The sequence below is a fragment of the Gracilinanus agilis genome, chromosome 2 (genome assembly GCF_016433145.1).
Source record: "Gracilinanus agilis isolate LMUSP501 chromosome 2, AgileGrace, whole genome shotgun sequence".
In the NCBI taxonomy this organism is placed as follows: domain Eukaryota; kingdom Metazoa; phylum Chordata; class Mammalia; order Didelphimorphia; family Didelphidae; genus Gracilinanus; species Gracilinanus agilis.
Window position 1 is genome coordinate 632,803,710 of NC_058131.1, and position 65,175 is coordinate 632,868,884.

At 38.1% G+C, this 65,175-nt stretch overlaps 1 protein-coding gene across 2 annotated transcripts; it reads left to right on the top strand.

The window, feature by feature from the left end:
* Nucleotides 1-25,539: 25,539 nt before the first annotated feature.
* On the top strand, nucleotides 25,540-57,976 carry BAG3 (BAG cochaperone 3). 2 transcript variants are annotated; one of them, XM_044665629.1, is made up of 5 exons: nucleotides 25,540-25,732; nucleotides 49,558-49,620; nucleotides 51,003-51,320; nucleotides 53,710-54,093; nucleotides 56,526-57,976. In XM_044665629.1, exons 1-5 carry the CDS (start codon nucleotides 25,541-25,543, stop codon nucleotides 57,369-57,371), a joined length of 1,803 nt encoding a protein of 600 aa, XP_044521564.1. In that variant the 5' UTR covers nucleotide 25,540; the 3' UTR covers nucleotides 57,372-57,976. The 2 variants fall into 2 exon arrangements, with proteins under 2 accessions (XP_044521564.1, XP_044521565.1); XM_044665630.1 differs by lacking the exon at nucleotides 49,558-49,620.
* Nucleotides 57,977-65,175: the final 7,199 nt, after the last annotated feature.

The window sequence follows — 65,175 nt, forward strand, 5'->3', positions numbered from 1 at the left end:
CATGAATTTGGAATGCTCAGACCAAGGAAGCAGCAATCAGACTTTGCCCTGGATCAGTCTCCTTGTGAATATGAAAGCTTACTTGTCCCCAGTTTGAGTTATCCCTGAGAATCTAGAATAGCACAACACTCAAAAAAATGGAGCAAGAAAGCAGTAGCAGAATGAGCCTAGTCTATCCCTGTAGAATTAGTGTGCAGAGCCTGGCCCTAACATGAAATAGAACTGGGAAATTAAAAAACCATTCCACCATTAAAAAGCTATTAAGGCGGGGCAGCTGGGTGCTCAGTGGATTGAGAGCCAGGCCTAGAGACGGGAGGTCCTGGGTTCAAATTTGGCCTCAGACACTTCCCAGCTGTGTGACCCTGGGCAAGTCACTTGACCCCCATTGCCTACCCTTACCACTCTTCTGCCTTGGAGCCAATATACAGTATTGACTCCCAAGACCGAAGGTAAGGGTTTAAAAAAAAAAAAAAAGCTCACTGATCAACAGGTTGTTGTTCAGTCATTTTAAAAAAAAAAAGCTATTAAGGTAGTAACAAAGGACCCTTAAGACACAAACACAAGAAAATAACATTAAAATATTTAATAGCAAAGCCTCAAAAAAAAACCCATCTTGAGCACAAATACAACTTGAATTTTTAGAAGAGATTAAGTAAGTCTTTTTAATTAGAAAATGAGATCACTAGAGAAAAAACTGGAAAAGAAATGAATTATCAAGAAAGAATTTTTAAAAATTAGGGAGGCAGTTAGGTGGCTCAGTGAATTGAGAGCCAGGCCTGGAGATGGGAGGTCCTAGGTTCAAATCTGGCTTCAGACACTTTCTAGCAGTGTGACCCTGGGCAAGTCACTTAACTTCTATTGCCTAGCCCTTATACTCTTCTGCCTTGGAACCAATACTGTGTAAATGGAATTAGCTCTAGCCCATTCATAGTCAAAACTCTACTTATTATTATTAACTCTACACAGTATTGATTCTAAGACAGAAGGTAAGGGCTTTTTTTTAAAAGTTAGAATGAGAATGAATAGCTTGGCATAAGTGGTACAAAACCTTAGCCAGACAAGCTCTCTGAAAATTAGAATGAACCAAATAAAAAACAATGACTCCATGAGAGCAGAGGAAATGTTAAGAAAAACAAATCCAAAAGTCTGAAGAAATAGAAAAAAATTTAAGATATTTCATAGCAAACCAGGAGAACATTGTACATGGAAACTGATACATTATGGTACAATCAAATGTAACAGACTTTTCTACTAGCAGCAATGCAATGACCCAGGACAATCCTGAGGAACTTATGAGAAAGAATGCTATTCATATCCAGAGAAAGAACTGTGGGAGCAGAAACGCAGAAGAAAAACATATAATTGATCATGTAAGTTCATGTAAGTTTAGTGGGTATTTGATTGGGGTTTTGGTGTTAAAAGATCACCCTATTACAAATATGAATAATATGGAAATAGGTTTTGAACAATGATACATATATAACCCAGTGGAATTACTTGTCAGCTCAGGGATGGGGTATAGAAGAAGGTTGGGAAAAATCATGAATCATGTAACCATGGAAAATTATTATAAATTAATTCATTTAAAAAAAGATATTTTGTAGCAAAAACAATTGACTGAAAAACCATATGGAAAAGAAAAAATTTTATACATCAATGGACTTCCTAAACAACATGAGAGCCTACATATCATATTTCTTAAGAGAAAATTGCAGAAGGCAGAAACAAGGTGGCAGAGCAGAGGCTGCAACCCAGTTAAACACTCTTAAGGCTCTTCCCCAAGAAGTTTTAAAATAACACATTAAACCAAATTTTAGAGCAGCAGAGCCAAAAGGTCAAGATGAGACATTTTTCTAGCCAAAAACAACTTAGGAAGTTGACAAGAAAGATCTCTGATACCAGGGTAGGGGCTGACCTGGAGCACACACAGCAGCAACACCTGGAGTGAGCTTTAGAGGCATCCTCAAGAACAGCAAAAGTTATTAGGAGCTCTCAGCCCAGAAATGGTAAGGGGTTTGGGCAACTGGTAAGAAAGAGATTACAGGGAATCCTTTATTGACACCAAGTACAGTTGTCATTAATTGGCCAACTCTATTGCCCACACATCGGGCATACCATGGATCACAATTCCAAAGTGGAAAGAGTACCCTCATGGGAGCATGGATTCTGGTTGCAGTTCCAAGGCAGGAGAGCAGGGGACCTGGTCACTTTCCAGGGCCAAGAAAGGTGCTAGCACTTATGTTACAAGGGAGAAGGGGGCTTCTCTTGGTAAAGACCACAATACAGATCAGGAGAGTAGTGACCAAATCTTTCAGCTCATAACACGTTGGAAGCACTGAAATCTTACAGACCCTCAAAACTATCTCTGAAAACATTAGCACAAAAAAGCTGAAGCTTGGGATAGTGCCTCCCCTCTCCCAGGTGAGCAGAGCTAAAATTTATAAAGTTCAAAGTCAAGAAATAGGCTGTGAAAAGTATCAAACAAAAACAGAATGACCATAAGAGGCTATTATGGTGGCAGGAAAGACCAAAACACAAACTTAGAAGGAGATAACATGAATATAGCTACAAGCAAAGCCTCAAAGTTAAAAAAAAAAAAGTTAGTTGAGCATAAGACCAACAAGAATTCCTGGAAGAGTTAAAGAGATAACAGTGATAGAAGAAAAACATAGGAGGAAAAATGAGAATGATGGAAAAAAATTATGAAAGGAAAATTAACCGCTTGGTAAAAAAAGAGTCATAAAAAAAAAGAAAGTAACATCTTAAAAACAGAATTGGCTTAACAGTAAAAGAAACACATTCACTGAAGAAAAGAACTAACTAAAAGCAGAATTCAGGGGCAGTTAGGAAGCTCAGTGGATTGGGAGCCAGGTCTAGAGACCTAGGTTCAAATCTGACCTCAGACACTTCCCAGCTGTGTGAGACCCTGGGCAAATCACTTAGTACCTCCCTCCCTCCTCCTCTTCCCCCGCCCCCCCCCCCCCAATGCCTAGCCCTTATCACTCTTCTGCCTTGGAGCCAATACATAGCATAGACTCCAAGATGCAAGATGGCTTAAAATGAAAGAAAGAAAGAAAGAAAGAGAGAGAGAAAGAGAGAAAAAAGAAAAAGAAAGAAAGAAAGAAATAGCTAAAGCAGAATTGGCCAAAAGGAAAAAGATGCAAAAACTCTAATGAACCATTAATGAAGTTATGAATTTGACCATTCTCGAGAATAATTTGGGACCAAGCCTAAAAGGTTATAAAACTGGGCATGCCCTGTTCCCCAGCAATACCCCTACAAAGTCTGTACCCCAAAGAGATCAAAGGAAAAGAGCTTTTGTACAAAGATCTTCATGTACAAAAATATAGCAGTTCTTTTTGTAGCATCAAAGAATTGGAAATTGAGGGGATGCTCATCTACTGAGGAATGGCTGAACAAGTTGTGGCATATGATTTTGATGAAGTACTATTGTACTATAAAAAATGATGAGGAAGATAGTTTTAGAAAAACCTGGGAAGATGACCTATATGAACTAATGCAAAGAGAAGTGAGCAAAACCAAGAGATCATTATATACAGCAATAGCAATGTTGTAAGGGTGATCATTTGTGAAAGACTTAGCTGTTATGGTCAATAATATGATCCAAGGTAGTTCCAAAAGATTCCTAATGAAAAAAGAAGTCCCCCTTCAGAGGGAGAACTGATAAATTCTGAGTGCAAATTGAAGTATAATTTTCTCTTTTTCTTTTTTGCGTGTGATATGGCTAATATAGAAACGTTTCACATGATTTCATATGTATAATTGATGTATTACTTACCTTTTCAAAGAATAAGGGAAAGATGGATAGGAGAGAATAAGAGAATTTGGACCTCTAAATTTTTTTTATGTTAAAAAAATAATAAATTTGAAAAAGAAAAAGAGAACTGCCCAGAACTCTTAGAACTAGAAAGCAAAATCGAATAGGAAGAATTCTTTTGATACCCTCCAGAAAGAATGATAACTCCTAGGAATAATATAACCAAAACCAGAGCTTTCAGGTCAAAGAAAAAATAGTGCAAGCTGCTAAAAAGAAAAAATTTCAAGTATCAAGGAGCCACAGAGAGAGAGAGACACATAATTTAGCAGAAATCCCTAAAGGAGCAGAAAGTTCAGACTATGATAATTCAGAAGTCAAAGGACATAGACTAAAAGATAAGAATTAACTTAATTATCAAAACTGAGTCTAGGGGGCAGCTGGGTATTTCAGTGGAGTGAGAGTCAGGCCTAGAGACAGGAGGTCCTAGGTTCAAACCGGGCCTCCCAGCTGTGTGACCCTGGGCAAGTCACTTGACCCCCATTGCCCACCCTTACCACTCTTCTACCTATAAGACAATACACCAAAAATTAAGGGTTAAAAAAAAAACTGAGTCTAATCCTACAGCAGATGGGGAAATGACATTCTTGATTAAAAGACCAGAGCTTTATAGAAACTTAAAAATTCAGACATAAGTCAGGAAACATGGAAAAAGACAACAGGAATAAAACAATAAAGAACTAAAAGAAGATAAATTGCTTACGTTCTAATATGGAATAATGATATATTTATAGACTTTGTATCCAATTATTATCAGAGGTCATAGAGGGAGTCTAATTAAAAGGTCTGGAAGTGGTTTTATTATATCTTGATCTTAAAAGGAGAATTAAAAGGGAAAGGAAGAGAAATATACTGTGGGGGAGGAGAGAGAAAGAAAAGTTAAGGGAAATTATTTCACATAATCAGGATATACAAATAGAAGTCTATTCAAACAAGGAGAAAAGGGTAAGAGAAGTGGCTGAACCTCACTCTTGGATTAGTCAAGGAAGGGAAGAATTTATAGACAGAATTAAGTAAAGAAAAAACATTTCACTCAGAAATAGGGAAAGGGAAGTTGCAAAAGGGGGGAATTAGAGGGAAGATAGATTAAGAAAGGAATCAGTCCTAAACAAAGCAAACTCTAAAGATGTACAAAGCCTTCCTAGCTCTTTTTGAGGTGAAAAAGAATGGAAATGAGTGAGAGGCACAAATTGAACAAGTTATGGTATATAGACTATGAAATTGAAGGGGATGGTATCACAGAAACCTGTAGACTTGTATAAATTCATGCTGAATGAAATGGGAGAAAAATTTATACTATAACAATGTAGTAAAGGTATATAACTTTTCAAGACTTAAGAATTCTGATCAACATAATGATCAACCACAATTTCAGAGGACTAATGATGAAATGTGCTACTTCCATATATGTACACACATGTATAGGTGTGTATATATACACACACATATATATATATACATTTTTTCCCCTAAAGAGATAGCCAATACAGAAATGAAGAAGTGATGCAGTGGACAAAGTGCTGGGCCTAGAGTCGGGAGGTTCCGAGTTCAAATACAGCTTCAGACACTAGCCTTGAGCATGTCAATTAACCCCATAATTTGTAAACCCTTATTTATAAAATGAGCTGGAGAAGGAAATGGCAAACCATTCCAGTGTCTTTGCCAAGAAAACCCTAAATGGGGTCACAGAGTCAGACATGATTGAAAAAACTGAATGATAGCAGCAAAATGCAGAAATTTGTTTTATTTGAATTTATAACATTTTCTTTTTCATTTATTAGGTGGGAAGAAAAGAGGTTAGATTTTTACTTATTGAAAAAATAAAATTTAATTTAAAAAAAAGTATTGTAAAGTTTTGTTCAATTCAACTGCCATCAGTTGATTAAAAATCTTAACAATAGATTGCAGCCTATAATATCAAAAGAACCACAGAATAATATTTTTAAAGCTAGACAGGATATTAGAGATCATTTAGTTTAGCCTGGTTGTTTTACAGTTAAAGAAACTGGTTTTCAGGGGCAGCTAGGTGGCTCCAGAGATGAGAGGTCCTGTGACTCTGGGCAGGTCACTTAACCCCTGTTAACTTAGAAAAAACACAGAACTATTAAAATAGTCATAAAACCCCTCTTTAATCAAGTGAAAGGGAGATTAGGGCTACTTGGCCTCTTTAGCAGAGCTGCGCCTTGTGCAGAGCCCAAGAATTGAACACTGCTTCGCTCTGCTCCCTGATCCCCCTGGGAGTGACTCAGCGCTAGATAATGACTCCCAGGAACAAAGGAAATTGGGGAGCTTATATACCATTTGGGAAGATCCAGGGGCTGGGAGAGATGATGGACTTTATACTGGTAAGGATGGGATTTACAATCAAGCTTGGGAAAGGAATCAGCTAGAGGCTAGGGTGTAAGGGAAGGGGCTGCTTACACAATGGATCCAAAAGGATGGTCCCTGCCCAGGTGTGTCTTCCTGGGAAGGGTCTTTGATACTTAGGGGAAGACTACCTAAGACAAAAGGGTATTTAGCATTTACCCAAGGGTCCATTATTCAGTCTGCAACTTCTAGCCTGAGATTCCCTTCAGGGTGGATTCTCACGGGAACAAGCACTAGCTTTGTGGGGTCTCCAACCTACAAGCTATTTCTAAAACTTTAAGCTACAAGTTTGGGGACTCTAGATTCCACATCGACACCCCCATTGCCTAGCCCTTACCACACTTCTGCCTTAGAACCAATACAATATTGATTCTAAGACAGAAGGTAAGGGTTTAAAAAAAAAAAAAAAGAAAAGAAAAGAAACTGATGTATAGAGATTAAGTGACTTGTCCTGTGCCATATAGATCTAGAGAGCTGGTTTTCTAACTCCAAATCCTGTGCCATATAGACCTAGAGAGCTGGTTTTCTAACTCCAAATCCAGGTTCCTTCCATGGTAGCATTTTGCCTCTGTGATGAATCAATATAATTTGAAATCGATTCCTCCACCAACCATATCCTAGAAGCTTTCTCATTATGAGAGATGCTTCCACACCTATGGTCTCTTCTTCCCATTTGTGAGCTCCTTCTTGGAACTTCCATTTAAGGAAGTGACCAAGCCAGCCACACCCTGTTTTACTTCTCTTCCCCCTCTGCTTCTAGCTTTCTAGAATTCTCACCTTTCAGTTCCTTTTTATGTGCTGTCTTCTTCCATTAGAATGTAAGCTCCTTCAGGGGAGCTACTGCCATCTTTTTTGCTTGTATACCATTTATAATATTTCTTTAGTGGAACTAATTGTTCCTTTATCATTACTTTGTCTAACACGGAGGTTCTTATCTTAGGATCTACAGACCCCCCCCCCCAAGGCATCCATGCATAGATTTCAAGAAGTCTATGTATTTTAATATATATTTTAATAACTACATTTTAGTATAATTCTTCTACTTTGTAATCTGATATATTTTATTCCTTTAAAGGCATTTTATCCCCAGAACAGTGGTTGGCACATAATAGGCACTTAATAAATGCTCTTAATTTGACTTGAGAAGAGGTCTTTAGGCTTCAACTGACTGTCAAAAGGGTCCATGACACAAAAATATTAAGAACCCAGTATCATTTATAAATGGTTTTAGGAAACCACTTAATGACATTAAGTGAATCATGTCAGTGTTGTGACAGTGCCTTATATACAGTAGGCACTTAAAGTATTTATTAACACACCCCACTGCATCATATTAATGTTCTAAACAATGTCATTATTACAAAATAAACTAGCGCAGACCCTCATTTGTTTAAAATAGATTTCATTTACTTGCAGTTCCTTTAACCTTTGGAATTTCTGAAACCTGTGTCCATCCAACCTTCTGTCAACTTTTGGTTAGTAATGAGATTATTAAACCAAACTCTGGCAGAAATTTCTTTTGATTGCCAAGAGTTAAGAAATATCCAAGGCAAAGATTCTGAAGGTACTGGGGTTTTTTTTATCAGTCAGGCTAGCAGAATTAACATTATTCAATTGTCAAGGGCCACCCACAGAGATTCATCTTTTCAAGTTGATATCTTAATGAGAAGGGGAAAATGATTTGCTTACAAAAATCACTTTAAGCTTTATTGATTTCTAAATACTAAAGTCCCAAATGCTGTTTTAATACGGAATATTCTGAAACTCTGGGGGCAGAGATCTGTGCATTGTCACCATTGCTACATCCATTGGGAATATATTAAGGATGCAAATCTTAGATTCTCAAACAGCAGCTTCTATATTAGCTGTCTTGTATAATAAGGTTGTATAATTCCATATATGCACATTTTCATGGACAGTGCAGTTATTTCCTCCCAAAATACAAAGGCTACATCTGCAGAGGAAACCCTAGAAATTAAAAGGGCAATGAAAAAATGACTGGTAGTGATGAGGCTTCATCAATTTACTAACACCTTATCTAAAGAAAGTGAATTGAAAGATATCAAGAATTTGACTGGAAAGGAAAGCAGGCACTTTTTACTTGGAGAATGAGAAACAGTAAATGAATAGCATAACACTGTCCTCTTGAAATCTTAAAAGAAGAAAAGATTAACTCACAGGCAGTGCCCCTCTTGAATCTCTGTCTCCTAGGCAAAAGGGGGGGTATTTCCTTGGCAGCATAATCCCAAGAGATCTTCCTTTTATGGCTAGAAGGAAGCTAGATTTTGGGATCATGGGGATTAGGAAATCTTTCCCCTTCTAAGCAAAAAATAGACGTTTTAGAATGATACCCCAAAGAAAAAGCCCAGCATACCTCTCAGAGAAGAGAATTACCCACTCCCCTACAGGAATAACAGCAAAGAACTGTAGCCTCGGCATAGAAGCAAGGGCTCAAAACCAGCCCCACTCCACAAAACACATTTTTGCAGTGAGTTATTTAAACAATGCAAATCCTTTGGGAAAGAATTGCTTGTCTAGCAGCCCAATGTATGTTTCTATTCTGAGGAGAGTTCAAACCACAGGATGGCAGTCTGGGAGGAAATAAAAAGAGGTTGCCCTAATGTTATTTGTTATTCAGTTGTTTCAGTAGTGTCTGACTCTTTATATCCCCTTTTGGGGGTTTTCTTGGCAAATATACTAGAGTGGTTTGCTATTTCCTTTTCCAGCCCATTTTATCAATGAGAAAACTGAGGTAAATAAAGGTAGGTTCTTTACCAGGGTCATATAGCTGGTGTCTGAAGCTAAATTTGAATTCAGGAAGATGAACAGGCCCAGCACTCTTTCCACTGAGCCATCCAGCCTCAATCCTCATTTCACTTATGTTTCCTTTCAAGGGGAGTCTAAACAATAGGGTGATGCCGAGTTGGAAAGATCTTAGGACTCTGATGGAAAAGTGGAACGCACTGGAAAGAATGAATGAATAAGCATTTATTAAGCACCCCCTGTGTACCAGACACTGCGCAAGTGCTTTACAAATACTAATTAATTGGATCCTCTGCCAGAGAAGAGTTTCAGTTGATTGTTCATGGGCAGTTTTGAATGTTTTTTTTAGTAATTGTACTAACATTGATGACCAATTATACAGGAGCTAAGGACCCTGTTATCCACATCTGTTGAAGTCTAAACACAAGCTATATTTATGGAGAATTCACTAGGTAATTCTAGGGAGGAGTAAACTTCATGAAGAGCTTAAATTTATCTGAACTACAGATTAGAGAGATATTATAGAAAATATGGACAACAGTAGTAGCTTGAAAAATGAGAAGGCTTACAGAATATCTAGTTGGTAGAGGGATACTTAACACTAATGGAATTATATAGATCCTTCAGAGTATTAGTGATTGTACAGAGCACATAATGCATAATTTAGTATTTTTCAATTAAAAAAAGAAACACTGACATACTACTACTTACACTTAACTGTAACTTATTTCACTTATAAGACTTCAAATTGTGAAGATTTTTTAGTACTTCAGAAGGCTCAGTTTTATCGGTGACACCTATGCAATTAAAACTCCTTCACCTATCCATCAATAGATGGTCTTATATGTTGCCCTGGTCAAAACAAATAATTATTAATATTTTGATAGTAACCTGTATTTATATATCACTTTAAGGGTTGTAGAACATTTTACAAATATTACCTCATTTTATTCTCATGACCCTGGGGAGAAGTGCTATTTTTATCTTTATTTTTCACATGAGGAGAATGACAGATGTTACATGAGTTGCATAAGGTCACATATAAATTACATGTCTGAAATCATATTTTAATTCAGTTCTTTCTGACTTCAGGAAGTGGACTGCCTAGCTGTCATCACCTGGGAGACAATGTTCTGATGACGAGATTTTTGGAACTTACCTTGTTGAGCCTCAGATGATAATTCATCGTATTGTCCCAGAAATTTTTCCAGTTCTGGAGGATAGGGTGCCCAGTTGTTGAGGCCTCAGGGTAAAATTTCAGGGGCATGAATAAAGCTTTTTGTTTAGCAACAAGGACATGCTGTAAATAAAAATATTGAAGGGTTAATTAAAAATTATCACTAAGGAATAAATATGTTCACAGGATAAAATTGCAATCAAAAATAATTATTTCTAGTTTCTAGAACAAGTTAAGGTAGAATCCTTGATCTCAGACAATTTAGGCCTTTCAAGAAAGAAAGACAATACCAGATCCTATTCATTGACTGCTCTTCTTTTCATTTGTATTTTTTGGACTGGACCTATAATTTCATTGGTACATGTAACCAAGGAGACAATCTACTTTACTAATATCAACTACATCTACTATGCAATTTCATTATTGCCTGTGTTACTGAAAGGTTAAATGTTTTTCCAGGGTCACATCAGTAGTGTATGTGAGAAGCAGGACTCAAGCTCAGATCTTCTTTATTCTGACTGACTTTCCACTATATCACAGTGCATTTTATTTGCATACATTTTTTATTTTCACCCTACTAGATTATAAATTCTTGGAGGTCAAGGAACATTGTCTTAATTGCAAGGTACTGTCGTAAACACTGGGGATGCAAAAGTGCAACAAATAAGACCCAGTGTCTGCCTTCAATGACCTTTGAACCTAGTCTGTGAAGTAAAAAAGACAAAGATTACTATACAAATTAGAGTATGATGTTTTTAGACAGTTATAGACAAAGCACAAAAACTTAAAATTATTTCATTCCACCTTTAAAAAACTTTAAATTTCCCTATATTAAAAAGAAAATCAGTAATAAGAAAACTGTTAGATAAACATAAAACTATGTTAAAAAACATAAAATGTGCTATTGACAAATATTGTTAGTAAACCCACTTGAGTTATAGCCATGATCTAATATGTACTTTTTAGAAATGATTTTAAATCACAGATCAAAAATGGAGTTCAATCCAGTGTGGTGTTGGAATTAGAGGTATGGGTTCTAAGGTCTGGACATTCCACCAATCTGTGGACCTCAGTTTTCTTATTTGTAAAAATAACAATAATCACTAATATCTACTTTAAGGTTTGCAATGATACATATTTTCACTTTTTACTGACAACTATCTGTGAGAAAAGGTACTACTACTTCCATTTTATAGATCAGGAAGCTAAAACCAAAAGCTGTCCCCATAGGGACTCAGAAATGTATTTAATATGAAATTCGAACTCAGGTCTTCCTGATTCTAACCCTCCCACATAAGATAACAACCATAAGTGTCTATAGTACCTTAAAGATATGAAAAACACTTCTTTCACCACAATCCTTCTAGAATATAATACAACTATTATTATCCATACTTTAACCAAGGAAACCAAGGGAAAAGATTGGAGATTAGGATTGTGGCAGAAAGTGAGTAGGTAAAGCATCCAAGGCAGTTGAGGAAGTATGGTGCTCAGCCTGAGAAGAAAGCAAAGGAAGGATAATGGTGACCTGCATCTTTACCTAGTCTAATTGCTACTTCCATTAACCATGCTTCATCATGTGGAACTAGGTCAAAGGACTTCTCTAGTGACTAGTCAAACTAGCAGTCCTTCTGAGGTCCAGTGCACACCAGATCCTGTGATACAATTCCTCTGCCATGGTTGAGTTGAAAACCTAAATCCAGAGTTTCTGCTTCTACAATTGATGACTAGTCTTAAGGAAAGCATGAGTTAACCCTCTGAGAACTATGGTCTTATACTTTTCTTTAAAAGAGAACTTAGTCATCCTTAAAGTATAGATAATAATACTTGTATTATATTCTAGAAGGATTGTGGTGAGATTAGTGTTTCTCACACCTTATAGGACTTTAGACATTTATTATATGTTGTATTCTAGTTATCCTATAATGTTTACCTTTATATATTTATACATATAAATGTACACATATATATACTGTGTTAAAATTAATGGTTTGGCTACATATTATGAAAATCATAAATCTTTTATTTACAAAAGAAGTGAAAGTAGAAAAATACAAAAGGATAGAAAAAGACATTAACCTATCTAAGTAAATATTGTTCCAGTGCTTAACTCAGCCAGGACTTGTTAACCTTCAATCAGAAGTAAACTATCTTTAGAAGACAGGAAGGGAAAACCAGCTATCCACTCACCCAAGACAATGACTAGAGCTGAAGGTGACTCCTGAGGCCTACTTTCTTCTTTGAGTCGACCTTTTTTTTTTTTTTGTAAAACCCTTACCTTCCATCTTGGAGTCAATACTGTGTATTGGCTCCAAGGCAAAAGAGTGGTAAGGGCTAGGCAATGGGGGTTGAGTGACTTGCCCAGGGTCACACAGCTGGGAAGTGTCTGAGGTAAAATTTGAACCTAGGACCTCCCGGTCTCTAGGCCTGGCTCTCAATCCACTGAGCAACCCAGCTGCCCCCTAGAACTTCTTCTTGAAGCCCACTTCCTTCTTGGAGTGACTTTCTTCTTGGAGTTCACTCTCTATTGGCCTCCTTCACCAGATTCCTTCACCAGCCTGCCTTCATGGCTTTTATGATGGTTTCCTGTCCCTTCCCCTTTTCACAAGGGCCAATTATAGCTTCCAAATTGTCTGAGTTCTCACTTTTGGAACCACACCTTTCTGAGTGTGTGAACTCTTTTAAGTTCTGGCTTGTTCTCACCTAGCATAAAGTAAGGTGTGAACTCACAGAGAACCAAGAATTCCCTTTCACAATACTTAAGAGTAAAAATTATAAATATTAAGATATATTTTAATATTATGTATCATTATAAGACAAATTTTATATGCTGGGTAAAAATGATAAATATAGAATTCTATGTCTTTCTATTATACTGTAATCAAATGGCAAGTCTTCCTTAAAAATATCTCCTATCCTAAAGGAGAAGGGGTTAGCAAATGGTTGGTGGCTTGCAATTAATTTTGACCAAGTTGGTTATACATAACCCTAAATAATAATAAATGATGTTCCCCATTAAGGAGAGATAGAGCTAAAGGATAGATGATTACTGACTCTGCTAACCATATAAAATAAAGCAATGACTTAGTATGTGTCTGCCTTTGTTGCATGCCCTAAGCATAAGATGAGTGATGAATCCCCACTGAGAAACTATCACCTCCAGCTAGTGGGTAAACCAAGTTTGCAGAGCTAATAAATGTGGGAACAGGAATTTGAACAAAAATTCTTAACTTTGAGCCCAGTATTTTTTTAACTAGGTGGCATCTAGGGTATCTTTCAACTGTAATGTTCAATGAATTCAGAAAGCCTTATTAAATGCCTTCTGTGTGCAAGGCATTGTGCAGTGTTAAAGTTACAAAAAGGAAAGATACATATGTACAGATGTAAATAGAAGAATTTCTACAAAGTAATTTGAGGAGTAGGAAGAACACTATTCTTTTCTAATTTAGCCAGAGTAGGAGGAGCTCATAAAAAATACTCAAGAGCTAAAAACTCTTTTCTTGTCTGCCTCCACTTGCATATGAAGAAAGATTTTTAAATTCTGCAATGCTATGTAAAGTGCTGAGAATCATTTCAAGTGAAGATGTTTTAATAGCTCATTTAAAGCTCATATTTAACTTAAATAATAGCTCTACTGCTGCTACATGATAGGAGGCTACTCCCTAATACTTGAAAGAATATTCTGCCTCAGCTGACAGTTTGCAAGATGTTTCAAGCACAAACTTGCTTGACACCCCAAATGACAAGTTATTATGAGCTCTTATAAGACACTTTTGAAACTGGAAAAACTCCCTAACTCCCAGACTTTAAACACTGTCAGAAAACAATGGAATCATAATTTAGAATAAGACCCACATGAGATATAAACAACAAAACAACTCACATTTATGTAATCTTTCAATTTTATCTTAAACAGGCTTATGCAGGGCTACCAGATGAACTGTTTGGAGAGTATTCAAGCTGGTAATTTGGTCATTTCAGTCAAATACCTAATTTAATGGTGTTCCATCTTGCAAACAACTTAATGAGCAATTACCATGAGTATTGCATTGTATATTGGTGGGGATACTCCTGCACCCTAGGACTTAGAACCTGCCTGCCCCAGAGCACAAGTTCTGAATCTCCTTAGGGAAAAACATCAAAGATTAATAATACAAGGTAGACTAAATTAAATTTAGATTAAATACCACTTTTTAGAAATATTTGTTCTTTGACCCACCCTTTTTTAGCATTAGATTAGTTTCCAATTATTTTTTTATTTCTCTTCCCATGGAGCTTTATTGATTATAATTTTTAATTGCTTGATGATCTAAAAAGGATGCATTTATTATTTCTGCTTTTCTGCATTTGGTTGTAAAGTTTTTATATCCTTAGACATGGTTAGTTTTTGTGTAGGAACCATGTACTACTGTAAAGGTGTATTCCTTTCTATTCCCATTTAATTCTCTTCAGAGATCTATTAATTCTAACTTTTCTAAGATTTACTTTATTTACTTATTTCTTGTTTATTTTTTTACTTGATTTATCTAGATCTGAAAGGGGGAAGTTGCAGTTCCTCACTAGTATAACTGTACTAGTCTATTTCCTCCTGAAATTAATTTAATTTCTCCTTTAAAAATTTAGAAGCTATACCAGCCTTGGTGAAGTATTGGCATGCAAACCGAGCTGGCATGAGGGGGGCGGTGGAGCTGCCCTGTACCCCTCTTCTCAGTGCCTCAGACATGCACTGCTTCTCTGTCCAGCCCCTCAAAGTGAGCACATCCTCCCTCAACTCTCTGGGGTAATGCGGGGGGCTCACTGATAACTTGAAGTTGCAATTTGGGCATGCAAACTTGAAAACCTTTGCCAATGTTGGACTATACCATTTGGTACATATGTTTAATATTGATATTATTTCATTGTTTATAATACCTTTTAGCAAGATATAATTTCCTTCTTTATCTCTTTTAATCAGATTTATTTTTGCTTTAGCTTTGTCTGAGATCAAGATTGGTACTCCTGCTTTTACTTTAGATGATACACAATAAATTCTGCACCAGTCCCTTTTCTTTACTCTGTATGTGTTACCCTGCCTCAAATGTGTTTCTTGTAAGCAGCATATAGTAGGATTCTGGTTTTTAATCCACTCTGCTATTCACTTCCATTTTATTTTATTTTATTTTTAACCCTTAACTTCTGTGTATTGGCTCCTAGGTGGAAGAGTGGTAAGGGTGGGCAATGGGGGTTGAGTGATTTGCCCGGGGTCACACAGCTAGGAAGTGTCTGAGGCCAGATTTGAACCTAGGACCTCCCTTCTCTAGGCCTGGCTCTCAATCCACTGAGCTACCCAGCTGACCCCTTCACTTCCATTTTATGGATGAGTTCATCCCATTCATATTCAGTTATGATTACCAACTGTTCCCCTTCATTTTATTTTCCCTTTTTGATCCTGTTCTTTTTCCTTTCATTCTGTCACTTCTTACCAGTGTTTTGCTTTTTTATCACACACACCCACACTTCCTTTTCCTTCTTAACCCCATTCCCTTATTTTATTCCCCTCCTACTTCTGTATAGGGCAAGTTAGGATGCTCTACCCTAATGAATATGATTATTATTTCCTCTCTGAGCCAGTTAAGATGAGAGTAGAGTTTAAGCATTGCCCATCACCACCCTCATCCTCCCCTCCACTGTAATAGTTTTTCCCTCTTGAGGTTAGATAATTTACTTCATTCCATCTCTCCCTTCCCTTTTCTCTCAATGCAATACTCTTTTTTACATATCATATCATCCTTATCAGCTTATTTCCACATCCTCTGTCTATGTATACTCCTCCTTCTAACTGTTCTACTACTGATTAAAAAAATTTTTTTTAAGAATTAGAAATATCCTCTTTTCATGTAGGAATATATACTATTTGACCTTATTGAGTCCCTTAGTTTTTGAATTTTCTTTTTGGATGCTTGCAATATTTTCTCCTTTGCTTAGAGGCTTTTGAATTTAGCTATTATATTCCTGGGAGTTGTCAGTTTGGGATTTATTTCAGGAGGTAATCTGTGGATTCTTTCACATTTTTTTTTTAACCCTTACCTTCTGTCTCAGAATTGATACAGTGTATTGGTGCTAAGGCAGAAGAACAGTAAGGGCCAAGCAATGGGGGTTAAGTGTCTTGCCCAGGGTAACATGGATAAGAAAGTGTTTGAGGCCAGATTTAAACCTAGGACCTCCTTTCTCTAAGACCAGCTCTCAATCCACTGAGTTACCTAGCTGCCCCTGATTCTTTCAATTGCTATTTTACTCTCTTGTTTGAGAATATCAGGGTTTTTTTTTTTTTTATCATGGTTTTCAGGTAGTCTAAAAATTCTTAAATTGTCTCTCCTAGATCTATTTTCCAGTTGAGTTGCTTTTTCAATGAGATATTTCACATTTTCTTCTTTTTTTTCATTCTTTTGATCTTGTTTTATTATTTCTTGATGTCTTTTGAAGGCATTAGCTTCGTTACCCAATTCTGATTTTTAAGAAATAATTTTCTTCATGAGCTTTTGAGCTTCCTTTTTCATGTGGCCCATTTCTTGTATTGTTTTCATTTCTCTTCACCCTTTTCCCTCTGGCTCTTAAATGATTTTAAAAATCCTTTTCCAATTCATATTTTTCTTTGAAGCTTTGCATGTGTTTGCTTTGCTTTCACTGTCCTCTTCTGTGTCTCCTTGCTCTTTGTGTCCATAAAAATTTTCTATGATTAGGTGTTTTGTTTGATGTTTGCTCATTTTCCCAGCCTTTTTCTTCACTTTCAATTTTATTTTAAAAGTAGGCTTTGTTCTCAGAGAGGATAGGGCATTCTATTAAACTTCAGTTCTTCCTCCATGCTATCCTAAGCCTTACTTCTGGGTTTCTACAAGTTTCAGTTCTTCCAAGGTGGTATGATGGCCTGTGGGCTGGGAGCTCTGAGAACCATCTCCCACTGCTGATTCAATCACCCTCTGAGACTGCTAATGATTCAAATTCTAACCTCAGCCTTGAGTGGGGACTTTTGGCCTCACCCTGGACTTGATCAGGTCAGACACACTTTGGAAGTACCCTACCTTGGGGGGTCCACCTTGAGTTTTGGTAAGGGCCACCCTGAGGATTGTCTTTGCTGGGGATCTGGGGGCCTAGCTCTGGGTCTACACTGACCCAGAGTGCCACATAGACTACCCAAACTGGAATTCAAGTCCTCACCACAATCCTGGGCAGGGACTCCTGGCCTCCTTCTGGGCCCACACAGATTAAGGGTATGCACTGGGTTGAACTGCTGTTGGCCTAGGCAGGGTCTCAGGTTCTGGATGTTGGCTTGGGTCCAGGTTCAGAACTTAAAACAGTGGATATAGGGGGTGGGGTAGAAGTGGAGTTGCTATTGGTTTGCTCCTTACTCCTTGTTGTAGCCTCCTGCTGTTGTGTTCCTCTCTTACCCTAGTGACCCAGATGCTCTCTGCCTACCTTTCAAGTTGTTCTCTGCATGAAAATTACTTCAGTCTGCCTTCTTGTTGATTCTTTCACTCCTGTTCATTTTGTGGCATTATTTTAAGACTGATTGGAGAGGATTCTTGGGGCAGTTTTGAGTTTTCCTGCTTCTACTCTGCCATCTTGGCTCTGCTTCTTTTTTTTTTTTCTCAATAACATTTTCAAATATATTGCCAGCAATGGATTATTGGTCAAAGGATATGATTGTTTTTGTAATTTTTGCTACACACTACCAGATTACCTACCCAAAAGATTTCCCAAGTTTGCAGTTCCACCTGCAATGAACAAAGTGCTTATGTCTCCATAACCAAGTTGAATATGTGTGTATTCTACTTGAGTATGGAGACTTTTCCTTTTTCTCTTCATATCTCTAGCACCTACCAGAGTGCTAGTTTATAGTAGTTGCTTAACATAGAATTGGACATCATCAAAATCAAATTTACTTGCTTTTCATTGTGTTTTGCCAACTAGAAACATTTTTTCATTTAATTTTCTAAATTAACAAAAAATATTTTCTCTCCCTCTGTACTGGAAAAAAAATAGAAAAAAGCAATGCACTTGGAACAAATTTATATAGTCAAACAAAACAAATGTCCAAGAAGCATATTTTTCATTCTGTACTCTGAGCCTCTCTGTTAGGAAATGGTTAGCATGCTTCATCATTGGTTTTTTTGTTTTTGTTTTTGTTTTTTTTTTTTATTTTAAACCCTTAACTTCTGTGTATTGACTTATAGGTGGAAGAGTGGTAAGGGTAGGCAATGGGGGTCAAGTGACTTGCCCAGGGTCACACAGCTGGGAAGTGTCTGAGGCCGGATTTGAACCTAGGACCTCCTGTCTCTAGGCCTGGCTCTTAATCCACTGAGCTACCCAGCTGCCCCCATCATTGGTTTTTTTGGAATTGTGGTTGTCCTTCATATTGATCAGAGTCCAAAAGTCATTCAAAGTCATTTGTCTTCACAGTGTTGTTGTTATTGCATCTTGTTTTCCTGGTTATGCTCATTTCATTCTGCATCAGTTCATATAAATTTTCCCACATGTCTCTGAAACTATATCCTTCATCATTTCTTATAATATAGGATTCCATCACATTCATGTTCCCTAGTTTGATCTTCCAAATTATGGGAATGTCAAAGATTGAAAATGAGTGCTGAAACCTGAAGCCCACCTGTTCAATATTGTCTAGTCTTCTTAAATGAATTTATGTTGTCATAGATCCTTTTGTACATGCTATTTTCAGCTTCATATCAATTAAGCCATTATACCTCTACAACTTCCTTCCTGAAAGCTTAACTTTTTATTCTCTTTTTACACTCAAAAATACTATGAAAGGGGGCAGCTGGGTAGCTCAGTGGATTGAAAGCCAGGCCTAGAGAGAGGTCCTAGGTTCAAATCTGATCTCAGACACTTCCTAGCTGTATGACCCTGGGCAAGTCACTTGACCCCCATTGCCTGCCCTTACCACTCTTCTGCCTTGGAGCCAATACACAGTATTGACTCCAAGACGGAAGGTAAGGGTTTCAAAAAAACAACAAAAAAAATAATATGCAATCATTGTTTTTTTCAAATATTCTCAGTTAGCCAGGGCTGAATTAACTCTAGACATAGTAGATAATTTCCACTATCTAAAGAGATTTACTTTTTAACCCCTTCTCTCTACTATCCCCTCTTTCCCTTTAGTTTTCTGTTAACCTCAGGCTACCAATCTTTTTTTTTTTTTTTTTTTAACCCTTGTACTTCGGTGTATTGTCTCAAAGGTGGAAGATTGGTAAGGGTGGGCAATGGGGGTCAAGTGACTTGCCCAGGGTCACACAGCTGGGAAGTGGCTGAGGCCGGGTTTGAACCTAGGACCTCCTGTCTCTAGGCCTGACTCTCACTCCACTGAGCTACCCAGCTGCCCCCCAGGCTACCAATCTTGAACAGTAAAATGGGAGGTAGAAAGGAGGTAGAATGAGGTGGGGCTGGAGGGCACATGTTGTATGAATGTTTATCTCTAGGAGCATTCCAAAGTTGCATATAAGTGACTTTAGAATTATGGTTTTTATTCTCTGATTCTTGTCCCTCCCATTAGCTGAGATAATAGAAAACTGACAGTCATGCCAGTTTCTGTGTCCCATTATACATAGATTAAATCTTTTAGAGTATGAGTTTTTAAGGTGATGTTTAAAGCTCAGCTGCACTATACTTGTTATGATGTAAGATTGTTAGTCTTGAGTTATTTCTGATAAGGTTGTTTTATAATCCTTCACAATAGGCTTTTCTGTGAAGCTGTGGTTTCATAAGTTTAGTAAAAAAATATCAATTCCCCTTCCCCTTAAAAAATGCCATTTCTACCCTCATCCTACTATGAGGTTGTTGGATTAGATGATTTTTAGGCATAGGCAAACTCTTTATCTGTGATAAGATAAACTCACACAGGAAAATGTTTTTTACACACACCCCTGTCACACCTTACTGTGGACTACCTCTTACTATGAAACTTTGAAATACTATGATCTAGTAATTACCATGTTTGTGATCTGAAGTAAGTACTGTTGTAATTAAGACTTCTGTCTTGTCTAGATGAAAAAACAAATCTGTCTTCCTTATGGGACTACAGTCTTATAGAATAGCTCTTGATTCTTGGTTCTTTTAAGAAGAGATCTATAATTGTCCAATTGAGCCTTTTAGTACCAGGTAAGCCATGGCATGAATCTGTGTGTCTCTTGTCCAAAGTGAGGTTAGCCAAGCTCAGAGAGCTAAGTGGTTACCAGGTGATGATTTTTTTGGCCATTGCAACTCATAAAGACTCTCTACAAAGGAGTAGAGGAGTTGTGAATTGGTGGTGATGGAGGGAGGACCCACACCCACAAAACCACCTTGCTTTGAAGTACTGAAGTGTAAGTATGTCTATCATTCAGACCCAAGAACAGGAACAAAGATTGATGGGGAAGTCTATGCCTGATCCAAAACCTCCATTGTCCAGAGCTCTGAGGAGTGCTGCCCTAATGAATTGAGTGGGTCCTTTCATTCTTTTTCTTAGTGGGCAATTATTGCCCTTGTTTAGACTTTAAGTAATAGGCTTCAGGGAAAAGATTGCATTATCTTACCAACCCTAAAAAAGTTATTCATAATAACACCACCAGAGGCCACACTTATTCATCATGGCTTAGAGCTACTTAATTGAAGAAGCAATGGAAACTCCCATGCCCCTGACTTCAAACATACCGAATCCACAGTCCTCTGTCCTGTGTCACTGGAATGGCTCGAAACCTCCAGAGCTCTGTTCTGGCAAAAAATGTCTGCAAGGCCTATAAAAGACAATGCTTATGAGGGTTAAATCATAGTACAACTTTATAGACTTCAACCAACATTTATTAATAAGTTGAAAAACTACTAAAAAGTCGAGAGGCACAAGATATAGTGGATAATCCCTGGAGCAGAGAAGGCCTTGAGTTACAAAACTGCCTATGATGTAATGATCATGGGCAAGTAACTTTTTAACGCTGTGCCCCAGGAAACACCCTCTAAGACAGTATATTACTGACAAGTGGCAGGTAAGCATTTTTGGATGAGTTTGCATACTGAGAGATCCCTATTCTGATGAAATCACAGGCCCAGATCCCCGTCCTACCCCCAACACAAAACAAAACTAGTTACAATATAAACTGTATTGAGCAAAGAAAGATATACAAGAGTTTAAAATTCATTTTGAACTTGACTTGTAAAGGGGCAAAATGAATGCAACTAGGAAGAGGTCCTTCTCAAATCCCTTCTCTATTAAGCCTTCCTAGACCATTCAAATCTCAGAATGACATCACTTTTCTTTGACCTCAACAATGATTTAGCAATTAGCAGTCATGTCATTTATGACATTTATTGTATTGTGGTATAGTACTGTTATTTAATACCTGTATTTGTGTCTAGAGGAGCAGTGAAGACGAAGGATAGAGAGCTAGCCTTGGAGTTAAGACCTGGGTTCAAATTCTGATTCTGATACATACTACCTGTTTTAACATTGTATAATCATAGACAAGTAATAACTTTCATGTCCTGAGGTATCTGAACTAGCTCAGTGTTTGGGAAACTCCAAAGAAAGTGTGGGAGAAAAGAGGTATTAGGGTGCCTATCAGATTGAAGGTCCATAGAGCCATTGTGCTGACTTCATTGTTGTATACTTGCGAAACCTGAACAGTGTTCCATCACCATGCCAGGAAATTGAATGGCTTCCATTTGAATTGTGTTAGGAATATTCTGATGATCACCTGGCAAGATAAGGAACCAGACACTGTGGTCTTTTCTCAGGCTGAATTGTCAAATATTCAGATTCTGCTGCAGAAAGTGCAACTGTGATTGTCTGGCCACATAGTTCAAATGCCAAATGTATGTTTGTCTAAAACATTATTTTATGGACAACTCACACAAGGCAAGCACTCACACAGAGGGCAGAAGAAGCAACATAAGAATACTTTCAAGGTCTTTCTAAAAAATTTTGGTATTGATTGGGAAACATGGGAAGACATTGGAATAGCATGATGTGCCAGCATCAAAGAAGGTCTTGTGCTCTATGAGCAAAGCAGACTTGCAGTAGCTCAAGAGAAACATGAGATGAACAAATTTAAGAGACATCTCCATCCAAAATGTACATATGGATTATTTGTGCCTGACCTGCAGTAGACCGTACTTGAACACATATTAGTTTGATCGACTACAGTGACCCATTGTATATCAATCCCAACATGGTAATGTCGTTTTGCTCTTGAGTATGAAGGACAGCAATGAGTAAACAAATCAGAGGCAAGTAACAATCTCTAAGGTACTAAGGTAATTCTCTAAGATTATTTGTATCAGGTGAAAACTAGATATTTTGATGAAATCACAGGTAGGGACAAAAAAATTATCTAACATTTTATGTTTATGTCTTATTTCTGCAACTAGATCTTAGGCTTCTTATGGATGATCTCAGACTATGGTTTATACTTCCTCCTAACCCCCCAAAAAAAAATCGAATTTAAGTCATGTGATTTAATGTCATTTTACAGATAAGAAAATCTGAGGCCCAAAAAGGTGAAGTCTCTTGATCTAAGTCACAGCTGGTAGATAGTAGAGCAGGGGCTATCATCCTAGCTCACGGTATGTAGAGCAGGGACTATATAATGCTCTTTCCATTATACTATTATCTTCCTTGAAATTATAAATTCCTTGAGAGAAAAGACCATGTCCTCTATTTGCCTCTCCTTCCCCCAGCAACTTCAATAAAAACTTAATTTATTAATAGTATGAAATGTTTCTTGACTTCTTGGGATATTGTTGGTTTGGCTATATGCTTACCTCATATAAATATGTTTGTCTATATAGCATTGTGTTGTTAGCTATACAGAACTGAAAATCATCTTCATCTGAATACATTTATCAAAGATCTAATTGTTTCTGTTTGAGGCATTGTCATAAGAATTGTATGGACCTTATACCTACATGGCCTCTTGTGACCTCACAATTTAAGACTGAAATAGATGTAGGAAGACCTCTCTCTCTGTGCCACTTAATTCCTGTGTGACCTTTAGTAAGTCATTTAGCTTCTCCGCATTGGTTTCCTCATCTGGTGAAAATGAAGGCATTAGAGTAGATGATTTCTAAGGTTCTTTCCAGCTCTAAATCTATGATCCAGTGACCCAGGAAAATAGGTATAGTAAATCAATCAGTTGTTTCTATCATATTTAGGTCATCAAATATGATCATATTTTAGGGTATGAATATCTAAAGTTAGAATGGAATTAGAATGGATAGAATTGGATGTTCTGTATTCATATTAAATAGAAGAGGGACGTAGTATACCTGCTCCATAAGAATTTATAATCTACAACAGCTGTGGACAGATGTCGATCACATAAGTATGTGAGTTAAACATTTACCTTGCATTGAAAGCTTTATATACTTTCCCCAAGAGCCAGCTGCTATACTACTACTAATCTCTAAAAGTGTTAGGCGACACTATGTGATTGGAAGATATGCCACAAACCATTTTTCAGTGTGTCTAGGAGAACTAGGGAGTATGATGTGACGGTGTTTCCTGGATTGTAATACTACGCAGGGCATTCTTTGGGTTAGCTGTGATTCTTTGGTCTCAGCTTTTAACTTGTGGTTTGGAGAGTTAGGACTCATAATTAATACACAAAACATTTAGATGTGTCTAGGGGAAGAATGAACTGACAGAACTTGAAAATCTAGAAAACAGAACCATTCCAACCCTTTTTCCAGTCTGGACATAAAATTTGCTTGGAATTACTGAAGGCCAGAGGTTTCCATCTGGGAGTTAATGAAAAGATTAATTGACCTTGTTTCCTTCTTCACAGATACACATCAAGATATTTTCTCCTTTTGTACTTTAATTTATTCAACATTTATTTAATGGCAATCAGCTCTTTAAAAATAAAGATAATTTCCCCCCCCCCTTAATAACAGTTCATTGAAAAAAAGTTCAATGCTTTGTATTGAATTATATTAAACAATCTAGGCCCAGAAAGGAAATGAGGAAATTAGCTTCCTGATGCTTGAAGAGAAGAGGTGTAGTTTACATTGTACAGTGTGGACAGGTGGTCCACCTATGGATATTGGAATGTTCCGTAACTCTCCAGAATGGTAGCCGTGTTGGTTAGTTTTGCTTAACTATTCTTTGTCACAAAGGTTGAGGTCCTTGGGCAATGGTGGTTGAGGGACATATCCTGAAAAACCTGTAATGAAAAAAACAAAAAATTGTGAGAATGGGTAATTAACCTGGGTGAGAAAAGTAGGAGAAAAGCTTGACTTCTGGGGAAATGTTTTCTTCTTGAGAATTCATGCACGTGATTCATTCAGAGATATTCGTTCTCTTTGGGAAAAATAATGTTAGGTCAGATTTCCCGTGACTCTTTGGAGCATGGAACTCATAAACAGTACTCCATGTGGCACGTTAGACAGTTCTTACCCCAAAATAACTCAAAACACTACAGGAGAGATTTCAAAACGCCAGCTATAGTAGGAACAGGCGCCCTCCAGGTGTGTTTGCTCGCTAATCTTATCCCTGCTAAAAGACAGCCATGACCATAAGGAGTGAACCCAGGGAAAACTGCACCCTTAGTCGCGGGCACTCGAGTTAGCTGCCGGGAATACTTCAGTTCTACGAACATCAAATCCAAACGCTGTCTTTTTTGGCGTTGCCTTGCCATTTCCTCTTTTGTAAAAGAGTCAATAAAAAGACCCACATTCCCAATTAGATTTCTTTTTTGACCAGCAGACCCAGGTGGCTTACTCTTGAAAAGGCCAGGCTTTCTTCAGCTCCCCTGCCTTCCTCCTTCTCAACCTGCAGACGAGAGCCATCAACAGCCCAGGAAAGTAAATCGATTTTCTCCTGTTAAAAAGGCGAAAGTAGCCCTGAATCGTCGGGCTCCGGACTGGGTGGAGAGACTAAGGGCCACAATAATAGCCCGATGACTCAGGGTGGAGCTCTGCATCCTGGAAAGGGGACACGGCCAAGTCTGCTAGATGGAGCCAGAAGTTTCTACCGGGCCAGTTGCTTCCTCCCTCTCGCTCCTCTCCTTATCTCCTCCGTGCCTCTTTGCACTAAGAGGGCTATTTCCAGATACTTCCAGCCCTTTCCTCTCACGTCACTCCACCATTAATTCATAAAGGTGCGTGGCCACGGACTTGAGGACACCCTTGTCGGCGGACTCCGTCGCCTCCGCTTTAACCTCACCCTCCCCACCCCCCCAGCCTCCGCCCAGCTCAGCCCAGCCCAGCCCAGCTCGGCCCCACTCACTCTCCCCGCCCCAGACCCAGCCCCAACCCCAGTTAGTAGCAGCCTCTCCAGCAAGCAGCCGCCGCCGCCTCAGCCCTAGACGTAGAAGCAGCAGCAGCAGCAGAAGCAGCCGCAGCACGAATAGTACTCGTAGTCGCTCCTCCGGCAGAGCATGAGCGCGGCCACTCACTCTCCAATGGTGCAGATGGCGACCAGCAACAGTGGCAACGGCGGGGATCGAGACCCCTTACCCCCAGGCTGGGAAATTAAAATCGATCCCCAGACCGGTTGGCCCTTCTTCGTGGATCACAACAACCGGACCACTACGTGGAACGACCCGCGCGTCCCCCCAGAGGGGCCCAAAGTGAGTGGTCTTCCCTCCCCCACCACTGGCCTTGCCCACTTCTCAACCCAGGGCAATAGGCAGCATTTGAGGGTTTGGGGATTAAGAGGAGGGACTGGGACATCTTTGGGGATGGGACCGGGAGAAGAGAGTACGCAAACCACCCTCCTTTCCTTTTGGTCTTTTTTGGGGAGAGTGTTGGGCAGTGCAGGGAAAGTTGGTAGCGGAAAGGAGGGGCAGCTGGGCGGTAACGGCGGGGTGGTGGTCCGTGAATGTGGCTGCGAGTGCGTGCGCGCGCCCCGCTGAGGTACAGGTTATTCTGTCCAGCGGCGTGGCATTGCCGAGAGACCGAGACAGTCGTGGCTTGGGAGAAAGACCTGGAGAGATCTCCGAACAGGACCCAGGCGGATAGGCTAAGACTAGAGATTTGGGCCTGGAGACAGACTGAGACAGATTTGCCGGGTCACTGAGGGGGGTGGGTAGAATCCAGGAGAAGGGGCCACAGGGGCTGGCCGGGAAAGGGCAGGAGATGGAAAGGGCATTCATTGGCAAGCCCGCTCTCTCTCCACCCCACCCCACCCCCAAGTGGAGGGCAAGAGCTGCCTTTTGTCTCTGACGCACTGCAGCTCCTCTCAGTGCGCTAAATCATTTGATACTTCAGCCTGTAATGTTTATTTAAAGTTGGTGAAGTCCACCGGAGCAGCGCAGAGAGAAGGGAAACTGATTTATTCTTCGGCTGCGTTTGCAGGTTAAAACATTGGACAACGTTCAACAGGAAAGACAGAAAAACACCCCACAATTGAGTGGTGGCTGGCTACCTTCTTTTTTGAGCTTCCTAGGAAGTTTTGTCCCCTGCCTTGTTTAAACTTATGTTCACCGAGAGAGGCATTTCTATTCTAAATAAGTCCATAGATAGCGATGGTAGGGAGAGAGGCACCCGATGTAGAAGGCCTCGTGGCTCCAGATTTAAAGGATCTGGATTTGAATTCCAGGCTTTGCCCCTTATTATCTGGGTGACCTTGCTTAGGCAAAACCATAAATTCTATGTTCCTCAGTTTCCTCATCTGAGAGAATTGGATTGGATTGGATTGGATGGAGCAATTGGATGAGTCTCTTCCAGATCAGATCCTAAAAGAGAAAGGAAAGGCAGGAAAAAAATATTCCTCCTGACAACCTATTATATGATTTCTGGGCGACATTTGGACCAGAAAAATGTTACATTAACAGTTGCCGTTTGTGTTATCTGTTGAAAAGGTGCATTATGCTGCATTTAAAGGGAAATTTTAGTCTCTTGATGTCTTGCAAAGCTTATATTTGATTTTTCAGTTTTCATTCTTAATGAAAGTATCTTTAATAAAACTTTCTCTAGCCAGGGGTGGCAACACCAAGAACCAGTGATTCCAGAAATGCTCTTTATGCCTGGGCCATGGTCTCTAGTTGGCTAAGCACAGGGGAAAACTAGAAGAAAAAGACTGAGAGGAGGTTGCTAAAGGCCTATGTTGAAAGAAGTTTGGGTGGACTCTCTGGAGCCACAAAATTTGGCTCATGGCCCCAAAAGGCCTGGCCTCTCTCCCTGCCAAGGAAGGTTCCTGACACTTCTTCGGAAATGGGTTGAAACTTCCCAGCTGTTCCCCTAAAAATGGTGGGCAGGAACTGGCAGACACTGTTTTTTTTCTGTTGCCCACTCAGGCAGCAGCAAAATGCAGAGTCCAGCTAGCTGTGAAGGTGACTCTCCTCATCTCAGTACTAGGCTGGCACATTTGCGGGGTTGCAGGCCTAGTCCTTGAAGCAGACTTTTGCTCCCAGACTAGATTTATCCTCATTAGGCTCTTAGATTATACTTTAAGATACAATTCGGGTATGCCAGTTCACAGAAGGGAGATATCATTTTCATATTTGTTAATAATGGACTTTTTTTCACCTTTATATAACTAAGCAGAATATTCTGTCACCTAAAAAAGAAGACTTAACTCTTATTTCCAACATTTAAAAAATAACAAAAATCAAAACCAAAAGGTCAGTAAAGCAGTAACCAATGGACAGGTTATTTTAAAGTTTAAAAGGTATTCAATGACTTGTGAATGTCAACTTCCAGAGAAAGAACTGATAAATAGAAATATGAAACACACACACACATATATCTTTTTCTTTGGTGATGCTTTTTGTGGTGCAGGGATGGAAGAGTGTTGAGCTACCTGAGAATAAATACTATTTTTAAAAATGTTCTAAGGGGGAAAAAAGAATTTGATGATGACTTTTTAAAAATCAATTAATCTAATTAATCCAATTAACTAAAATTTAATTAGATTGATTTAATTAATTTAAAATGATTTAAGTAATTGATTTAATTAATTTAAGGATGTATTTTTTTAAAAACATTTTAATGCTTTTTCCCACTTGAACTTTACAAACTACTATCTACTTCTCAAACCTCCCTGGGCTGCAGTTTACTGAACTATTAGATAAAGGTTGGAGATGATCCCTTCTAGTACTGAGACTCTGATACTATGATCCTATGATTTTACAATGCTGAGGAAACTCCCCTGCCCACAGACATCAAATTCACAAGTAATTAATTGTATACTCATTTCTAAAAATTAGCACAGCTGACTAATTTTCTATAATTAACTTTGGGTATAATTGTGTGCATGAATTTTTGAATGTTCAACCACTTGGGTGGGGTAGAAATCATCTTATGGAAGTTTTTGTATAGTAGCTGGGTTGGCATTTTAAATCAACTTAGAAGAGGATATTAGGTAGTTACGGAACATTTGTTTTGCCATGTCATTCTAGTATAAACCACCAAGTTTGTGGGAAAACCTGTAAAAATCAGGAAAATGTGAGCTAGTCGGTAATAAACTATCAAGTTTGAGCATTTGCCGCATGTGTTGAATGGCCTAGATAGTCTGGCATTTTGTTGTAAACATGAAACTGGTCTAACAAGTCCAGAAAGCTATGTGCAAGAAATGTCTGCCCAATATATTATGTAGACCATGTTTTTTTTTAAAAATCAGGGAAGGGCTTTGGTGTGAATAAATCTGAAAGTCTATCACAAAAGCCAGGTAGGTAATATAAATATTATGAACCCTATTTTATAAATAAGAAAACCCAGGGAATTGTAAGAGATTGGCCCTACAGGCAAATGGCTGACTTCATCTATGTTGGAGCCAGGACTTCCCTAGGTCTTCTAACTCAAGTCAGCTGTGAGCAAGAGAACCAGATTAAAATATATTGGGAAATGTTTAACAACAATAATAATATTTTAATAATAATAACAATAATATTAATAATTATTGTTATTGTGTATATGGCATAATGTTAATTTGCAGCCCCTTCCTCAGCCATTTTTCCTGTATTCTTCTATCTAATCAGGCTCATTCTTTCTGCACTCTGGCTTTATGACTTCCAGGAAAATGAATCTCTTGTATTTACATACTCACAAAGTGGGTCAGTGGATAGAAAGCTAGGCCTAGAAACTCAAATCTGGCTTCAGACACTTTCTAGCCGTGTGACCCTGGGCAAATCACTAAACCCCCCATTGCCTAGTCCTTACCACTCTTCTGCTTTGGAACCAATACTTAGTATTGGTTCTAAGAGAGAAGGTAAGGGTTTAAAAGAAAGGAAAAAAAGAACTCAGAAAATAATAAGAAGAAAACATTCATCCCCTCCTGGGGCTTTTCCCAGAAAAATAAGCCATGTGCTGGACTTTTCAGGATCTCATATGCTAACTTCCCCCCTCCCCCCCCCACCTTCCTGCAATATTCTTAAGAAATGGATATTAGATTATCTGTGTAGTCAATAAATTAGCCCTCAATAGACCAGGAAGGAAATAGGAGATGGGACTATTGCAGGGGTGTCGTAAATCTCAGACCACCTCAAGAAGCCATTAATCCAAACCCCTCTGCTTATGAATCAAGAAACAGAGAACCAGAGATATTAAGTGATTTTGCTCATGGTCAAACAGAATATGAAATCAAACTCTTGGACTTAAGTCAATATTTTTTATTCATCTGTATTTTCTTTTATAAACCAGCCATTTATGGCTAAACATAACTTTTTGTTTTTGATCTTATAAGTTTAAAAAATAATATTTTACAAAATCCTAATAAAAATAATAAGCATATGGAGAGGCTTGTGTAAGGTAGCAAGTTTAAGTAAGGCCTTCCAGAAACCTGGCTCTCAAGTGTTTTCCTCCTGCCATTCTACCTGTGTCCTGAAACACCACTAGTGTCATAGTATTTCCCTGCACACAAATCTTTTGTGAAGAACAAATGGTTTGTGAAGATCTACAGGTTTCCTGTTGTGTTTCTAAGATGAAACCATAGTCATCTCTTCCTGAATTCTGAAAATTTGTGATTGCTTGAAAGAGGGGGGGGGGGGGCAAGGTATCTAATTATTTTAAAGACGTGGAAAACTGAGGGTCAGAGAAACATTGATTTGCCCAAACTACATTAGCTATGTGGTAGGGCCTTTCATTCCTCATCCTTTGCTTATTCCACAAAACTACTTAGCTATAACATTATCCTTTACTGTCTTATAACATTTTTTCTACTTATGTTAGTTTTTTATTTATTACTTGCCTTAATCTTTCAAGTAAGACCATAGATTCTTTGAGACCAAAAATTGTTTTGTTGTTTCTCTTCAGAGACAAATCCAACTTTTTGGAGAACAGGGCACCTTAGTTCAAATCAAAGTTGAAGCCAGACACACCAATTTCTATAGTTATTCCAGGTCAAGCACTGCATTTCCTGGTGTCAGGGCATGGAAGAAATGTAGGCTTTCTCTCCCAAAGGGTGACTGTCCTTAGGAAGATGGACTGAAGAATATGGTTTTCTCTATAGGCTCAGAAGTAACTATCCACAGGCCCAAGTATCAGCCAATCAATTTCCTAAATATAATGACTTCTTACATAAAATTGTGGACAATAATGATGGATTCTTTGTGGAGAAGATACTAGGAACTGATCCTACAACATATATTTAATTATCCATGATTAATTCAGAAATATTAGTTAAGCACCAAACATGTACAAGATACATATTGATGAATAAGAAGATGGACTCAACCCTGAAGGAATTCATACTCTAGTAAAATGAAACTGTCTATCTTTGCTGTGCATACTATAGACCTTCAGACTGAGTCACAAAGCATTTTGCTAGTTTGCAATGACTACAACATGCCTTTATTTAGCATATTTACTCTCTACAGTTTCCCCAGGAGGGCTATTTCTTTTTATAATATCTCTGGCTCTTAACATTTTTCTGAAAATTGTGAACGACATACATCAACAAACTTTTCCATATAGAAAGATAAGGAAAAAAAGATGACTATAAATGAAATTGAATCCTTATTATGTACAATTTGTCTTTTGAAGTATGCATTAAATTGAACAGGGTAGTACTAATATTGCCTTTCTTGTCTTCCTTATGCTCTGTAAAAATTTTTTAAATGTTTTAGCAATGATCTTTTCCTTTTAAATGAGTATAAGTACCCTTCTACTACTTCCACAACTCTTCACTCCCAAAATAAAAGTCCCTCATTATAATAAGTATATCCAAACAAAACAAATTCCAACAAAATGAAAACAACTCTCTATTCCCCAAAATAAAAACCCTCCCTTATAACAAATAAGTATATTCAAGCAAAAAAATTCACAGATTGCTTATGGCTGATAAATATGTTTCATTCCATACTTACACAATTATTTCTCTGTCAAGAAATATAAAGGGCTTCATCATCGGCTTTTGGAGCCTTTATTCATTGATTTGTCAGAATTCTTAATTCTTTCAAAGTTGATTTCCTTTATGATATTGTAGCTTATTGTATAAATTGTTCTCCTGGTTCTGCCTATTTCACATTCTATCAGTTCATACGAGTCCATCCAGGTTTCTCCGAAGTCATCCCATTCATCATTTTTTATAGCACAATAGTATTCCATTACATTCGTATAGCATAATTTGTTAAATCTTTTCTTAAGTTGATAGGTAGCCACATTTTTGTTGGCTACAACAAAAACATTTCTATAAATATGTTGAGCATATGGATCCTTGCCTCTTATCTTTGATCTCCCTTTGAGATATATACCTAATAATGGTGTCACTAGGTTGCAGGGGTGTGTGTGTTTGTTTGTGTGTGTGAGTGTGTGTGTGTGAGTGTGTGTGTGTGAGAGAGAGAGAGAGAGAGAGAGAGAGAGAGAATATACAGAGTTTAGTAACTTGAGGTATAGTTCCAAATTGCTTTCCAGAAAGGCTGAACTAGTTCACAGCTTCACCAAAAGGACTTTCATGGGTTTTATTTCTGCCTCTTCAATAATTGTAATTTTCTCTTTTTGGTCGCCTTTTAATATGATCAATGAGAGCTAAAATTTTAGTTACTCCAATTTACATTTCTATAATTATTAATGATTTTGAAGCATTTTTTTCAGATGGCTTTTGATAGCTTGGATTTCTTCTCTTAAGAACTGCCTGTTCATTTCCTTTGACCCATTAACTTGCCTATTCTCATGCATTGTCCATTTATATATTAAGTAATGGCTCTTGTTCTTTGTTTTTAGATATTAGACTTTAGATACTTTTGTTTTCAAAATAACAAATTTCTTTCTGGGTAACAGTGACTCATCCTCTTCCAAGATGGTAAACAGGAGAGAAAGAGGCAAATTTTCAGCTGATAATAGGCCTGCTTTTTATCCATTTCTATAAAAGAGTTCCATTAGGCACTGAGCTATGGGTCTCAATTTGTTTGTTGCTGGGCTGTAAATAGGATGAAACCACATTTCATCTTTTATTTGAACATTTCAATTAGAAAACAAGTTTTCTGTAGCTAAAAAGCATAATCCTTTAAAATCTCATAGCCACACAGGAGCCTAGATTTTCAGTAGACATTCAGGGATTTGCTGGGGTTTTTCTTCAGAATACCCAGTGATTTGATTAGGGGATGAAGAATATGTGAGTGTCTAAATTTTTTTTTTTAAATCTAAGCATAGAGGAACCTGCAATAACTACATGGCAGAATGTGGTGTCTCTAGTGAGAATTCAGTAATTTTCTCTGTTAGTTGAACAGTTTCCATACTCACTAGGTAATGTTTTACCCACATTTTCACCATGTGTCCCAGTAGTGTAGTGGTGGCAGTGACTCAGAACCAAGGCCTATGCCCTCTCAGTCTGGACTGGAAAAATGACTCAGCACTGAGCCTGTGGACGAGATGATGCTTGAAGCCCAAGTGTACTGAATGTTCTCTACTGGATTCTTATCCTCACTCAGAGAGGTGACAAGCTAAAAGCTGCCTTCCTGTGCTGTTTATTAGGACCAAATGGTTAAGGATTTTCATGGTTTCTTTCCTTTTTTTTTTTTAAAACAAGCACTGGCAGCATTTTCTTTCAAAAATTTAAGAGATGTATAGTATTAGGCAGCCCATTCGAGTTGTGGGGTGGGGTGGGGTGGGGAGCTCCCCAATTTAAGAGAGGAAATTTAACTCAGCCACTCTCTCCACCTCCAGATTTGGTTTACCTGATTATGTACCTATCTGTACTATATCTAGCTATTTCCCCCTAAGCTACTGTGCCTTCCTGGACTCCTTGGATTTCCTTGGCTCCCCCAAAGCTGACCAACCTCTAAGATACAGTATATAACAAATTGGCCTCTCCTGATAAAGAAACAGAGCTGCTTGGCAGGTCCTCCAGGAGTCAGCTAGTAGCAGGAAAGGGGTTGTTGACCAGTCACTACTGGAAAGGATATGGGCCCTGTGTTCTTACAGTTTGCTCTCACTACCATCATTGAGACAAAGCAGATGAGAGTGGTCTCCAGACACATATTCCCTTTACATCTTTTGGCCTGTATGTATATAATTTTTTTTCCCCTTCTAGGCTGCCTCTTCTCTGACATTTTAACCTGCTAAATTGAAAGCAAGTTAAACAATATGGATAAAGGACTAACTTTTTCATCTCTGAATAAGGGCAAATAAAAGCCATTGTACATAATAGATGTTTTATTAAAAATGATTGATTTAATTTGTATAAAAACGTTAGAAAGGGAGAATCTCTCAATGTGATTTGCTCTAGGCCTGGAAGTCTTGTAGGAATGACTCTAATAACCATTTTTCTCATATTTTTCTGGGATATCCTTGAACCTTTTTCTTTCCCTATGTTTATTTGAGAGGAACATGGTATCACTTTTTCTCTCTACTTTCCTTCAGCTTTAAATGATGCTCACTCTTCAAAATTAGGTCAGATTACTTATTCAGGTTAGAATTGCCTCCATAGGGTGGGCTTATAGTGCTTTAGGGTATCAAAAACTTCATTTTTCTTTTCCTTTCCTGAAATAGCAAAGAGTGCTTTCATGAACTGTTTTTAGGTTATATTTTGGATATGGTAACTGCTAATTTGCATTTCCCATTGTTTAACTGGGAAAGTTGTGAATTGCCATACATTAGACATATCTAGTAGCATCAGTTTATAGATTTGGAAGGACCCTTGGAGGTCACCTCATCCAGCCCCCCTTCATTTTACAGGTGAGGAAACTTGAAGATCAGAGGTCAAATTACTTCCCTCGGGTTACATTAGGAAGGTAGTAGAAGCTAGATCCCCCTTCCACATCCCATGACTTAAAAAAACAGTGAGCCCCTTTCTCCTACCTACCCATTAAAAACAATGTTTGGACTGAAGAAGGGTGTTCTAGCCATTACTAAATATGCTTCCAAACAGAAAGAGATAAAACAAGCCACTTCCCGAAGTAGCTGGATATTTGATGTCTAAAAGATAAGAAATTCTGACAATTAACTTAAGTTTTTTCATTTTTGAAGAGTTGACCTTGAGAGTTCCATCCTGAGTTACCAGCTATAAGGATACCATTGTTTTAGTTATTTCTGTTAATGTTTTTACAATCATTTGCATTTTCTTCTCTCCTTCTCCTTCCCATTAAAACCATCCCCTTGTAGCAGATTTTTTTTAAGAGGTAAAAAAAAAGTTATTCACCAAAATCTACTGGCAGTATATGCAGTATTCCACACCTATACCCACATCTCTGCAGTGAAAAGCAGTAGATGTATTTTCTGTTCTCTTCTCTAGAGCCATGCTCCTTTATTATAACCAAGTATTTAGTTTGACTTTATTCATTTCATTTACATTGTTGTAGTCATGTATCTTATATTGTTTTCATGGTTCTATTTATTCATTTCGCTTTGCATCAATTCATATGTCTTCCTATTCTTTGAATTCTTAATATTTTGCATTCCTATGCTATAGGAATATTCCACTGAATCATGTACCTTAGTTCATTAGTCATTACCCAATCATTGGGCAGTACCTGTTTTGTATCCAGTTTTTTGCTACCACAGAAAGTGCGACTATTTTGATATGTATGTAGGCCCTTCCTTTCAGTATTTGACCTTTCTTGGGACTTCTTTTTTTGACTTTGTAAATCTAGTCCTAGGATCTTTGGAACACAGAGTATAGACACTTAAGTTACTTTGAGTATTATTACAAAATTATTTTCTTCTTTATTTTAAAAGGAACAATTTCAGGACTTATCTTGTTCTAAAATAAATTTGAAATTTTGTATATGTTCTTTTTTTTTTTAACCCTTCTGTCTTAGTAAGTCTAAGATAGAAGGGCAAGAGCTAGACAATCAGGGTTAAGTGACTTGCCCAGGGTCACACAGCTAGGAAGTGTCTGAGGCCAGATTTGAACCCAGGAGTTCTTATCTCCAGGACTTGGCTCTCTATCCACTGAGCCACCTAGTGTTCCCTATGCTTTCTTATATATTATTTCAGTTGTGAGATTGGTTAAAATGGAAATCCTAACCTTTTTTTGTAAGGAGGCCTTAATTTTAGAGTTCCTGAAGACATGAGATGAACAAAGTAGTAGGGAGAAAGGAGAGGGGTAGGCTGATAGTAAAATCTTTCAAAGGGAAGGGAATGGTTACTTGATCTGCTGAATTCCAGAGGAAATGAGGTGGAACAGCACCAGTTGGCTTAGAGATCACAAAAGAAGACCTTTGAAATCTACCAGTGGGCCTTGATCTCCTGATTGAGAATTCCGGGTTAAAGTTTTCAAATTTGTGGCATGTCGATTTTGCAGGCAGCTTTTAATTTTTTATCTCAAGGCTGCAAAAACAATGTCTTTATTATATATGTTTATCGTATATGTTTACATATATATCAACACATATACAAACATGTGTATATATGTACTACACATACAATAAACATGTATATAAGGTTTTATGTATATAATCTTTTATTCTAGCAGTATTTCCCTTTCCTTATCCTCCATGAAAAGAGAAGATATTTTTATCTTCTCTCTTCTCTAGAACCTTCATTAGTTTTTTTAATTACTCAGAATTCAACTTCCTTTAGCAAACTTTTAATTTATATTGTTGTAATCATTGGGCATGTCGTTTATTACTATTTTTAAAGCAAAGCATGGTTAGGGGTAAGAAAATATTTTGGACCAAGCAGAACTCCACAAAAGATAAACAAGTTATTTTTTACAATGTTTTGTAAGAGTTCTTAACGTAGGGGGTCATGGATAGATTTGAGTGTCTCTGAACTTAGGAAAAAAATACACCTTTATTTTCACTAACTTTTAACTGAAATTTAGCCTTTCATTCAACAATGAAGGAAATCCCCTGTTCTTTGGTTTTGATGTACATGTATGATCACTGAGAACAGAGCACACCATTAAGAGTTTGCCCTTTTGTTCTCATACTATTTATTTTGAGCAGGTTGATACCTGTTGACTAGATCAGGGAATTTTGGAGTTAGGGCACTGGAGTTATATTGGTGCTTTCTGTTCCAATTATTTATGGACATAGTTCTTGAGGCTTCAGCAAGTCATCTGTTAAATGGTTACAAAATAAACTGTTTTATGAGACTTGATACTGGAAAATGGTTTTTAAATCTGCAGCTTTAATGTGCTGCATAAATACAAAGTTCTTATTACCAACCTGCACAAAGCCACTAATAGAAAAGGCATGTCAAACCTTGTCTTTACATGGACAAAGCAGCTTATTAATGATCAAAAAAGTAGCTATTTGGCATAGTGTAGGCCTAGCCTCAGAGAACAGCAGTTTTAAATTTCAAGAAGTTGGGTTTTTTTAATTCAATTTTACTTCATTTTCACTTCCAGAATTCTCTCTCTTACTTTCCCTCCCCCAACCACTGATAAAGCAAGAAAAACAAAACTGTTACAATTATGTACATTAATGCAAAATAAATCCCCACATTAGCCATATCTAAAAACAATGTTTCATGCTCTAAGCCCATCCCCTTTCTTTCTAGAGTTAAATGGCATGTTTCATCTTAACTGTTGTGTTGATCAGATTTCTTAGGTCTTTCAGGTTTTTACAGTATTGTTTAATTATATAAATTGTTCTGACATTGTTCATTCTACTTTGCATCAGTTCATATGAATCTTTCCAGATTTTTCTAAAACCATCCTCTTCATTATTACTTATATAGCATGATGACATTCCATAACATGCACATAAGTTGTTCAACTATTCCCCAGTTGGTTGCCATTCTCTGAGTTTACAATTCTTTACCACAACAACAATAACTTTATATTCAAAAATAGTTTTATGTATAGTTCTTTTTCGTTTTTCTTCTGTCTCTTTGGAGTGTAGATCTCATAACAGTATAGCTTAGCTCAAAGGGTTTGCATAATTTAATAGTTTTGGGGTAGGTAATTCCAAATTGCTTTCCAGAACGGCTGGACCAGGAAAACCTAATCTAGTTTTGTTTTGTTTTCTGTAGGAAGATAGTGAACATCCAGCTTTTTAAAATTCTGGAATTAAATATCCCAGTAATCACTAATAAACTATCAGGTTAAATTTGGTAGATTTTAATTCCTTATAAAGTCCTAATACAACAAGATTCCTGTGTTTCTAAGCACATCATTGAAGAATTTAAAGAATATCTTTTTAATCATTGGACATTTATTGAGCACCTACCTGCTCTGTCCAGGAAAGTAGGGTTGGGGGTAGGGAGGAATTACAAAGAATGTAAGCTGTGCTTTCAACCCCCAAGGAGTTTAAAATTCACCTTGACCTGCACATTTTGATCCTTCATTTTGTAGTAAAAACAAACATTTCCTAGGCCTGCTATTGATTCATACTAAAAATTCAATGGCTGCTTGGAATGTTTGGCATTCATGATACGGTGAAAAGGTCACTGGATTTGGAGCCAGAGCTACCTGAATTCATCTCCCAGCACTGCCAACCTAGTGTAACTTTGGGCAAGTCTGTTTAACTTCTACAGGCCTTGATTTGTTGTTATTTGTCCTTTGTATGACATGAGGGCCACAAATTTAATCATATGTAAAAAGAGGGAGTTGGAATAGATGGCCTCCAAAGTCCCTTTCATTTCTTTCAGTGATCCTAAGTGACTTCCCCTATTTGTTTCCTCATCTCTAAAATGATGAAATTGAGAACTACTAGATCTAAGGTCTCTTCCAGCCATGAATCTATGACTACATAAAGATATTTTTCTCTTATGAGTTAATATCCCACATTGAAAAATATTAAAAATGTTGAGAAACTAATTCAATAGGATTTCTCCTGAGCAATAACAACAATAGTAAAAGACTTTCACAATACACTGGAATATGTTTTGCCTTTGTAGTCAGGGGAGGGAAAAATAGGGAGAGAGTAAAAAGAAAGAAATTGTTTTTGATAGCTCAATTAACCAAACCATTGTAGTATATTGAGGGGAGGGTGTAGGAAGGAAATCTTGGCTGTTTTTAATAGAGATAAGCAATAGTTTTAGTATCATCTGACATCTTGTAGACTAACAGAGCTTAAAATGATAGAATGTTAAAACTTTTACATAATAACTCACCAGACTCCATGGGAAGTGGGTAATAATGGTTGACATTTTATAACACTTCAAAGTTTGCAAGATACCCATACATTCCCTTTTGATCCATACAACAACTCTATGGATTATGATACTATTATCTCCATTTTACTAATGAGAAAACTGGAGGTAAGCAAGATAAAATAACTTGCCCCTAAATCACACAGTTAAAAATCTTAATTCGTTCCACTACATCATGCTACCTTTCTGTGCCTAAATCATTTAAGAACTAATTCCTACCCCAAAATTTCTGAGAAAAAAACTTCCGGTCTCCTCTTTATTTCCTTCCATTTTGTCATCTTGAATTTGACTGCACTTTTCTTGGTTCATCATCTAATTGTTTGATCTTAATCACAATTTAAATGGTTCTTCTGGCCTAAAAACTCAGATAATTAAATCTTTGTCCTACTTAGGAACTCTACATTTATGCAGAATGCAATGGAACCATTATTACTGTGGTAATAGTAATAGGTAATAGGCCACAGAATTGGTGCCTAGAAATCATTGGTCCAATTCTTTGTTCAGGTGAAGAAACTGAGAAGCAGTAGATTTTAAGTAGCAGTGTTCAGTTCTAAACCTTTGATTTCTGTATTCCAAATTCAGAACCGTTTCTATTACACCATGTAGGTGACATCATTATACTTCATTTGAGATAGCTTAGACTTAGCATTAGTTTTCAGCAATTTCTGTTGATTAAAGCAGTGTTTCCCAAACCCAAGCTATTTTCTGTGTGCATAGACGATCTAATTTTTTTCTTGTAGACTGCTCTAACCTCTGCCAGGCTCAAAAAGTAGAAAAAAATAACCAGCAGTGGCATCAGAGGACCTGAGTTCAAATACCTTCTCTAGCATTTATTCCTTATATGACTGACAAATCATTTAATCTCAGGTTCGATTTCCTCATCTTTAAAATGAAAGCGTTTGGATTTTGGCTAGAGGGCTTTTCCAGCTCTAAGATCCTGTGTGAGCCAGGGAGAAACTGGGAATGAGGAAAGACTCCAAAAGGAAAAGAATGGAGTTTTTGAAATCTATACATATTAAGCCATAAGAATCTTTGATAGCAAAAGTATTACGGATCGATAAAGATTTGCTGGGATCAACAGTTTACAACATATTAAGGATTTGTGTAACTGTGGTCAAAGCCTGGGATTCCTTGTTTAGTCAAGATTACTTGGTTTGTGGACTAGAAGGAACCCTCTGCCGGTCTAGATGTCTCAAAATTAACCCCTCCTTAATCCTAAGGGTAACCAGAGGAAAGAGTATATAAATGGATCATCATGATCCTTTGGCACTCTCAAGGGGGGGGGGGGGGGAAAGCCTATTCACAAGTATATGCCCAGATACTTGCTGATGGGTTGATAGTATCCTCTCCGTATTGGAATGACAACACTTTTGAAGGCACTGGGGCTTAATTTGAGTTCCTTCTGGTTTTGTTTTGGCTTAATAATTGAATGCAAGTTTAAAGTGTGTTGTTTAATACCAATATTCTACTGCTTGTATTGAATAGAATACTGTAATAGCCATAGAATTAAAATTGGGTTTTCATTCAAAACTCAGAGGCAACTGACTGGTGCATGGTAGTGGCAAATAGACTGCAACCCATAACAAATAAGGAATTAGGAAAAAGAACCAAAGCAAAGGATGTCATGAAATAAAAGTATATAATCAGAGAAATGTAAGTTCAGTGTGTCAGTTGTGTGGTAAAAGTGAATAATAACTGATTAGTATCCCTGGGATATGAGAAAGAAAGCAAAAACCACAGCAGTACATTGAGCCAGCCTCCTATGGGGAAAGTAATAGGAAGATACAGGGCAAGCATTAACTAGGCTAGGCAGGCATGTATTGGTTGTAATCTTCATTGATGATGGGAACTCCAAATAGATGAGATCCCAGGTTCACTTGAGTATATGGGTTAAACTTTATTGTTCTTAAATTTTCTCATACTATTAACTTTAAAAAATTATTGCCTTTTGTTGCTTCCCCTTTAAACTCACAACCACATTCATTATTGTATCTCTTGTAATAAAGACATTTAAGCACTGTCGACCTCGTGTATTTAACTCCACCATCCATAGTACCCCATCCTTATGTATACTTTCTTTTAAGTTCTCAAGCATGAACATTCTTTAGATTATGTTTAGCTAACAAAGCAGCCCTTTAATTTGGTTGAGGCTGTGGGTAGAATGAGGATGGCCTGAACTACAAGTGAGCCAACCTTTCTTTACATGTAGGGAGTGCCCCACTTTTATGGATGAGACTGATGATGTCCAGAGAGGTAAGGAAATCGTTTTGGGGGGCCTACTACTCTTTAAATTCAAACCTAAGTCTTCAATGTCTATACTCTTTCCACCATACTATGCTGAAAATAACACCATTTGTACTATCTACAACTCAGTCATTTTTAAAGTTCAAGTAAGGTAATGATATGAAAGTGCTGTGTAAACTTATAAAATGCTCTTCAATAATACCTTACAAGATAATCATTTTTCCTTTAAATCCACATGGATTTTATATTTTGTATCAATATAAAGTAGTATATATATAGAGATTTAACTCTGGAGTACAAGCCCAAAATAAAAACTTTGCCCTAGGTATCCTAATAAATACTTGTACTCAATAGGACAGATTTTTATCTCATCCAGGGATAATTTTTCCTTAATCGCTTATTCTGGTAATTTTCCATGGAGTAATTCATCTATAGAAACTGGCACTTGAGGGCAGGGCAGTTTTCTGAGAATTTTATGACAATTTATAAAATGACTGGCAAGAACTATCAGATGTTAAATGAAAATACAGCAAGGTAAGCAGTGGATGGTATTTAAAATAAAAATAAATTGAATAATATAGAAATATGTTTTGTGTGATAATACATGTATAACTCAGATTGAATTGCTTATCAGTTCCTAGAGGGAGGACGGAAGAAAGGGGGGAGACAATATGGATCATATGACTTTGGAAAACTTAATGTGGAAATTTGTTACTAATAAATAAAAGATGAGCAGTGAATTTTTTAGTTCCTCCCTAAACTTGGGAAATAATACATTTCCAATGTTATTATCTAAAAGACAATATCATCTAGCAAAATTGTTTGGCAAAAAGTCATTCCCAGAATGTTAAGATTGAGGTATGTAAAAATTAAATTATCAAGTTAATTCTTGATAAAATTTTTAGTTAAATTTAAAAATCAAATAACTTTTTAAGTTAATGACATTAAAATTACATTTTTTAAAAAGTAGCTGTGTATACATGAGAGTTTCACTTCAATTCTATGAGGTAAATAATTATAAGTATTATTGATTGCCATTTCCCAAATAAGGAAATAGACTCAGGTTGAATAATTTGTCCGTGATCACACAACACAGCTTTTAATTAACATAGTAAAATATTCAAACCTAGGTTATCCTGACTCCAAGTCTGGCATTACATCCACTATGCCAAACTGTGCCCTCTAAATTAAAATGATCTATTCAGATTCTTTATTATCACATATTTTATTTTAGTGTAAATGTTGAAAGTGTACTGTCATGTCATATGTGTAAATAAATTAGAAGGAAGCTGAGCAAGAGATAGGATAATTATAGTAACATGTCCATATGTTGTGGTTTTGAAGTTAACAGCATTGTTTTCTGCAAGTAAAAAGAAAAAAAGCCTTACAGATTCACTGTGCTTATGCTTAAATTTGAAGACAAGGATGCCTTACTGTAAAAAGATTATTAGGGAAGTTGTTTCTTTGGGATGATAAACTGTGCTGAAGCCTACTTGCTTTCATGTTAATTTTTTAGGATTATATTTTATTGATGTCTTTTGTGTTATAATTGTTTTTGCTCCTTTCCCCATCTAAATTGAACCCTTTTGACAAAAAAAAAAATACATTCAAAATATTTGCTATGATGGCTACAGCTCGTGGTATTTTTACAGTGTTCTTGGCTTCCTAGTCCCCTTCCTTTCTAACCTGAGGGTAAAGGTGTGTTTCACCATCTCTTCTCTGAGCTCTTCCTTGGTTTTTGCCATTACTCAAGAGTTCAGTTTCCTTTTAGTGATCTTTTTATTTACATTGTTGTGGTTATTACATACTTTATCTCCCTTGAATATTTTGCCCTGCATAATTTTATACAGAATTTCCCATTCATTCATCAGAATTCTTCATTTGGGGGGGAGCTGGGTGGCTCAGTGGATTGAGAGCCAGGCCTAGAGAACGGGAGGTTCTAGGTTCAAATCTGACCTCAGACACTTCCCAGCTGTGTGACCCTGGGCAAGTCATTTGACCCCCATTGCCTACTCTTACTACTCTTTTGGCTTGGAACCAATACACAGTATTGACTCCAAGATGAAAGGTAAGGGTTTAAAAAAAAAATGTTTCTTCATTTGCCATTTCCTTTACATTAATATAGCATATTTTCCTCCAGCTATTCCCCAATCAGTGGCTATTACCTTTGTTTCCATTTCTTTGCTATTATAAGAAATACTGCTGTGAATATTTTGGTACATATTGTTTAATCATTTTTAAAGACTTTATAACATAAGCAGTAGTATGGATCAAGCAGCACCTTGGAGTTAGAAAGACCTGGGTTCAAATGCTGTCTGACACCTAATAGCTGTGTGATGACTGGCATGTAAATCATTTAAAGCCTCAGTGTCCCAGTGAGCTCCCCAAGACTGTAATTTATCAGATTGATTGCAGATCTCCATTAGGAGTGGTTTCTTCATTGAGAATTCCCTGAATTAACATGAAGACAGAAACCAGACCACCTTAAATTTACAGATGGAAAAAAATCAATACTTTCCTTTACCAAAACTTGGGGAGGTGGGGGAATCAACTAGTCAATTAAAGATTTTTCATCTTTTAAATTTAAAAGGCTGGCAATTTTCAATTTATGCAAAAATATCTATGAAAATTGTAGAGCTGCTTTACAACATTAATTTACTTATTCTTGGCAGGGCTGCAGGAGGATATATAGTTATTATATTACATTATATTTAAATAGCTATAGATTCCTCTTAAAAGAGGCCCAGTGTAATAATGTAGAAAAAGAATGCCAGCCTGGGATTCTGGAAGGCCTAGATTCTAATAATAGCTGCAACCCTTATTATAACTCCTTGTAATGATATTGTTTTTTTACCCACCTCACAGTAAATTTGTTTTGTGATTATCATTTTCAGTTACTTGGGATTGATTGTAATTCTACTGGAAAAAAAACTGAAAATAAACTACTAAATATGACAGTGGTTAAATAATGGCTGCTTGGGGTCAGCTGAGTGGCTCAGTGGATTGAGAGCCAGGCCTAGAGACAGCAGGAGGTCCTAGGTTCAAATTTGGCCTCAGACACGTCCTAGCTGTGTGACCCTGGACAAGTCACTTAACCCCCATTGCCCAGCCCTTACTGCTCTTCTGCCTTGAAACCAATACACTGTATTAGAACTAAGACAGAAGGTAAGGGATCGACAAATAAATAAATAATGGCTGCTTTTATTAAAGCCTCCAGCTTCCTCTAAAGCACAGTCCTACAAGAGGCTTGATTCTTCCCACCCCCACCCCCTACCCCCAGTTACTAGTGCTTGCTCTGTAGCTCTCCCTCTCACTCTCCATCTCTCTTTCTCTCATTAACTTAGGCTGTGTTAACCTTGTTTGTACTCTGTATGTACTTATTTGTGTACGTGTTCTTTGCCCTCTTCCCCGAGTTGAATGCAAGGTCCATGAGGGGAGGGACTGTTTCATTTTTGTGTTTTGTATCCCAAGTCCAATCCCCTGTACACAGAAGCCAACAAATACTTGTCTTACTGAATGGAGGTCTTTTGAGCCCCTATGAATTTTGTGAGGACCAAGAGATTGAAAGGATTTTGTACATCTTAAAATACTATATAAAGGTTAAGGAAGAGATTCTAAAAAGTTGGAGGAGGGTAAAGAAGGGGTAGAAAAGTAGATAAATTAGGAGTTTGGAATTCAGTTTAATAAGAATTTACTAAATGCCTGTATATGTAAGACCCCAGGAAAAAAAAAAAAAGAAAATGAAAACCAGTTCCTGCCCCTACAGAGTTTACATTTTCCTGGAGGACCCAATCTATAAATATATAAGTATATATAAGATATTTTGAGGAGGCAACAAACACTTAAGAATCAAATGTACAAGAAAAGACTTTTTTTGGTAGAGGGTTAGTATTTGAGATGAGTCATGGACAAAGATAAGATTTCCAAGATATAGAGGTGAGAAGGTGTGGGATACATTCCATGGGTGAGGGACAATATATGCCAAAATACTGAGACAAGAAATAGAATGCTGAGTTTGGGGAACAGCAGATAAACTTGGGGGGTATTCTAGACAAAGGCACAGGGAGTGGGAGTTAGAACATTTACTTTAGGGGGAAGAGCAAGTAGGTTGGTTTCACTGGAACCTAGAATGAGTATAGAAGGAAATAATGTGAAGTAAGTTTGTAAAGGTAGACTAGAGCCTGATTGTATGGGAGTAAGTTTGTAAAGATAGACTGGAGCCAAGTTGCCTATTTTTTAATCTAAAGGAAGTGGGGAAACACTAAAGATTCATGAGCAAGGAAATAAATGTTAGGAAGATTATTTTGGTAACTATGTAAATTAGAAAGAAGAAACTAGAAGCAAGGAAACCAAAGGAGATTAATCAAGAAGTAATTGTAATAGTTGAAAACAGATGAGAGTTCTGAGCTCAAGTTGTGACTGAAAACAGGAAAGATTATGATTTGAGAAAGATAACAGATTTTGTGGAGGAAGAACCAATGTCTTAGAAATTGATTAGATGTGGGGACAAGAAAGAAGAAAGATTCTGAATTTGTGAACTGGGGAGATTTAGAACAATGGTGGTACACTTAATGGAAAGGAAAAAATAGAAAATTTTAGGGCTATGTTGAGTTTGTGAGATGCTTATGGAATGTCCAGTAGATAGTTGATGATGTAAGACTGAAACTCAGGAGAAAAAGATTAGGACTGGATTTAAGTTTGTGAATCATCTGCTTTGAGATGATACTTAGCCCATGGGAGCTGATGGTACTTATAAGAAGGAAGTGAAGAAAAGAAGAGCCTGGCACCAAGCCTTGGTGAACATCCAGGGTTTAGGGTGGGAACAATATGTGAGTAATAAATTCATCAAAGGAAATTGAGGAGTAACCACACCAATAAGAGGAGAATTGGAACAGATCCTTGTCAGAAGTCAAGAGAGAAGACAGAATCTTGGAGAAAGGCTTCTCATCAGTATCAAAAATCAGCATAGAGATGCCAGCTCTTCCAAGTAGGCATGTAACCTCGAACAAATCTTTTTATCTCTCTGAGCCTCACTTAACTCATCCCTGAAATGGAGAATGGAGGTCATTGGACTAAATGATCTCCAAGTTCCTTTCCAACTATTTAACTATGGGAATACTATGTTTCCTGTGATTTTGGAGTATTTAGAGAATTCACTAGTAAACATTTATATAACAAATTTATGTCACTATACAATGGTCTAGCAAATGTTAAATTGCAAAAACATACAAATCTCTAGGGAGCTTGTCACTCATCTTTGATCTCTTCTTTCCTTCATTCTTTGTCCAGACTGTACTAGTTTGGGTTGATTCTTCTTTCTCATAGTCTCTTGGATTCTTTCCTATTCTTTCTCGCTATTACCATTCCCATTATAGGTTTATACATTAAATCTAGGAGGAGTCCTACAAGCCATCTAGTCTAGTAATGGCAAACCTAGGACACGTGTGTCAGCACTGACATACGTAGCCATTTTTGATGACACACGACTGCATAGAGAAGTATGGGACCACATGTTGAGAATGAAACATTTGCTGTAGTGTAGTGTAGAACACTCTGTGCATTATAGATGACAATTCTGCCTATATTAATTTACCTATTTTGGTTTATTAAATACAGTTATCTATTACAATTACACATTTTTGTTATTTAAACTATAAATATCGCGAAATTATGGTTTTTTTTCTCAAAGTGACACACTAAGCTCAAAAGTTTGCCCATCACTGATCTAGTCCAACCTCATAGATAAGAAAAAAGGCTTAAGAGTGGCTAGGTGATTTGCCCACATAGTTAATTAGTAGCAGAACTGGGATACAAACAATAGATTCCCTCACCTAATCCAAGACACCCTTTAAATTGCACCATGCTTCTTTTCATCTCATACCTATTATCTTCTATAATACCCTACAGTTAATATTTAAAGGATCTGTCATTTTCATAGTATAGGTCCAGTTCTTGCAGACTAGAGCTCAGTGAAGAAGCGCTTATTAAGCCCCTCTCATGTACCAGGCATTCTGCCAAATTCTAGAACTCCATTTCACCTTAGTATAGATGGTCTTCATATATTGCTATTGCTAAAAATATCCATTTTTTTCCCTCACTTACTGTTGGGTGATAAGATGATTGACTGGCCTTTCTGGTCCTGGGTAGGCTGGTCCTTAGATAACAAACAGCATTGTTAGTCCTATGCAAAAGTCTTCCATTTTAATCTTATTCCAGTACCTTATCATAGGTTCTCTTGTGCATAATGGAACACAGGTTCTTGCAAGTCCTAACAATGTAAAAAGAATTTGAATACAGTCTTTCAGAATCTTCTTAAAGCAATGTTCTCATTATGTAATCTTATTTCACTTAATAACCAACATCATCTTATTGCCTGTCAGATCCAGGCTAAGTAACTCAACCAGGAAGTATAGGTCTTTTTTACTTATTCTGCTCTTATCTCTAACAATACCAAGCACCATGTAATTCTGTCCTAGTAAAGCTAGTCCTTGACACATAAACCACTTATTTCTCTCTTTGCTTATATTGCCCTCCTCCCTTTATTTATCTCCTCCTATTTTTCTACCAATTCAAGTTCCACATGCCTTTCAAGGCCAAGTTCAATTTCATCAGCCTTCTAAAGCCTTCCCTAGTGATCTAAAACCATAGTCTTTTCCTTCTCTTTATTTGTTGAACATTCTCACCTAGGACCCCTTCTCCACCATTTGGCATTCTGGTGAAGCCTACGGACCCCTTTTCAGAGTAATATTCTTAAATGTTTAAATAGATAAGATTACAAAAGAAATCAATTATAGGAAAATATTATTATCAAAATATATTTTTTGAAAATTCATAAATCCCAAGAATGTACCATACAACCCCTTAACTGTTATTTTGAATGCTAGGTATTTCACATATGTATTCTTGCCACCCTAATTAGACTGTAAGCTCCTCGAGGGCAAGAAATGCTCTCATTTTTGTATCTCCAGCAGCTCCTTTCTCTGTTGGCACATCATAAGAGACTTAGCAAATATTTGTTGATTCTGTCCCATTGAGTATATCTCTAGTTAAGACTTTTGTACAACATTGTGAAAGAGCATGACAGGTAAAAGCAACAAACTCTCCCTACCCCCCCCAAAAAAAAATCAGTAAAACCTTACAGACATAAAGAAAACCCAGCCCTTTTTCCCAGGGTCCTCCCTTTAAAGTAGAAAGAAGGAGAAGCAAATCTTTTAGGGATACCTTTTTACAAGACACCAATGGTTTTCTCAATGTTCCTTTTAAGCCCCCTTTAGTGGGAAGAAGTTCAGCTCCAAATATGATGCCTGTCTCTAGAGAGTTAATCATGGTTTTAAAAAAAATACTAGAGCCCCCAGCACATGTGGGTGTGCTAATCCAGCCCCTGAGAAGAGGGGGTAGTCGCTGCCAGTGTCCCCAAGGACATCATGATATTTTTGCCTTTGATATTTGCTAAAGAAAGTTGATAGGAAGGGGGTTCCTCCAAGAGAGAGAAACATTGTTAGGTAAAACATAGCTTCCAAGGTCACCTGAATATTTACACACATGCATGTGCTCATGAAATAAAACTAAAATTTAGATCAATCACATAGTTCTTATTTTTGTATTTGACAAATTTTATAGGAGAGATTTTTCTCTGTAATCTCTTAGTTTCTCAACTTACATTCGGTTTTAGTTTTGTCTTCAAAGATATGATCACTTAGGGAAGAATATTCCTATTCAGGCCAAAAAAATTATTACCTTTCAAAGAAGTCCCCATATTTAATGTATATTAATGGTCATAGTTCATCACCTCTTTGGCAATTTGACATTTTTTGCTCATAAGATTTAACTAGTTTGGGGGATTCCAACTATATGTGGAAAATTCCCTGCATGGTGAATATTGCTTAGTGAGTGACCGAGGTGCCTTGTTGTCTGTAATATGATCTTTCCCAGTGGTACATCTGGAACTTGGCCTTCTGGAGGGCCCCAAAATAGATTGGCCACTGAAGGGAAGAACTTCATAAAGAGGACGTGAGGGGGGATCCTAGTCATTCTTAACCTGTGCAGGGTTTGTTGGTGTCAGTAAAAGCACAAATAGCCCTAGACTCTACAGACCCAGGCCCATAACCACTCTACATTCTTTCTGGATATTTAAAGGCATTTTACCCCCTTTCTCAACTTCTGTTATTTAGCTCTGACTTGAATTTAATTTCCATAATAGCCTCTGTATTGGTTCAAGGATCATTGTTATGGTTTATCTTTAGTCTAATTATCAAATAAAGATTGAATCCATAGTAACCTTAAGAAATTAAGTGTAATATAGTGGATATGAGATTGAACACAGAAGACTTGAATTCAAATCTTGCCTTAGACATTTACTAGTTGTGTGACCCTGGATAAGTCATTTCACTTCTGTGTGCTTCATTTTTCCTCACTGGTAAAACCAGATAGTTAAGTGGTAATACCCTCATTCCTTTCAGAAGCTAAAAATTTATGAATTATCTTAAAATGTCATTTTGTGCTCTTAAATTTCTTTACAACTCCTCCTACAAGAGCATCTTTCTCTGCAGAGTCTTAGATGACTCAGCTATGCATACAGGTACCTATCTGCTTGATGTTTTCTCTTGCCTGTTATATCACCCAAAGCAGACTACACTAGCTAGTTATGGATATTGACCTTATTCACTGTTAGGGCTGCCTACTGAAAACTCATCCTGTTTTCTCTTTGCTGTTATGATTCTTTAACATTTAGCCAAATAGGAGCCCCTGGAGGGAAAAAGGAGCTTTGAGGACACAGGAGAATAATGGTACAGAGGTAATTGTTTTTTTATGATTTTTTTAAACATCCAAATAAACATTTATCAAAAAATTACTAGGTATAGGGCAATGGGGATATGAGGAGATGCCCTCAAAAGAGGAATAATCTTTGAGAAAATAATTTTGAAGCAGCAATAAGGAACAAAGATGATTGTGGCTCCCACCCTATGAGTCAGAGATGATGGGAATGCCATGGCCATTTTTTTTTTTATGGTCATTAAAAGTTGCTTGTCTACTAATGCATTGCTGGTGGAATTGTCAATTGATCCAACCATTCTGGAATCCTGGAAGGCAATTTGGAATTGTGCCCAAAGGATTTTAAAAGAATGTATGCCTTTTGATCCAGCATTACTACTACTAGGCTTGTATCCAAAGAGATTTGAAAAAAATGAGAAGGGTTCTGTTTGTACAAAAATATTTATAGCTGTGCCTTTTATGGTGGCAAAAAAATCAGAAAATGAGGGGATGTCCCTTGATTGGGGAATGGCTGAACAAATTGTGTTATTTGATGGTGATGGAATAGCATTGTGATATAAAGAATGATAAATCCATGAATTTCTATAAGAACTGGAAAAACCTACATGAACTGATGTGGAATGAAATAAGCAGAACCAGGAAAACTTTGTACACAGTAACTGAAATATTGTGGGATGATCAAATGTGATAGAATTTGCTACTAAAAGCAATGCAATGATCCAGGACAATTCTGAGGGACTTATGAGAAAGAATACTATCCACATCTAGAAAAAGAAATGTAGGAGTAGAAATTCAGAAGAAAACATATGATTTATCACTTGTTTATATGGGTATATGATTTGGGATTTTGGTTTTAAAAGATAACTTTATTTTAAAAATGAATAATATAGAAATAGGTTTTGAGTGATAATATATGTATAACCCAGTGAAATTACTTGTCAACTCCAGAAGAGGGGAGGGAGACAATAAGAATCATGTAACTGGGGGCAGCTGGGTAGTTCAATGGATTGAGAGCCAGGCCTAGAGACAGAGGTCCTAGGTTCAAATCTGGCCTCAGACACTTCCCAGCTGTGTGACCCTGGGCAAGTCACTTGACCCCCATTGCCTAGCCCTTATCACTCTCCTGCCTTGAAGCCAATACATAGTATTGACTCAAAGATGGAAGGTAAGGGTTGGGGGAGGGGGAGAATCATGTAACTATGGGGGCAGGGGAAGAATTTTTTTTTTTAATAATTTTCAAAAAAAGAAAGTTGCTTGTCCAAAAATATTCCCACATCATGCATGGTATGTTAAGAGATTCTATTTGGTTCTGGCATTTAATAGCTCTATGCTTTCTAGATTTTGTCCTATCATTGCCTTACCATCTCCCATTTCTTTTTTTGTCTCTGGTTCCTTTTGTTTTAGGAAAGTCAATCATCAGCCAACGGCCCATCTGAGGAAAGTCCCAAGCTACCTCCTACTAGGGAGGGTATCCCAGTGTATCCCCAGCTTCGTGCTGGTTACATTCCCATTCCAGTTATCCACGAAGGCTCTGAAAACTGGCAGCAGCAACAACACCCACTCTACTCTTATCAGCCTGGGATGCAGCGAATGAAAGTAAAGCCAACCCCTCTGAGATCTCAGTCACCTTTACCATCCTTTCCCCAAGCAGAATCCAGTGTCAGAAACTCATCTGAATCTGCCCGATCAGAAAAATCAAGTGGAAAGGCTGCTGGGGTTCAGGTAAGTAGGTATATTTTGTAGGAAGTTTGCTACACACTATTTCATGCCCTTTGGGCACTGTCTTGGGTCTTTAAATGGTCAGGTTCATTAGCATATAATTTAGAAATCCTGGGCATTTTTGACTTTTAGCATACAGTGAATTGTTTGGGCGTTCTCATCAGTCACCAAACCACACATGGTGTTTTGTTTTTTAACCTCTCACTTTCTGTCTTAGAATTTATACTAATTATCAGTTCTAAGGCAGAAAGAAGAGCAATAAGAACTAGGCAGTTGGTTAAAGTGATTTGCCCAGTGCTATACAGCCAGGAAGTGTCTTGAGGCCTGAGGCTCCAGGCCTGACTCTAACTACTGAGCCACCTAGCCACTGTGTACATATTATTTTGACCACAGATAATTCCCAACATTTATCCAAAGTCCCTATACTAGACATTCCCTGAAAATGTGCATTAGCATAGTGTGTTTTAATAATCCTTTGAATCTTTCATCAAGTAATATAATAGCTCATATTTATATTGTGCTTTAAAGTGATCCATTATATTATCTAATCCTCATAATTAATGTAGGCACTCCAGGTATTATCCCCATTTTACAGATGAGGAAACTGAGGCTTAGAGAAATTTTATAAATAGGAAAATTTACATGAACACATAAATAGTACATGTCAGATGCAAAAATTCAATCTAAGTCCCTTTTGATCCCCAAACCTAATGCTCATTTTACTTTATCATGCTGTCTTCCCCTAAAAAAAGCCCCAGTGGTTCCCATGGTCAATTAATTTTCCTATTTCAGAGACAAAATAACTAAGTTTGAAGTGAGATAAGGCATTATTTCTATAATAAAGCCAGAAAAAATTGCTACTAGAAGCACCAAGGCAGTGTTTCAAGGGTCTGCCTAAATTTTAGCCTAGCATAGAGAAAGAAGATCAGTTCAAATACTGGCCCTTCCATGTTCTGCTGGAGTGACTTTTGGCAAGTCATGCTACCCATCTTGGCTTCAGTTTCCCCAACTATAAAATGAGGTTAGGCTAGTTAACTGTTGAAGTCCCTTTCCAGTTTTCTAGCATTATGTCCTATACTTGGAAACATTGTGGGAAAATGAGTCTGGAAATTTGGGTTTTATTCCTGGCTTTCTGCCAGCCGTGATCCTGGGCAAATCACTTATTTAACCTTTCCAGGTCCCTGTTTCCTCATCTGCAAAATTAAGGGGTTGGACCATGTGTTTTTTTTTTGTTTTTTTTTTTTTAAGCCCATACCTTCCGTCTTGGAGTCAATACTGTGTATTGGCTCCAAGGCAGAAGAGTGGTAAGGGTAGGCAATGGGGGCCAAGTGACTTGCCCAGGGACACACAGCTGGGAAGTGTCTGAGGCCAGATTTGAACCTAGGACCTCCCGTCTCTAGGCCTGGCTCTCAATACACTGAGCTACCCAGCTCTGCCCCCTTGGACCATGTGTTTAAGGTCTCTGTCAGCTCTGAAGTCCTGTGGTTCTGAAAGTTAGATTCAATGCATTAATATCTGAAGACCAGCGCTAAGTCCATTTTCTGGCTCAAGATCTTAGACATATTAGATGCGAATAGTATTACCTCATTGTGTTCCTGTCTGCTTCTTATACAATAATTTTCATTTTCTGTCTGCCCTAGAAATAACTTTCATCTCTTCTGCATTCTGCATCTGTTTGGCATATACTCCCTACATGTGGGAATTAAAATAACCCTCAAGTGAAACATCCAGGAAAGCTTTCTCTTTTATAAGGAGTGCATGTATTTGTGCTCTGTGGGGTTTTTCTTTTAAATTTTTATTAATATGTTTTGTTTTTAACCTCACCTTCCCAACACATATCTCTGAACCCTTCCCTTTCTAAGAGCCATCCCTTGTTAAAAAGAAGTCTTTTTTTTTTTTTTTAAGACATTTCAGCAATAGCAGCCATCATCATGTCTACCAGATCCAGCACTGTCTGCAGTGTTCTACTCCCACCAACCCCCACTTTTTCAGAGGGAAGTACACTCTTCTATGTCTTCTCTGGAGCCAAAGATGATCATTATATCTTCACAGCACTCAGTTTTGATTGTTGTTCTTTACATTTGCCCTGTTGTGTCACTGTCTTAATTGTTTGCCTGGCTCTGCTTACTTCACTTGGGAGTTTCATTATAAGCCTTCCCATTCTTCTCTGTTTTCATTTCATTATTTTCAATGTTTTTCACATCCTGGTCATATGGGCCACCATTTGTATAGCTATTCCCCAGCTGATGGGCATTTACTTTGGTTCCAATTCCTTTTCACCAGCAAAAAGAAAGAAAAGGGCAGGGAGAGGAAGAAAAGAAACCCAGCCATCATATTTGGTTAATGTAGCAAGTACAAGTGAGCTCTCTTTTTTTCCTTTTGTGACTTGCAGAGATCCCATTCTCCAGACCCTTCTGCCGGTACCTCTTCCTCACAGCCTTCATCCTCTACCAGGAGTGGCAGGGGAAGCCACCAGCTTCCCCGAGGCTACATCCCTATTCCTGTGATTCATGAGCACGCCCACAGGCACCCATCCCCAGCACATGGTTTTCATCACGTCCATAAGACTCACTATCCAACGGTGGATTTACATTCTCATCAGCCAGTGCACAGGATCCATGCTGATGATCGGGAGCCCAAGTCTGGCCGATCACAGTCCCCCTTCAAAGTGGCTTCCAGGGACTCATCCAGCCGGGAAGAATCTCCATGCAGAGCTAATGCATCACGTCTCTCGCAGTCTCCTGCCCGAGTACAGCCTGCTTTGGACAGACCTCAGGTAGGGAGACTTCTGTTCCCCAGAGCTTTCAGGCTGCTTTACCCATAAGACCAAAAAGTCTTCAATCTTGAAGAACTGTGTCTGGTCATATAATTTTCACCCAGTTAGTCTTTCATCATTTCTGGAGTAATTAATGCATTTCATGTGAGGCAGTTAATTGGACTCCAAGCTGAGAGCCCTGAATTCCATATTCTTCCCTCTGCCCTAATTTTGCAGAAGAACAAACTCAAGGCCAGAGATTCTCCATGACTTTCCCTAGGCTGGACAGGATAGGATAGCAAGTAGCAGCGTTACTTCTTTCTGAACCATTTAGACCAGAAAATTTGAACTTATTTAGGCTGATTTCAAATCCAAAGCCCTTGCCATTCCATCACACTAGAGAGTCTTGAAGTCAGGGAGACTGAAGAAGCCCATCAGGCCTCAGACGCTTGGGAGCTAAGGACATTGCTAGTGAGTCACTGAGCTCCTCAGACTCAGTTTACTTATCTGTAAAGTAGCACCTACATCCCAGAACTCTTGGGTAACGGTCCAATAAGCTGAAATATATGTAAATCACTTGGCAAACCTGAACATTGTGCTTGAAAAATGCGAGCTATGTTATTGTGTGGCTATGCTCTCTTCTAAACCACTTACAGAAATGCAGTCCAAGAACTAGGATTCCTCGTTTACTACTTATGCTTCGACTTCTTTTGGGCCTGATCTAATTTCATGAGTTCCTGGGGAATTAGTTGTGGTAGAATGCAGAAAGCATGGAACTACAGGTTCAAGAAACTTGGGGACCTGGATCTGCCACTCACAAATCTTTTGTTGTTGTTTTTAAAATGCTATTAGACTACGGGGAGGGGAAACTGGATAAGTCACTTCCAAGCTCTCCCACCTCAAAGTAATGAAACCCCTACAACATAAATAGCCAAACTTTTCCCCTAAAAATTTAGAGCAGTACCAAGCAAGAATTGATTCCTCTCTCCTATCCACTAATTAGTAGCTTTCCCATCTATTCTAAAATCCCTGGTTATTTTCTGTGGCAAGTCATTCCTCTTCTTGGACTTTAGTGTCTGATTTGTAAAATAAGGGGGTTGGATTAGAGTCATTGTTTGAGGGGCTCAGTGAATAGAATGCCAGACCTGGAGACGGGAAATCCTGGGTTCAAATTTGGCCTCTGACACTTCCTAGCTATGTGACCCTGGGCAAGTCACTTCATCCCCATTGCCTAGCCCTTACCACTCTTCTGCCTTGGAACCAATACACAGCATTGATTCTAAGATGGAAGGTGAGTAAAAAAAATAAGAATAGTAGCTAAGAGTTAAAGAGACAGAGAGCTCTAAGGTTTACAAAGGACTTTATATAGTCTGTTATCTCATTTGATCTTCTCAACCACCTTAGGAGGTAGTAGATGCTATTATTTATTTCCATTTTATAGTTGAATCAACTGAATGTGGAAGAGGTCTGGGGGCTTACTTAAGACCACACAGCTGGTAGATTACTTGAAGCAGAATTTGAACTTGGGGTTTCCTGACTTCACATCCTTCAGATTCACTCTGCCACCTAGCTGGCTAGATTTGTTGCTTATACTTATATCTTTGGCCCTTCTGGAAGTGCAGGCCTTCTTCCCTCTCCCTTAGCCTGCAACCTTCCAAAGCATAGTTCTTAAAAGATTAACTATCCTTTTTTATTTTATTTCTTTTCAATCACCATAGGTAGGTATTTAGTGTTTATTCACAAGGACATAGTTTTAGAGCTGGACCTTAAAGGGCCATCACATTCTAAGCCTATTTATGTAGTCCAATACAAATTAGGAAACTGAGGCAAGATTTGAACTCAGGTCTTCCTGACTCTGAGCCCAACATCGTACAAAACCACTTTGTTGCCTATAATTTTAGTGTTATCTCTTTGTCTCTGGCACAGCTGTTGTGGAGCATGCATGGCTCTTTACTCCCTCCCGTCTTTCCCCCCTTTTCTCTGAGGGAAAGTGCAAATATCCTGATCATCCTTTCAAAAAGCAAAGTGTCCTGGGCAAAAACAGCCACTGTGCAGTCCAAAGTGACAAAAAAAAGGAACAGGTTCTTTCAGAAATGGAATCTTAGAAGAAAACACTGACCAGAAACTTATATATACCAGGAGTAGAGATTTGGCAATTACTGGCAAGCTAAATCAGTGCAGGCTAAACGGGCAAGGACTAGCCCCCCTCCTCAACACCTGCCCCAGAATACTCCGTCCCTGGGACTGGTGCTCTGCATTGATCTAATTAACTTGCTAGACGTCATTCATAGACTGTACTTCATTTTGTGTTACATAGCCCAAGTCTGTCCTTAAAGTGTATTTTTGGCATTTTCAGTTTTGAAAGTATCAATGCATCTGTATCTCCTGAAAATTGTCGCTCTGAGTTAACTAACCTAGCTTCTAGTTTTTAAATATATATTTGTCTTCTCCAGGCTTCTTCTCAGCAGCCAGGGGTCCGCCAAGAGTCATCCTCAGGGTCCCAATCTGATGGCAAACCAGAAAGTAAGTCAAGCCCTGTTGGATCAGATCTCTCTTCAGGCTATGTCCCAATTCAAGTTATTCACAAGGAGGCTGATTCTAAACCAGCTTCCAAGAAACGTGCACCTCCTTTGGAAAAGGTTGAAGTAAAGGTCTCTGCTTCCCCGGCTCCCAGCTCCTCTCCTGTTCCCAGCCCTTCTTCTTCCCCCTCCCTTTCCAAGAGTTCAGCTGCAGAAGAGCGTCCAACCTCCCCTGTTCCTTCCTCTCCCAAACAAGCACAGAAGAAGCCAGCTGATTTGGAAGGAGGAGACCCCAAACATCCTGGTGTAAAGAAAGTAGAAGCAATCCTGGAAAAGGTCCAAGGGCTTGAGCAGGCTGTGAATTCATTTCAAGGTAAGAAGGCAGACAAACAATATTTGATGATCGAAGAGTATTTGACCAAAGAGCTTCTGGCCTTGGATTCAGTGGACCCAGAAGGACGTTCCGATGTGCGTCAGGCCAGAAGGGATGGCGTAAGGAAGGTCCAGCAGATTTTGGAAAAACTTGAACAGAAAGTGGAAGAGGATGTCCCTGGGCAAGTTCAGGTTTACGAACTCCACGAAAGCTCCTCAAAGGATGATTGTCCCCTGGAGGAGGCTTCTGTGCCAAGCACTACCACATCTGTAGGCAAAAGTAAGAAGAGTACAAAGGTCAAAAAGGAACCCAAAACAGAAACGGATCAGGCTAACACCAAAGATGTAGTAGATGCCAGCACATCTACAAACTCAGTCATGCTGCAGCCATCTTCCTATTCTAAATAAAAAACTAACTTGGACTTGGGACCTTGATCCTGTGTGCTTAAAGAAATTTTAAGTTGCATGCATTTCAGGAACTTTGCAGCCATTGGTTTTTAATAAACATAGCAGCTTGGGGGGTTCACAGTAACAGCTTAGGCCACAGTAAAAGTAGTGGGGATAATAAATAGGGGTGAAACCCTAACACCGAAAGGGCTAGAATGAAAATAACGCTTTTTCTTCTGTATTCTTCTCTTGTATAAATAAAGAAGCTGCTTGTTGTTTCAAAAAGTTAGTCCCATACTTGAGTCATTCTGGTGCCCTTTGGGTACAAGGACATGCTATGGTAATCAGTGTGCATATTCTCTTCCCAGGAAGCTTCCTTGGCCCATTTGTTTTCTAGGGAGCTGGGGAGGAGAAATGAATACATCGGCAATCAAGAATAAGCAAGCTGATTTTTCAGAAGTAGCAACTTTTCAACAAGATGGGTTTTTTTTTCCTTCTTTTTACCATTGGGCACTTTAAGAAATGGCAGATAGGAAGTATATGATCAATCATAGTAATATTTATGTGTGGACAACTTTCAGTGCTAAATTTTAAGAATGGAAAATAAACCAAGAATAATATAATAACCAGCCATGTTCGTTGTGGTTTCTGAATCCCTAGTCACTCACCTATATCTGAAATACATCCCATTTACAAGTCCATTTGGGATTGAGGTCCATCTTCCTGTTGGCCCTTCTTGAACCTCTAACATTGACCCATCACAGCTGAAAGAGGACAGTGAAATAAGTTCTGCCAGCATCCCTTTTAAAGACTATCAAACTTAGGGGAGTCATTCTTAGCTACCTCAGACTTCAGGTTCTGCTGAGTCTTCTGGACCTTCCAAGCTCTGCGGTATGGGGTGATAGAGCTTTAAAATGCACTCCAAGACTTTGATGAGGCCAGAAATTCAGGGTCATCAAAGTTTTTGGCTTTATATCTGAAAGAAAGCTAAAGAGGATGTTTCTACATTAGGGTCTGTGAAGGCAGCGATGCACTTGGAGCACCATTCTATAGCTATTTCATGCACAGAGGATGTAAGAAACAATGGCCAGGGCAGCTACGTGGCTCAGTGGCTGGAGAGTCAGGCAAGTCAGACAAGAGGTTCTGGCTTCACATCTGGCCTCAGCCATTTTCTAGCTGTGTGACTCTAGGCAAGTCACTTAACCCCCATTATCTCGCCCTTACTGCTCTTCTGCCTTGGTATCTTTCCAGGATGGAAGGTAGTTAAAAAAAATACTTGGTATCTACTCCAGGATGGAAGGTAGTTTAAAAAAAAGTCCCAACACATTTTCAAAATTTAAAAAAAAAAACACAGTGGGACTTACTCAGTGTCTTACATTTAATCTTCCTTTGTGCACTCAGAAGTCGTGCAAACACACTGAATAAGAATACTAGCTAAGAGTTATAGAGAGAGGGCTCTAAGGTTTACAAAGGGTTTTACATAGAGTCTGTTATCTTGTTTGACCCTCTCAACAACTTTATGAGGTAGGTGCTATTATTATCTCCATTTTATAGTTTAATCAAAGGGAGGAGGAGTCCTTTTGAGCCACAATATCAATTTCATTGATTCTCCCCAAAGGTAGGCTCCCTAGAACCAATTCTGCTTTTAAGGATGGGGCTTGGACACACCCAGACCCCTGGGTTTCTTAGATTCCAGATCGCACCTCCTTGACCAAAGATTTTTGCTTCCCTATTTACCAAAGAACAAATCTCTTCCCTCTGATTGCATCTCAATAAGGAGACCAGTATTACATGAAATAAGGGTTTAAAAAAAGAAAGAAGAGAGTCTATATATTTGCATATACATATATGTTCTCATTTATATTGGCTTTTTCCCCCTAAATGTTCTGACTTAACTACAGAACAGCAATAGAAAAGGAAGGAATGGAGCAAAGCCTTTAAGCCCATCTGAAATCTTAGCAAGAAAAGAAACATAAAAGCTGCAGAGAAAATCTGCCCGTGGTACAGACTCTTATTATAAACAAATAATTTTTCAAGCTGAAAGTGAGATACTTGGTCTAAGCACTTGTAACCCTATAAAGACTGTTTCCCCCTAGAACTTATGTTCTGAGCATTACTATTGACGCTGGTTTAATATTGGAGTCATGGATACACAACCCAGTCACCAGTTTGCTACTCTTAGCTTTGTGAACAATGCTGAAGTCATTCTGATGTCCATCTGCCAACATAATTCAGTGATAAACTCATCGACTACCACATTCTGGCTGGGGGATTCCATTTCTGCTTAAAGCACATTGCCACTCTTAATAGAAAAGAGGAATCCATCCTTATTGCAGGAGAAACTGAAGATGACTTCTAATCTTCAAAATCCCTAGGAGACGTACCCACGGCAAAGAACGTGTATTCCTCTTTCTTTGGTCGGAATCAGATTTGGCATCTGCTAGTGGTCCCTAGCTTATAGATGGGGCAGTGGTGATGACGAGTCACATCACTGTCCTTCGTAGACCCATCACTGCAACCAGAATAAGCTATTTGCTGTGCCCTGAATATAGCCTTCTCTTTCCTATCTCTTTGCCAATTATGCCATTTCCTATTCTTGGAACACCCAAACTGTTCTTGTCTCGAGCTCTTTATGGGGATGCTCCTTGGGACAACAGTTTTCCTGAAATGTCTTGTGTGTTGTCCCAAGGAGCATCCCCATAAACAGAGAAAGACATCAAGGAACACATTACAGATCAGTGCAGCCACAGTGCCCCCTACAGTGAAGAGTCCTACCTTATCTCCTGTACCACAATCAGTGGATCAGGTAACAGCTACAGTGTGAGAAAATATCTTCAAATGTCAACAGTGGAAACCCTTCTTCCGGATTATATGCACTAGTTGGAGGTAGTTCCAGTGCAGAATTGCCTGTTAGATAGCTGATAGCTACTGAATGCAATTTCTGCCTTCCTGTTGACAGTGCTGACAGTTGTCTTCCTTTTTTGGTCCCCTCTTTTCTGTCCCTGAACACCTTTTAATTTAATTTTTCCCAATTACATGTAGATACAATTTTTTTAAATTGAAAAATCATTTATTTACATTTTCCCTTGGAAAAAATAGATATTTTCCCCATTGATTTCTCAGAACCTGGGATTTTCAAGGTGAGGGAGAAGGGCTGGCAGCCAGAGAACACTCTACCTCCTGTCTGAGTCTTTCAACCGTGGGGATGTGGGTTTCCCTGAGATTAGCCCTAGAACAATGTTTCTCTGCTAAGATGAGTCCATGATGCTCTAGATACAGTTTTTAATAATTTTCAAACATTTTGCAATCCATGTTTTCTCCCTCATTCTCCTCCCTCCCTCCCTGAGACAGCAGGTAGCATGACATAAGTTATACCTGTGCTATCATACAAAACATATTAACACGTTCACATTATGAAAGAAGACATGTATTGCTTACACAAGAAAAGCGCTCATAAAGGAAATAAAATGAGAAATGGTTTGCTTCAATCTGCATTCAGGCTTCATCAGTTCCTTCTATGGAAGTGGCTAGCCTCTTTCAAAATGAGTCCTTTGGAGTCATCTTGGATCCTTGCATGGCTGATAATAGCCAAGTCATTCACAGTTGATCATCATATATTATTTCTGTTTCTGTGTACTCGCTCAACATTCATTAAGCACCTACTATATTCCAGGAGGAAGATTTGAGTTCAACTCCCTTATTAGTGTGAATGTAGGCAAGTCACAACTTTAAAAGCCTCAATTTCCTCATCTGTAAAATGGGGTTAGTAGCATCTACCCCACCCCAGAGTTGTTGCAAAGATAAAATGAGAATATATGTAAAGCATTTTGTAATCTTTAAAATGTTATTAAAAATGCTGGTTATTTATTAACAATATATCAATATAGAGCTTGAAGATACAAAAAGAAGGGCCATTGGACACAGAAGAGAACAGGAAGGAAACAGATAAGCAATACAGTTTTGAAAGCAACAATCAGAATTTATATAGTTTTAAAAGCAAGCAGTATGAAATGTAGCCTTATGGTTTCCTATAGAACCCTCCTTTGTGTTCTGTTGTGGGCATGGAAATGTACTTTTTGATGTTTGAATTCAAAATAAAAAAGTTAAACATAAATAATTCTCGTTGACAAGTGAAAAACGGTTTGACTGGTATCCTTCCAACTGCCCAGGATACAAGCATGCCAATGCTAATAAATAAACCCAGAGCCTGTGAATTAATCCTTTTCAGCATCTTGCAGGATTGGCACAATTAGGGTTGTTTCCTACTTCCTGGCTTCTTATTAGGCGATTCAGAAAGTCCTCTCACTTTACTAGCCCTCTTGCCAAATGGGCAGTTTCCTACTGGCATCTTGCTGGCTCTTTGTCTAAAACTATGTTTTCAGCCCAGAGGCCTTGGACTTTATGCAAAACTTCCTTCTCCACTGTGTGCTTCCTACTTCAAGCATGAAGGCTTATTGGGATTGACCCTATTAGTAGTTGTCCTCTCCTTTTTTTTCTTTTTTAAAAATAAAAACTCCTTACCTCCCATCTTGGAACCAATGCTAACTATTCATTCCAAGACAGAAGAGTGGTAAGGGCTAGGCAATGGGGGTTAGGTGACTTGCCCATGGTCACATAGCTAGGAAGTGTCTGAGGCCAGACTTGAACCCAGGATTTCTAATCTCCAGGCCTGGCTCTCTATCTATGGAGCCACTTAGTTATCCCTTGGCCTCTCATTTTGAGTACTAATAAAGTTTGTTAAAGCTTTCTCTGTGTAGACTGCTGCCTTTCATCAGAACTCTCTGCAAGACAATCTCACTCCATCCTTGAAATCATCCTGCAAGATAGTAGCATACACATTATTTTCATTTTACACCTTAGGAAATGGGCTCAGTGAGATGGTGATGTATTTTTCCAACCCAGAACTATTGATTCTTAGTCTTCTAATTAATTTTTTAAATATGTCATTCTCATTTTATATAATAATACATGTAAAAACCAGGTCAAATTGCTTTCCATCTCCAAGAGGGAAAGGAGAGAGAGAGACCATTTGAATCTTATAATTTTGGAAAATGTATGTTGAAAAATCTTTATTACATGTAATTGGGAAAATAAAATGTCTTTGAATAAAATAAAATAAAATGTCATTCTTCTTTTCCTAACACAGAACTCTATCAATAGCCTCCTATCAGGCCTTTTGTCTTCTAGACTCCTCCAATACAAGTTTCCTACTAATCTGCCAGAACAGGTGGTCTGAAACATCACTTTGATCATAGCACTCCTTTGCTGAAGAATGGCTTTACTGGGGAGAGCTCAGTGGATAGAGAGCCAGGCCTGAAGATAGGAAGTCCTGGTTTCAAATCTGTCCTTGGACACTTCCTAGCTCTGTGACCCTGGAGAAGTAACTTAACCCCAATTACCTAACCCTTAAAACTCATCTGCCTTGGAACTAAATCTTAGCTTTGATTCTAAACAGAAGGTAAGGGTTTAAAAAAAAAAAAGAATGGCTCTTCCTTATCAAATCAAAAATTTTCTGTCAATTTGAAAGACTTCACAACATAATCTCAGACTCTGTCCAGCCATGTCCACCACAATTCCAATATTTACTTTCCATTTCCCTAATTCTTTCATGCTCATTTCTACTTCTATATCTGCTGAGTTCATATTATTTCTTCCTTTTCCTAACATCCAGCCTTTTGCTCTATATAAATCCTACCCATCATTCCATGCCTGGATAAAAAGCCACCTTTGTAAAGGCTAAAAGACTCATAGTATCATAGACCTAGAAGTAGTGGAGACCTCAGAGGTCATATGGGCTAACCCCTTCATTTTACAGATAAAGAAACAGAGGCTAAAGGAGGTTAAGTGACTTGCCTAAGGTTATGCATGTATTAACAGCAGGCTCCAGATCACACACACTATTGTTTTTTTGAGTTTCTGTCATGCTTAGAGAGCCTATACCACACAATTTAGTACTTAATTTTTCAATTTCACAATTTTAACCTTGTTTCATGGATTTTAGCCTTCGTTCCACAATTAGGATGTAAGCTGCTTAAGGACTGGAATCATGCTTGAAGTCACTGTCTCCTCTACAGTGCCTAAAATAGTATTGATTGGGTATATTGGAATAGATGCTTTGTGACCACTAAGACCTCTTCCAACCATCAGACGTGGTGCTTCAATAAATGACTGCTCATATATGGCCTGTTTTAAAATTTACTCATGATTATCCTTGGCCCACAAATTTGCAAGATGGTGGGTCAAACTTGAGGGTGGTTGTTTATAAATGCTAAAGAATGGGAGTTGCCCAGAATAGGCAAGTCTTGATCTTTATAGCATCAGGATTATAACCAACTGAGCCGGAGGAAAAGTTGAAAAGAATGAGTCATTCTATTTAATTGAATCCCTAGAACCTGAAAACACATCTTGAAAATTGTTATCACAATAATGTTCATGTTCATGAGCCAAACAATTTCAACAAGAGGCCCATCCCTGAAACCTGGCTATTACTCATCTTTCCAAAAGGGATGTCAGTCACAAGTCAAAAGAGTCACTAATTCATGACCACTTGACATGTGGGTTGTTTAGCCTTTCTGGAAGATAATTAGGAATTATGCAATAAAAGTTACTAAATCGTTCATACCTGTTGGCCCAGGTTTTCTACTATTGTGACTGTATCCCAAGGGGGTTTTTGACAACAAGAAAAAAAAATCTATAGCCTTGTACAGAATTGTTAGTAGCATGATTTGTTGAGAAAGCAGCTGGAAATAAAAATCATGCCTGCTGATTGGGAAATTGCCAAATAACAATAGCGTATGAATTTCATGGACTATCTTTTGATATGTTCACTCTCTCCTCTTTGATAACCTCTAGATTTTCATGATACTGCTCTCTCTTGGTTCTCCCTCCCTCTCTCTCTCTCTCTCTCTCTCTCTCTCTCTCTCTCTCTCTCCCCCTATATATATATATATGAAACAAGCAATCACTTGTTCTCAGTTTCCTTTGCTAGCTAGATCTCTTTACACAACACAAACACCCACTGTGTTTCCCCATGTGCCCTCTTCTCCTTCCATTCTGTTTTGTCTGCTGACCTCATTACCTCCCATTGATTTAATTATCACCTCAATGCAGATTATTCTCAGGTCTATTTATCCAGCTGCTATCTCTCCTGGATCTCCTACCATTTATGATGCATCTTAAACTGGATGTCCCTTTAGACACTTGTTTATTTGAGTATATTTTGGGGGTTTTGGTTTTATAAGATTATTCACTTACAAAAATGGACACTATGGGAATATGTTTTACATGATAATACATGGAAGGGGAATCTCTCTCTCTCTATTATGTCACTTTGATGTTATCAGTGACCTGGAGGTCAAAGACCACTGAGATGTACAGGTATAGACAAACCCTCAAAGAAAGGAAGTTGAAACCAATGAGACAGGAAACTGATCACACGGGCACTACTTCCCCCACCCCCACCAACCCCCCAAATTAAGAAACTATGGTTGGTTCCTGAGATGTGATGTGGGAGAGCTAGTGGGGGGAGTCATCTTACCCTCATCACATCCAAAACTGAACTTAGTATCTCTCCAAGTTTGCAATATAGGTTCTGTTCTCTCACCAGCACCCCATAGCTAATCAATTGCCAAGTCCTCTTTCCTACCTTTGCAACAAACAATTAATTGGGATGCTACCTCTTCTGTCCTCTGACCACTGCCACCATCCTGGCCCAGGCTTTTGTCTCCTCCCACCAGGACTTCTTTTTTTTTTTTTTAGACATTTATTAATATTTGTTTTTAATCTGTTTACATACTTTATGCCCCTACTTTCCCCTTCACCCCCC

Bases quoted from the DNA above. Each gene is read 5' to 3' on its own strand.
- BAG3 (XM_044665629.1), top strand. From the start codon at position 25,541: ATGAGCGCGGCCACTCACTCTCCAATGGTGCAGATGGCGACCAGCAAC. The intron at 49,621-51,002 runs GTAATTGTTTTT...CTTTTGTTTTAG, and splicing joins AGGAGAATAATGGTACAGAG to GAAAGTCAATCATCAGCCAA. The intron at 51,321-53,709 runs GTAAGTAGGTAT...TGTGACTTGCAG, and splicing joins GAAAGGCTGCTGGGGTTCAG to AGATCCCATTCTCCAGACCC.